Source organism: Cygnus olor, chromosome Z (assembly GCF_009769625.2).
Source record: "Cygnus olor isolate bCygOlo1 chromosome Z, bCygOlo1.pri.v2, whole genome shotgun sequence".
NCBI lineage: Eukaryota > Metazoa > Chordata > Aves > Anseriformes > Anatidae > Cygnus > Cygnus olor.
Genome location: NC_049198.1, coordinates 7,060,710 through 7,132,798, shown reverse-complemented (window position 1 = coordinate 7,132,798; position 72,089 = coordinate 7,060,710). Strand labels below are relative to the sequence as shown.

General features: G+C 36.9%; 1 long non-coding RNA gene across 4 annotated transcripts; it reads right to left on the bottom strand.

Annotated features, from left to right (window-relative positions):
* Positions 1 to 15,183: 15,183 nt before the first annotated feature.
* On the bottom strand, positions 15,184 to 35,296 carry LOC121062178. Of its 4 annotated transcripts, none has more exons than XR_005815455.1 (4): positions 35,213 to 35,265; positions 25,215 to 25,364; positions 23,139 to 23,229; positions 15,184 to 15,437 (listed from the first exon to the last, which is right to left on the bottom strand). It is a non-coding gene; the product is annotated as an uncharacterized LOC121062178 (long non-coding RNA). The 4 variants fall into 4 exon arrangements; XR_005815452.1 differs by having other exon boundaries at positions 15,186 to 15,437; positions 23,139 to 23,234; XR_005815454.1 differs by having other exon boundaries at positions 15,186 to 15,437; positions 23,139 to 23,234; positions 25,215 to 25,360; positions 35,213 to 35,235.
* Positions 35,297 to 72,089: the final 36,793 nt, after the last annotated feature.

Here is a 72,089-nt window from a genome sequence, read left to right as displayed (position 1 = left end):
AAATCCCTTTGGCAGCTGTCAACGCATTTTTGGTGTCAAGTTTTTGTCTTCCCAGGGTAGCTCTATATCCTCTAATTTTATCATCTTATGCCCAAAGACCAATCCTGTGAAGAGTTAACAAAATTGTGACCTAATTCTTGACCTTAAACTTTCCTGATTTCGGTGTAGAAATGATGCACCCAACAATGCAATGAAGTCATTGCTTCTTCAGAAGACTGTTTTGTTTCATACTCAGTGGAGCTCATTTAACATGTTTTTATTCATTCATTATTACTATTTGCAGGCATTAACTGTTATGAAGAATATCAATCTGGCATTCATCAAGGAATTTACAAAGGCCAAAACTCAAACCTGGACTCAAACCTTACTTTGGTATGGCAAATTCTTCCTGTCTGAATGTTCTATAGTCTAGTCTATTTTTTAGTTTCATCTGGAGAGTTGTTTTACCAAGCCCTGGAATATCTGAGAGATATGTTTGGTTCATCTATATAAGTGTATTCTCAGATCTATTAGTCTCTATAACTATTACTGAAAATATCCTCAGCTTACCACCACAGCAACTTGTTACAGTTGTTGTTGAAAAAATGTAAGATTAGATTTAACCCTGATGGGCACTTCAGGTACAAAGACAATAAAGACAACCTCTGAGTTGAGTGTGAGACAACTGATTATAGATGTGCACATACTCCTGATTTACCATACACACATATATATTTTTTTTTTTTAAAGATAAAACTGCAGTCTTTGTGAATAACAGTGTATAATTGCATAACAAAATCTATCAGATCTTGCATGCAAATTCACCCATTGCATATCCTGCACATATTGTAGATGGACACAAGAAATTGGATTGTGAGCTGTTTTTACCTCTTTTTAAAGCAGCTCCAGAACAAGTAAAGGCAATATATTCAGTATACTTCAGAACCCTTTTTATAAGCTTCAGATCATGGATAATGTACCATATACTCTCGAGATACATTTCCCTTTCAGTATTATTTCTGTGTAGCAATACCCAAGCATTACCTCAGTATTACTGCTTCTAGTTCTGAAAGATTGAAACTTTCATTCCCAGTGAGATGGAGTTATGACTGTTCATACTATGAAATCTCTTTCATAAAGTCATTCTTATAACACTGTAAAGTTCTCTTATTTTAGTGGCTATTCTGATTCATTCCAAAGGGGAGTTTATGAGCTTATCTTAGGTTGTCTATCTGGAGTCTGCATAATATTGTAAAAGCATGTTATGGTAACGTATTTGATGTGTTGTTTTTTTATTTGATTGACTGATTGTCTACTCAGTTGTAGGAATTTGTTTTGTTCTTTCTATGACCCTAAAGAAGGAGTCAAAAGGAAAAAAATAAAATGAAATTACTGTTTAGGAGAAAGAAAAAACAAGACAAAGAATCTACTCTGTTCATCAACCATACTACCTGTATTTTCTGCCAAATGATTTTTACTTCAACACTCTAATGAATATATCCTTCTCAGTTCTATCTTCTGGGAAAAATCTTTTCCATTTCCAAATCAAGAATAGCAGCAGCCAGCACTTGCATTTTCCATCACTTCTATTAATTTAACAATCTGTAGACATAACTGTCCTCCAGTTACGTGTGTTGTGGAATGGTAGAAATTCTGACTTGGTTTATTAGAATAATACCATTTATACTAGTATCATAGAAGTGAAAATGGGGATGCCCCTTAAAAAAAAAAAATCTTTCTTACACATTTTTTTTTTTTTGCTCTCCTGTTATATTTATTTATGAGGTAACCTGATTTAATTCCTATAGGAAAAGTACTTATTGAAAATAAGGTTCACTAGAGTGATAGCTTGAAGAGACAGTCACCCTGAGGTCACTTGTCAAAATCCAGCAGAGATCAGTAGCAATGAAGCCCTTTGGCAGATATAAAAACTCTTCAGTGGACTTAAATCCCTGCCAAAAGAGGTAAGTTGCTCTGGAGAAGTATCAAGGAGTCTGAACTGCTCTTCACTGAAGTAGGTTGCTGAAGCATAGATGATAGCCCTGGTTAGGTTCCATAGACAATGACCAGAAAGGAATATTTTATTTTGTAGATAAACTGAATCAACAAGGGAAGTCTACATGTAAACATTATCTTATGTATGTCTTTAAGAGAGTTAGGTACATATACTATCAATAACTATGGGTGACAATTCACAGGGAGAAAGAAAAGGAACAACACGCTGTCAAGTTTTTTGTTTGTTTGTTTTTCAGAAAACAAGGAAACAGACAAACAGTAATGCTGGAGAAACTATCACTCTGGGTACCCTACCTGTGATAACTCCCAGGAATGTAAATATTTTCCTACATTTTCTTTGGGCATATACAGGCCTCTGACATCAAGACTACACCAATTCTAATAAACTAAAGAGTTACTGGTAATATTTCTGGGTACTATAGTTAAATTGGCTATAAAACTAAATTTTAATAGTGGTCCCCAACACCCTTTTGTCCCATTTAACTTGAGATACCCAATTTCCAGGTGTGGCTTATCACAAGCCAGGGACCAGTTTGCACACAGCCACCTCCTTTTGAAGGTGAAAAGCATTTAATATTATGGACATAGCCTTTTCCATGCCAGTTGGCCTCAGTGCCAGAAAACAGTGCTGGGCACATCTAAACTGACAATTTCTTTGTTTATTTTCAGCTCCATCTGCTTATGAATCCATAAACATTTATTTTTCTGCCATTGATACCAAATCAAGGAATCGTGAAGTAATTTAGGGTGGAAGATATTGATGGACATCATCTAGTCCAACCTCTGACTCAGGGAAGAATCAGATTAAGCTGCTCTGGACCCCTGTTAGTCAAACTTTGGATGTCTTCAAGGATGGAGATCCCACAACCACTCTGGGAACCTATTCCAGTGTTTGACCACCCTTGGCACAGAAAGATTTTGCCCTTATCTAATCAGAATATCCATTGTGAAACTAGTGCCTGTTGCCTCTTAACCTTCCAGTAGGCACCTCTATGAAGGGTTTGTTGTCTGTACGCTCCAATTAGGCAACTGAAGAGGCCGTAAAATCTCCCCTTAGTGTAGTCCCCCATGAGGAGAGAGGAGGGAAAGCTGTAGAGCCAGACGGTGCACTCAGGGCCCCGACACCCACTCTGTAGAGCACCCACCCAGTCTGCACCTCCACAGTTTGGCTGCAGGGATGCAACATGGAAGCAGTGTTGGAAATCTTCTGAAGACAAGATTTATGGTATCACTGGCCTCCCTTTGTCCACAGAACTAGTCACCATACCACAGAACGTAATTGGGCTCCAATTCATCATGGTTCTGGTATCGTATACCCACATTGTAACTTTACCAGTGATGCAATTTATGCCAGGTGCCAGTCCTGGCTGGATGCTGCACCTGCCTTAGAAAGTGAACTGCTGGGGACCTAAACATCACATTGCAGAGGTGAACTCTAAACGGAGTTCTGGTGAGCCTTCTGCCTTGATTCCCCTGGAGGGAATCAGCTATGAGCACAGTAGCAGTGCTCTCAGTTTCCTACAGCAAGAATCCAAGTATTGATAAGAAGTTCATATAGCTAGCTTACCAAATTATTCAAGTAAAGGCACCTTATATTCAGAAATCAGCTGGGCAGCCCTGGCACTGCACTGTTCTTCAAATTCTTCTACTACATCAGCTGTAAGCTTGGCTTTCTTTGTTGACTGTTTTAGGTATGAAAATCATGGTGACTTTTGGCATTAGTAAAATAGGAGGATCAGAGCCATTTTGGTATCCTCAGTAAGCTTTTGCCCTGAGCAACTATTTTGCTTATGTTTTGAGTAAGTGTTATACTTCTTTCTTTAACAAATACATTTGCTTTTCTTAAATCTCTTTGAAAGTAAGTTATTTGCTGATGTTTCTGAATGTATGTATACAGAAAACAACTGAATAATGTAATGAGATAAAAGAAAGCAAACAGGGCATTTGTAAGTCTTTGCCAATACAGCAAAAGGAAAACAGAGTGTAGAGAACATAGTCTGCTGAATATGACAAGAGAAAAAGCAAGCAATTACAGTAAAGAGTTATGTATTCTGTAATGTGTGTGCATCCATATGGAGACAAACTATGTGTGGAAGTATGTGCACATACAGCAATAAACATATATAGAAATGCAAGCATATATACGAATGCACACATGATGAATTTCTAATTAAGAAGAGAAGAACATTCAAGCCTAGACTCAAAAGTTATCAGAGGCCTTGCAGAGATTCCCCCTGGAGCTTCTGAGAGCTGGGCTTAGTAGCCAGTAATTTCCAGTTTCTTAGATAATGTGTAGGACCATGGTTCTGATTAGCCCTTAAATCACGCTCTCCCTAGAAAAGTAAAGTCTTTAATTTACTTAATGGTTAAAAACAAGTCTCTGCTTTTTTTTTTTGCCTTTTTTTTTTTTTTTCCCCCCACCTTCAGCAGCTCTTGGTTAATTACAATCTGGTCTCAGTATTTATTTTTGGGTGCTGGGGATAAGCAAAGGTAGTCCTGTTGAAGGGAAATGCAGAGGGGTCTCATATTTGGGGAACTGATTTCTCTAGTGGAGAAATGATACATCATTTTAATTCCTTCATTTTAAAAGAGATGCCTGGGGTTTTTAATCTTGAGTCTCCCTTTGACATTAATGGGAGTCACGTTGCTGAAATGTGCACGTGATGCTTTGATAATTGAAAGGGACCGTGTGTGATAGAATTGTGGCCATCGGAGAGGTAAAATACCTATTCCACTAAGAGATCCTACCAGTTTTCCTTCTAACTCAGGAAATGGAGTGATTTACAGCTCATTTATTAATGTATTGTTCAGATCATCTATAAATGAGTCAGAATAGCTGCCTTCACTCCATTCACTGGATCATCATTGCAGAGGATAAACAGACTTTATCAAGTGGAAATGTCCACTTCCCTAATCCCATCTCATCACTTGTTATTCTTTTTGTGACCCATGAGTAATCCCTCTCACTCTATGCATTTTACACCATTTTGGATATGTTCAGAACATTAATCCTAGTTCCTGGTTAGTTGATTTATAGAGGTTCAGTTATTTTAATCTATTGATTTCACAAATCAAACTTTAAAGTCCCAACAGGGATTTTAGCTATTTTTTTCCCCTGAACTCTCTAGAGTCTTGAACGCTCTGAGACCTCTCTGAGTTTTTTCCTGACTCCCGGGTATTTTACAGAGACAACAGGGAAAATCTTGGCTCTACTACTGATGAGTCCATTAAAAATGCCAGGTGGAGTAAGACAGTGTAAAGATTTCTCAGAGATGATATAAAGACCATTTTAGGAAGCAGAGGTATTTATTTTTCCTTATTATGAAGTCCATATAGTCCGTGGAAGGAGTGTGCACACCCTTCTTCAAAAAAAAAAAAAAAATCTTTTTTTTTTTTTTTTTCTTAAGAAGCAGTTTAGAAAAGTGACATAAAAGTTTTTGGTAGATAATAAGGTCTTTGACCTCTTCAGAGTCCATTACTGTTTACTGTGAGAAGGAAGGACCTGAATCAAGATCTTGTGGTTTAAATATCACCTCTGTTGTCTGTTGTTTTATCAGTTTACAATGTTCTCACCCTGTCTAATATAAGGGCAGGACAATTTCTCATCAGTAACACAAAACATTGTTATATACATTTACTCTCCCTATTCATCCTCAGAAATAATCTTGTACATATTTAAGTGGGAAGAAGGAAGACAAATGAAGATAATATACCCTTTTACGATTCTTTAAAGGCAAAGCAAACAGAATGTAGTGCGGCAACATTTCTGCAGTTCAGAACATACAAAACACAACAGGGACTTCAGAAAAGTAAATGAACATACAATCAAATTTTGAGCATGTATTTTTAAAGCATAGCAAAAATATCTAAGGAAATTAATTGGGTAAAATAATCATTAAAGCACAGTTGAGGTTGCCACCACAAATCATTTAAACATCAAAAACAAAACTTTCAGTCTTTTAATGTTCATTTTCTCCTGCACCCCGTGAAGACCATTTTCTGGTTGCTGCTTTATCGTATTTGCATCAAAAGGCCATGGAAGTATCTAAATAATCCTGACAACTGGGGGAAGCTGAAATAGGGACATTTTGCATGAAAAAAAAAAAAAAAAAAAAAGTGAGGATTTTCATGTGTTTATCCCAGTTAATTATTAAGCAGCTCAACAGTCTGATGAGAGCATATAATGTTGATTTACTGTTAGGGACATTTAGGTGTTGAGAGAACTGGCTATTGTGAGAGCAAAAGCAGGAATGGGTACAATAAACTTGTCTAAAACTATACTCAGAAACACTGACTCAGAAGAGCAGTATTTCTGTTAAGTGCCATCAGTACGACAGAAGGACACATTATGAACCTGTAAATTCTCTGGATTTCACCCCAACATCTGTGTAAACTTGTAGTAACTCTGAAAGGTGTCTGAAACTTTGGGCATACCCACCTCCAGTGATTTCTGCATGTTAAGCACAGTTGCCTTCATTAACAGCAAAATACAGGCATGCAGCTTTCAGTAAGGGCAGAGAGCAAGGCATACTTGCAGGAAAAAGAGCAAAAAATAAACCAAGAAGTCTATTATTATTATTATTATTATTATTTATTGTTATTGTTGTTATTATTATTATTATTATTTCCAAGGGTTCAAGTCTTAATCTCCTGTTTCCCATCTAAGTATCCTACCCAACAAGTTACAGGATACAGGGGCCAGAGAGATCAGAGAGTGATGTAACACCTTCTTCCAGCCTGAGATTGAGCGGCTCCTCAGGTGAGAAAACAAGTCATGAATCCAGAATGAAAAAAGAATGTTTGCCATTGCTTAATGTTTGATCACACTGTGAGGAAAGGGAACCACGTTCTAAGAACTGTTCCTTGAGTATTTCTGGATGTGTAAATATGTGTAAGTAGAAAACTGTCCATGTGTGCCAGACATGCAGGACACTTCCAATGGCTGTTTGACATAAAATGTTTTTGCCTAAGGAGTAGAAACTGGGACAGAAACACTATTCCAGCATAGTACCTTAATCATCAGTCTCCACCTCCAATCTCCATCTTGCCATTATTCTTCCATGCCACAGTTCTTTCTTCCCAGGGTGATGCCCACTTTCAGAAAGAGACAGAGAGCTTCATGGGAAGCACTGTCAGTTGTATAAAATAGGAACTTCAGGAAATATTTTAACCATCAGGATATGCTATGGAAGTTGAACTCTGATCTTTTGTAATGTTTGAAACAGATAGCTCTACTCTGTTTAGTGATAGCTACGTGGGCAGAAGTGCTTAAATTCATGTGCGTAATACTAAGTGTTTCGTATTATCTTTTCTAACCAGCACTCCAATCAACATGCAATTGCTTGGGGATCCACCAGGTGACTCTCATCACTTCTATTGAGTCCATCAACTGATACAAGCATCCACTTCTCTTATTCACTATAAGGTGACTCAGGTGTTTGGAACCACCTCTTTGCAGACAGATGAACACAGAAAATATTTGTTATAGTTGAGATATCCATATTCAGACATCGGAACAGGTTATGCATGTTGGGTACAGTGGGATGGGAAGACAGAGGCATAGTCATGGTTAGACCTCAGCTATTGTGTTTCCCAGTTCTCCCTGACACTGATATTAGCAAGAACAAAGATGGTTCTGGTACCACAGTGTGAGATCATGTAATCCTTAGACTATATAACGCTTTTCTTTTATAGCTGAATTAATGCAATTTTCTTCTGATCAAGTTTTGAAGCTTGTACATTAAATATGAGGCTCTGAACACCTCCACTACTGATATTTTAGCTCAGTAAAAACAATAGCATGAAAACATCAAGCCCGTTCTCTTGAGTTTTCATGGCCTATTTCTTCGCTCGCATCAAAGTTGTATAGAAGTATTTACCTCTTAAATGTTTACCTAATACAGTATGAAGTGTTGACCTTAAATGGTCTCTACAGCTCATAGACCATAAAAAATTTATGAATGAGCAATTTTTACTCCTTCAGAGACAATGACTGTAGCAAACAATGTTTTTTCCTAGTCTTATCCTAAGAATACAAGTAATATCAATTACTAACATTCACAAAATGTCAGCGGTCACTTTTAAAGCCAAAGACATCAATTCTGGTAGAATGGGGGAAAGCCTGAAGTTATTAGACAACATCTTCTTATATTTAGTGCTGGAGACAGTGAGCAAGATCTAGATTCTCCTCATAAGGAAACACAGAACCTCCCTCAGTCAGACCAGGCCATCCAGGCAGCTACCAAAATTTTGGATGGACAAAGAAGCCCTGCGGATATCAGTTCAGATTAGCAGTAAGGTACAAAGCAGAAACCTCTCCCTTGTGTTGTGCAGTAGCTCATTTCTCAGCTGCATTTATCACTGGTCATGCAAAATAAACACTAAGAGAAATCCATCTATGGGCTAAAAGTCTGTGCTACATTACACTCACCAGCAATTTTTTCCCCCTTTCTTACCCTCACAAGAAGTTAACTTCATTACAGGGCCAAACTGTTCTAAGCAACATTTCAAATCTAACACCATTTTCCCTGCTGTCTTGATTTCTCCTGCACTGTAGCTAACACCCATTTTTTCCCAAATTCTTATGCCAAGTCTTCCTTACAAACCCTGCATTGCTGAATGCTTCAACAACCACATACCTACAATGCATTTTACGACAAAAGGGTAGAAATCTCTTCACTCTTCACACCAAGAGGTTACGTACTTGAGGTCTGCCTTTTTCTGTCATTCCAAGATCTAGACAAGAATACCAGCCATCCTACAACCTGCAGAGATACTCTGGAACAGGGACAGCTTTGAGGAACTGCAGCTCATGGGTGATCCATGCCAGGGCAGGAACACCCCTGAGGGACTGCAGCCATGGACCATGATTCTATTCTTTTAAGAAATGCATTTTTTTTCTAAGATACCTAATTTTAAAACTTTTCCTCTTTGTCTCTTTTTGGTTTTCAAGTATCTTTTCAGAAAAAAAAAAAAAAAAAAAAAAAAAAAAAAAAACTATTTCTAATGAGCAGCAAACACATACATATATGTGTGTGTACATATATTTATCCTTTTTTTTTTTTTTTTTAAATTATACTTTATCCATACAATGTGATTGTTGCTTTGCTTGAGGTTTTTGATAAGAATCTATTACCAAGATAAAAACTACTCTGCACTTGAAAAACATTTTTTCCCCTCTTTCACGACTGGTCCTTTGATCTCCTCTTCCTCTCATGTTTCTTCTGTTTTGTTTTGTTTTGTTTTTCTTTACCCTTTCAACCTGAGCCATGAGTGATGAATACCGATGTGACAGAGTTTGGTCAAACTCTCTATTCCTATTAAAAAATCAAGAACACTGGCATACAAACCTGTCCAAGTTTTTTATGATTTGTAGGTCAGGAAATCTGTCTAAGATATTTAATTATTTTGTGAGGAAAAAGCTATGCTTTGTGGTCACTGTGTTGCAGGTTAAATAATGTCTGCAATGCTCATAGTTTTAGTACAAGTCACTGTGATACTTTATGCAAGCAACTTTTTCTGATATTGTTGAACTGTATCAATTGTTTTAACAAAAGTATTAACAAATCATTTTTTTGGGACAATGTCTCAAAATAAGAAAATTAAACAATCTTGCAAAACAGCCTTGTTTATGAAAATAGACTAAATTTGAGAGGTCCTTTTAAACCATATTCAGACTAAAATTCCATGTTCTTGCTGAAGCAACTCTAAAGTTCACCCAGGTATTAATAGGACATGAAGGCTACAGTGCCTGAACTGACAGGATATGACTGCAGCACATTGTTCTATTGTGTATTATTTAAATTGGGAGACTGCTTGCCTGTAAAAAAAAGCTGCTGATTACAAAAGAAACAACACGGCAAATGCTTCAGGACATTAAAATCAGGTAAAAAAGATATCATACTGAGTTTCTCACTTCCAGATTATAATAAAATTGGGTAAACTATTCACCATGACTAATTTATTCAAAAGTTGCCCCTTCTTGGGCTCATGAATTTATATTCAAACAGTTTTGGATTTCTACAGATTTGTTACTCAATGTCACAACTACAAGAATAGCTGTATTTTTAATCCTTTCTTTGGACTTTCTCTTTTTATGTTCTTCACGTCTTATATTGTGGATGTGGCTTTCAGAGGATATGAGTTACATGGAGATATTGCCATGGGGTAATGTCAATGGATCTTTATAGTATTTCTCTTTGATAGCTGTCCTTGAGCATGCTCATACTCTGCAGTATATGCAAAATGTAGGTAACATTATCAGACTGTATACTAAATTACCACATAGTAATTTGTTTAGGAAGACACAGTTTGAGAACAGAATCAACCAGTTCTCACTTTCAGATTAGATTTTGGTTATAAAATTTTGCTTATCTTCTGTAATTTACTGATTTATCTTAATGAACCAAGGCCTATGCAACTGTCCTCCTTAAGAACTTGCAGCACAGAATGGACTAAAATATCGTAAGCTAGCACATTATATTCCTTTAAAAGCAGGATAAAAGTCTAATATGGAAACTACTGAAGTATTTAACACTGTGCATGCATTAATGTTGTATTTAGTTTATGTTTCAAAGACAGGGCCCCAAAGCAATTCCAGTTCAGAGAGTGGGTGGCTTGGTTTATGCAAGGTCCAACACATTGAACAAAATATAATGGTTGTCATTATTTGTCATATTCTCAGGTTGCCCATGATAGTAATGTGACTGACTGCATGACCACCAGACCAAGTTACTTGAAGCTGATGTACTCTAATCCCAGAGAAAACTTGCTTCAGTTTTCCCTATTATCCATGTACCCTCAAAAAAAAAAAAAATCCTTAAAATGGCTTCCCTGATCTTACATGCTTACAGACTGGTGTTGAGGTCTGTATTCCTCTCCCCCACAACTATTTTCAGCTTGACAGGAACATCATTATATGTTAGAAAATTTCCTGGATAAAACAGGGCAAGGGCTCATATAGGGCATCTATGTGAAAGACCTCTCTATGGTATGAAGAATGTACCAAGATGTGTGTCAGAGATTCATTCTTCACTCTCCTGGGTGTCTTTCCTGACAGTCTAGATATTGAATTAATTCACTCTTTGCATATAAACAAACAAAACACCAAAATAAGCAGGTCATAGCATAATATTTCTAAATTATTAGAAGAAACTGTAAATCCATCATACTCAGAATTACTGGATGAGTAGTTTATGTAAATTTGTTGCAGCCCATGGAGGAGTCATATATTATTACCAAATGTTATTGTCTAAATATTCCCTTTATTAGTAAATTAATATCATCACTAATTGTCCACTTAGACCATTTATTATTGTTCTCGCTTTTCAGATTACAAATGGAGAAAATGATCAAGTATCCTCTGACACCATGGCTGGGTTTCTATTAACATTGACTACCTAATTGCTGGGATATCCCTGGAATCAAAACCTCTAGCTAAATGGAAAGCAAAGAACATGGTAAAAAAAATCATGAAGGCATTAAAATGATTCAGTCATGACTAACATCATTCTCAAACTCATCTGGAATCTCTGCCTGAAAGGCACAGCTACTTCACAGCTAGGACAAACTACCTGTATGTAATTGAGAATTAATTGCAGATATCTATAGAGTATGGATACATTTTGACATGAATATTTTATCTTTTTCCTAGAAAACACTTACAGACCATTTTTTGTAAACATACAAAAGGACTTATATATACTATCCAAACAAGTATGTATTGCATACCCAAATGAACACTTATAAGGAGCCTTTCTATTTCTAGTTTTCTCAGCTAGTACATATTCAGCCCGTATTCTGATACTGGAATAAAGGCATAAGCATATGACGGGTGGTTGGCAGATCTGTAAAAAGTTCTGCTCATTGCAAATAAAAAAATCATACTTTTGACAGCAGCCACACAAGAAGCGCTACAGACGCCTTGCTATAGATAGTTGATGGTGGAAAAGAGAGGGAGTGACAGTGAAGGAGAAATAAAGAGAGCAGAATTTAATTATTTTTTCACTCAAAGAAATTCTGTATCCAGACTGAGAAAAAAAGTAATACTGACTGTAGTTGAAGGAAAGCTTAATTGTTGGTATTGCTGCTCTCGATTCTCAATAGATAAATGAGGAACTGGTTTTCAAGATTTTCTGCACTGAGTGCTACCTTTCATTGCCCCTAAACAAATGCTTAAAAAAAGATGGAGGTGTTCTTTCTGAAAAGAATGATGAAGTTCTCCTCTATCTACACTTGCATATTGCCTGCTCTTGCTTTTATAGATAGGTGATAAAAATTGACAGAGAGAATTTTATGTTTGAAAAGTTTTTTTTTTTTTTTTTTCTCTAAATATGTATTTTATACTCTGTTGCCAAAGGGATTGCCAACTAAAAAGAATTAGTTAATAATTAATTAAAATTAATAAGTTACTTAAAATGTCTTATGTACTATTTTATATATTTAAAACAAAACAAAACAACAACAACAACAACAACAAAGGTACATTTCTCTTGAAGAAATAACTCATGATTTTACTGACTAATCCTTAGCTTTTTTTTGTAGTTATATGATAGCAAAAATCATAAAACTCACAGGATAAGTAATGTGGAAAAGAGGGGCAGGGCAGGGCAGGGCAGGGCAGGGCAGGGCAGGGCAGGGCAGGGCAGGGCAGGGCAGGGCAGGGCAGGGAAGGGAAGGGAAGGGAAGGGAAGGGAAGGGAAGGGAAGGGAAGGGAAGGGAAGGGAAGGGAAGGGAAGGGAAGGGAAGGGAAGGGAAGGGAAGGGAAGGGAAGGGAAGGGAAGGGAAGGGGGAGGGGGGGAGGGGGGAAGGGGGGAAAGGGAGAGGGGAGGAGGGGAGGGGAGGGGAGGGGAGCGGGAGGGAGGGGTGGGGTAGGGAGGGGTGGGGAGGGCAGGGCAGGCGAGGGCAGGCGAGGGCAGGTGAGGGCATTAAAAAGGCAAGGCGAGGGGATTAAAAAGATTTTAATGTCAACTTGGGGTGCAGTACTGGAACCCCTGACTAAAACGTCTTTCAAAATGTGTATATGTGTTTGTCCAAGTCTAGCAAGTTATAGCACCAAACCAGTGAAAAGTCTGGGATCTGTGGTAATATCATGGAATCATAGAAGGGCTTGGGTTGGAAAGTACCTTAAAAAATCATCTAGTTCCAATCTCCCTGACAAAGACAGGGACGCCACTCGCTATATCAGGTTGCTCAGGGCCTCATCCAATTGCGCCACAAAACTTGGTGTCATATGCAAACTTGCTGAGAGTCCACTTGATCCCACTGTCTGTGTCATTGATAAAGGTGTTAAAGAGCACGGGCCCCAAGACAGACCCCCCAAGGGACATCACTTGTTACAGGCCTCCACCTGGACATAGAGTCATTGACCATAACTCTTTGAGTGCAGCCTTCAAGGCAATTCTTTATCCACCAAATAGTCCACCCTTCAAATCCATCTCTCTCCAATTTAGAGACCAGGATGTCATGTGGGACTGTGTCAAAGGCCTTACAGAAATCCAGGTAGATGACATCAGTCAGTCTTCCCTTGTCAATTGATGGAGTCACTCCATCATAAAAGGCCACCAGATTTGTCTTTGGTGAAGCCATCATGGCTGTCTTGAATCAATCACCTCCTTGACATTGCTTCCAGGAGAATCTGTTCCATGATCTTGCCAGGCACAAAGGTGAAGCTCACTGGTCTGTACTTCTCTGTGGCCTCTTTTCTACCTTTTTTAAAAGTGGGAGTGATGATTCCCTTTTTCCAGTCATCAGGGACTTCACTGACTGCCAGGACTTTTCAAATACGATGGAGAGTATGAGCCATCACCATCAGAACATGGTTCTGATGTTAGGGGGTATAGTTAGGGTGTAAATTTAGTTCCTGTGAATGTACTCTTACTTAGACCATTTTTTTTTTTTTTTTTTTTTTTTTTTCCAGTGTGCCATCTCTTTGGAACAAACCCGTATTTGCACTGCCCTAAGTCAGGGTGAGTCAGTTCACTTGCTGTTTTTTGAGGGAGGTGATCATTTATGGTGCTTTCTGGATTTCACAGCTCAAGGAACCTGACACTTGCAGGGGGTGACTTTGTTCCTTTCAAGAAACTATCAGTTCTTACCCACTCACAAGGTATGTCACGTGTCACTACAGTTGCTATGCTGTCCCTCAGAACCCTTAGTTCTTTCTGTTGTTTTGAGATATCAGAGTCTATCACAAATTCTTTGGAAAAAAAAAAAAAAAAAAAAAAAAGAAAAAAAAAAAAGAGAAAGCTGTCCATTGTCACCAAAACTGTTGAATAGTCAGCCCTTATTACATGGCTTGTTGTGAAAAACCCACAAGAGTTTCGGTGACTCAGAAAGAAAGTTCAGGTAGTGGAGAGATCCTTCGCCGTGTGCTTAATTATACTATGTACCCAGGAAAACTAACCATTGGTTTTGAGTTTATACTATTGAATTAGAAACATTTTTTTTCTTTTTCTTTACCAGGGGGCTGTGGCGGGTGACCTTAGTTTTCTGATAGGATTTATAAATGCACTAGTGCAAACACAGCCACCTGTAGCCAAGACGTTCAGGCAAGGCAGGTGGGTGTGAATCAACGTCATGCAGAGAGCCAGCAAGAGACAACAATTTAAAATATCTTTGTGCGTGTCTCATTCTGGCCTGCAGTAAATCCCAAACTAATTAATTCACAGTCTATTGAGTTTTCTGCTAAAAAACATGAGGTGGGCACCAGTGCTCAGCAAACATAGGAGGCAGTCCTACAGTTGAAATAAAAAGCCTGTTTAGCACTGTCATAGTCAAGCCCAGGATGTGTTCCCAGAAACAAAAGCAATTAGGATTCAAAGTCAGGAGGAACCCCAAAAATCTGTGATTTCTATAACTCACAAATGTACTAGCAGGCTGAAGAGGAAGATGGGATATATGATTCATGATGGAAACAATACAAAAGGACTGAAAAGTTGACTACAGCACATTTTTTGTGGAAAACGTGTTTTCAAACTTGGAATACATATAGCACTGGGACACCTTACTGGCAATTGTGCGATTTGTAAAGCAGATTCAATTAGAACAGTAGCTTCCTGTGCAGACAGCTGGGAGCTTGCTGATGGGGAGAAAGCTAAACCTAGAAGAAATGAAAGGGAGAGAAGGAAGCATCAGCTTTAAGACATCATTTTTATGCTGGAGTGAGAGTTTGAGAGGTAGTGTATATTCCATTACTGGAGCTAGACTAGGTATGTTGAAGTACAAGATTGAAGAAATTATTTTAATTTATTGAAGAAAATATTTTAATTCGGCACTCTGAAGATAGAAAAAAAATGAATAATGGAAGAGTACAAGGATCAAGCTTGAGGCATATGGAGATGGCCTGAAATCATGTAGGTCCTTAGTATAACAGAATTAAGAGAAGTAGATGCTTCCCCCATCATAGCACTCTTGGAATTAACAGTCTTGGGACATATACCCATCTGAAAATAAATAAATAAATAAAAGAATGCCTTTACAACACATAGTTTTGATATTTGTTTTCATTTCTAATTGTAAGTTTGAACTGATGATTATTTAATTAGGTACATTAACTTTTTAAATTATTATTTCAAAATTCAATAATATTTGACTATATTTTATCTGAAAAGATGAACTCATACTGTGAAAATAATCATGATAGAATGAAAGAAAAAAAACATTTGAATGATTTATGTTATCTGGGAACAAGTACCATCCAGTGGATGTAAACTTAATTACAATATATTTTGTTAATGGTGTAGCCTAATTGAGATTCAAAGATACAATACTTTTTGAATGTCTCCTTCCTTTAACAAAGTGTTTGTAGTCTGCTCTATTTGAAGCACCTTTAAATGATTAGGTTTATGTATAAGTAATGATTTTTCTGAATATTTAATCAAGACTTGGAGAAAAGGACTGGCAGGAAATCACAAAAATTAGCAATGGAAATGACCATGCCTCTGGCAAGCAGGTGATTCTGAAGTTCGTACTTAATGTGTTTGCCCAAAGCCACGTGGAAACTCTGGCACTGCATAACAAGCTGAAAATTGATTTCCACAGTCATCAAAATCACTTTCACAGTAAAGAACTTGGGGTATTCCAACATGTTAATTTACAACAATGCTAACTAAGGCAGAGAAATGGAAGAATAATTAAACTGTGTTTTACATAGTATTTATATCAATAAAACAAAGCGAAACACACACACACAAATACACAACCAATCAAACCCCACAAGATAATAAATTGTTAGAAATAAAGTAGGCTACAAAATGTAACCAGAACGATTTTCCTATGGACTTGGGAATCTTTAAGACTCTGGATTCAGTCTTCACGCTTTTTTCCCTCTGCAAGCACCAAATACACTAAAGATGAATCTCCCAAATGATGTGTGTTAATTTGAGAGTGGATAAAAGTCTGATACATATCACTAACCTATGCTGTGGTTAGGACCAACTTGTCTATGGAACCTTTACTTTTACCTCTTTTGCTTTTTATCTTAATTCTGCATGATGTTTTTGAAAAGCAGCTCTCCAGTTTGATAGGTGACTTTGTGGGCCTTAGTTTGGGTCTGAATCTACCCCAGTGTTTTGATCACAGAAGAAAAAGAAAAAAAGAAAAAAAAAAAAGAAAAAAAAAAAAAAAAAAGGTTGTTTTAACATGTTAAGCAGTTGGTATTATTTTTTGCCCTCAACTACTACTGGAAATATGCCTCACTTCGCCTGCAACCACAAAACAGCCAATGATCCTTGCATCGGTGTCAGGGCTGTTTCATAAATCAGCCAGCAGGAGGTGGTCCAAAAGCCAATTTCTGAGTGCTCTCCTGGGGGCTTAATGGGTTACCTTTGAATTGGAGCAAGCTCTCATGGTCCCTGGCCATTTGAACCCCATAACTGGGTCTTCCACATAAGGAGCTACCAAGCCAATGGGTCTTCTGGGTTCTTACTTAATACGCTTAGAGGTTTTGCTATTAGAATAAATGCCAGTTCTTTTTGTTACTAGATTCCCTAGGCTTTTGGAGTATGGTTTTAAGCACTCTAAGTGCCACCAGTACTCATTATCCCACCTCCCACTCCCCAGTGGAATTCTTAAGTGACAAGAAGCTGGAAAAATACAGATGGCATAATTATATATTTTGCAGTTGATTAATCACCACAAAACATTAATCACATTTGGTATAACAATACATAATCAAATTCTGTATAGTAGAAATTAAGTTTCCTTCTGATAGGAAATGGATTCCTTTAGGATATTGACATGGCTTTTCATCATCTGTTTTGCACCAATTCTACATCTGCATTTGATTTAATCAGCTTTAGGGCTCTGCAAAAATATGTCTTTAAGGTTTTTTTCATGTTTCTAAGTGCACATGTTAATAATAGCAGAAGTGCAAATAGAGATATATCTGCTGTAACAAACTACTCTTTGTATGCTACAGTTACTTGGTTTCTGCCTTCAATGAATCTTTTACTTTTCTCCTTTTAAGTTAGTTTGTTAAACGGAAGAGAAAATTCCTTTTGAAAAAAAGTTGGTAATATATTGACAGAAAAAAAAAAAAGTGTCTACACAGCACACTGAAGAATAAACTACAGATAGGTTATTATAACCATCAATATCAAATGAATGAGGAATTGTTGTTGGTCCAGTGGTCAAGGCATGACTGTCTAGCTAGTGATATCAGATATAGCTACCAACCCATTGTGCTGTTTTTGACTTCCCAGTCTCAGTGGCCTGTCACATACAGCTGCCCTGTCAAGGAATAATCTTTGGTGTTTGTTCAAAGCTGTGGTTTTATACCACTGGTCCATAGTCTGTATGCTATCCTAGGATATGCTAAAACTGGTTTCAGATCTATCTTCAGATGTAGGTGAAGGAAGCCACAGCTTTCACTTCCAAAATTGTGCTTTACTAACCATATTAAGGAATAGCCAGGGGCCAGTATATATTCCATCACTATTGCTAAATCTGGGTCACTGTGCAGTAAAACAACATAAAATGCGCAACCCAGAGGCAGAATAATCGGGCAGAATCTGGATTTAATTGTTCAGTGCTAAGGGATAGTATCCCTTGATATAACATGTAAACAGAAATAAAAAGAGACTCTAAAATCCAGGAAGATATCTCTGTGAGATTAACTCACTCTTGCTTACTTGTATTTTGGTCCAACATGACATATATGCCTTCCTGGTAAGATTAAATAGACCAGCTGCAACACATAGGCTAGGGAACTGTTTCTGTTCAGGAAAGGGATAATGAAGCTTACTTGGGATGCAGAATCTCTAGTTTGGTCTGATGGAAGCTTTCGAGGATGTTTTCTCCCATTTCTCAAGGAAATATTGTGACCACAAGGATAAACTGGAAAGGAAGCGTCATCCTCTTTCAACCAGCCTGCTTTAAGAAGATTGTTAGTCTCAAGTGGAGAGGGGTACTCTCTTCAGCTTGGATTCATACCTGCCTTTCTGTGTCTCCCATGTTACACCTGTAAGTGTCCTCCTGTCTTATCTGTTGAAGTTAAGTTCATGGAGATATGCAAGTTATCTATGCAGTCACTGGCACTTAGTTTCTCTGAACCACACTTGGATGGTGTGTGCTTTCTCTCTTAACTGTGTGGGATATGTCTGCACCACTGTGACGTACTCAAGACCATCGGCTAGAAAACCATACCAAGATGATATTAATGCCCTAGTTCAAACAAGAAATCACTGACTTCTGCAGGAGTTTTCTCAAGGAAAGTGCACATCATCTCTGGAAAAAATGGCATCAAGATTATTATTACTATATATATATATTATTATTTTTGAGTTAAAAACCAGCTTACATTGAATAGAACCTTAAATCATGAATTGCACAATTTATTTAATGAAGGACACTGCACAGCAGATTGATACGGAAATAAAAGTGCAAGAGAAAATCGGTAAGAACCTGTGTCTCTAATTTAATGTATTCAACTCCTGCATGTACTACAAATATATTTATATTTATCATATGTTTGTATGAGGGACAGCAAGAGAGCAAAGCAGCGTATTTGCACATGTAGTAATATTATTTGCTGCTGTATGAACACTGCTTGTAAATTAACCATGTAACCTACAAGGAGATATTAAAAAAAAAAAAAAAAAAAAAAAAGGAAAAAAAAACTACTTTAAATTAAATGAGATCAACTAGGTTTTGAAACAAAGAACTGAGACATGTTTTCTGAATACATAATTTGTCAGCTGGTGTTCAAAATTGGAATGTTACTGGCTTCTATGAAGCACTTTTAGAGCTATGAAGAGTGGTGCTGTAAAAATAAAGTGACTGATATTCTGCCAATAGAAACCTCAAAAGGAGGTTGAAAAACACAGCAAGAGTTGCTTCTGAAGCTGGAGATAGGGAAGCATTATGTTTTATTTTGCCCTCTGATATAAGCCCCAAAGCATTGTTTCACTAAAATGGGTCTGCTACCTGAACTGAGTCCAACTCAGTCTCTCAGCACAAGCGCAGTGATGAAAAACCCATTCAGCGTGTCACTGTAAAATTTCCTTGTTTATTGCTGGAGTGAGCAGAGCGCAGGGTCTTCACATCCACAGGTTTTGACTTCTATTTTATTGCTTACTGAGGAGATGTAGAACCAGCTGTGCACTGCTTATTCATTCCAGGGAACCGCTACTTGTTCAGCATCCCCACTGACAGCAAGAGGACTGCTTCAGCTGTAACTGTTCACAGTTACAGGGAACTGTGTCTGAATCCTTAAGGACACACAAGGGTGCTGCTGTGATCAATGGAAGATGGGAAAATGGCTTACTTAATATGGAAATGCTTTTGTTTTGACTGTTCATGCAAAATCCCCTTGTCACTCCAGCATGCTTTTGAGCCTTTGAATGCAAGAACTTTATTCCCTAGTCTTGTTTTCCAATGAGTAAAGAGAATTTCAGGATCACGATTCTAATCCTGGACATACCCCTTTGTCCCCAGGAAGCCTATGCCAAACAGAAGCTAAAGGTCTGACCAGGGCTTATACTGGCAAGCAATCATGATGCTTCTTATACAGAAGCTTTTGGGGAATATATACAGAATCTCACAGTACCTTGAAAATGACAGCCTGGAAAGTGCACATATTTTCTCACTATCTTTGAAGTTAATCAATGTAGTTTAGTGCAAGTCCTTTAGCGTGTAATGTTGATCCTTGTTAAGGTGAATTTTCCTTTCTAATACACTTCACGCAAAGTAAATTTGACATTAACACTGTTGGATAATCTTAGCCCCCTCAGTCTGAATATTTAAAGAAGGATGTAAAATATCTTCCTGAGGTGAATCTTGTAATGTTGGTAAGTTAAAAAAAAAAAAAAAAAAAAAAAAAAAAAAGGCAACAGGTATTTCATTTCTGTTCTTACTGTCCAACATTTATAAGGAAAGAGATGGAATTTATTTCTTGGACATATACTTGACACACATGTTGGAAACATGATTTTCTGCTCTCTGTGCTCAACAAATAATGGAGTGTTTTTGCATAATCTCCAATAGATTTTCATTTCTAATAGCTTTGGATTTTGTAAACTTTACCTTAAATTTCTAAAGGTCTATGAGAAGCGTGTAAGTAACTGGATGAATAAAAGTGTGTATGTGTCTGAGACAAAATCAGCAAGATGAGAAGTGGACACAGCATAATGAGAAGAACATTGTTATAGGAAAGCATAAGTGTATATTTTAACTGCAGCTGGGTTTATATAGCAGATTTACCTGAACTAGTGCAACTCCAGTGCAGATAACAATACATTCTCAGCCTTTACTGGATTATGCCAAACTGCATGCCACTACAGATAAAATTGCTGTGGTAGCCAAAACTATGTAGATTAAAGTTAGCTTATGTGTGATAGCTTGTTCTGAGGTCAGACCTGTGATAAGAATACAAGTTGTGTACATTGCTTAAAAGAGGTAAGTTACAACTAACAGAAATCATGAGTTCAGCAAGATGATGGGAACATTCATTCTCTCAGGAAAAGAAAAGCTGATAGGCCTAACATCTTCACCAAGCAAGTAGAATATTTTGAACCAACAGTAGAGACTTATTTACTTCAACTATTTAATTCATTTTAGAATTGTTTAGAGAAATCTCAGCTATTGCAACAAATAACAATTGTGGCACTCTGAAAGTCAGAGGAGAATAATTCAAAGCTGAAATACTCCAGGACTATCTCTTCAGTATGCCAGCTTTATAAATAATATACATACCTCATCCTTAAGTACTTGGCATCATTATTTGAACACCAGCTTATTCCAGAGGAAGATGGATTGTATTTGAGAAAGTCATATACTGGTCAATATCATTCAAGACATGAAAGAGGATTCTGAAAAGGCAATTGTAGCTCTGCCAACAGCATATGACAGTCTAAAACACCAAAAGTACCCTGCCAAAAAATATTCCATAATAAAAAGATCGTCCCTTGATATGGCTGGAGCAATCCCTATTTGATGCTGATAATACCTAGAATTGTAAAAAGCATGTGTTTCATTCTAGAGGAACAATGATTTACTGAAAAAGAGTACAGTGGCACCATAACCATTCAAAATTTATTTGAATGAACAACCTATCCAAAAGCTTCAGTAACCTTCCAATATATGTACTTTGCTCTCAGATAAATATATATATATATACACACATATATATAACACATGACCACATATATCAGACTCAGAATTCTAGGGAAGTATTTATTTTAACCAGCTTTATCCACACAGAAGCTGATCATGGAGTCCAGGAAATTATCTTAGGATAAAATGAATTGCTCTCTGAAGTTGTCCATTTCTTTCTCCATTGACTATAGAAGGATCATGAATGGCTAATGTAGACTGGACAACTAATTTTTAAAAGGCTGAAGCTAGATGAAATGAAGTGTGTTATAGGAACGCATTCAGAAGGAATTTAGGATGCACAGGACAAGCTGAGGATACTAAACATTCAATAAATGCATTTTCAGTGGGCATCGGGAAGTCAAAATAATGAGAAAGCCTTTTGCCACAATAGGACTGTTTAAAAGCTGTTGTATACTATACAGCTGGAAATGTGGCACTTAAACCTCAACACGTAATAAGTGATGTGAAATAAATGTTCATGTTTATAAACACATATCTGCAGATCTGAGAATAAATTGGCTAACCTAGAGACACCAGAATCCCCTCTAAACAAATACGGGTAGGGCAAAAAGTAATATAGTCAAATTTAAATATTTTAATGTAACTGATTTAAATGGGAGGATGGAAAAGCAGATCTGAAATACTTATCATTTTTTTTACTGCTGGAATAACTGTATAATGCTGTGGGACCACCCAGATTTACAGATCAAGCTGTAACATGAACCTTATTTGGAGGAAATATGTGATGATAATAGGAGGATGTCAGTAAGAAGGCTGCAGTGTACTTATACCCTTAAGAGTCCACTCCTATGATATCTGTGATATAATAATATCTCACATTTCCCTCAGTTGTTTCACAAACTAAACTTCCCCAGACATTCATGAGCTATACCTGATCAAGGACCAAGCCAAGGCAGAATCAGCAACTCAAGAATAAGTAATTTTAGGAAAGTACATTGATTAGCTATCTCTATTCTTGTTTAAACATATTCCTGCTACATTGTTGACTGAGAGGATTTGCATATGAAAGCAGACTATGCTCCAGTGTTGAAGAAATGGTGCTCACTGTGTATTTATGGAAAATAAGCTGTTAAAGAGTGACAACCAGTTGTGAAACGTAAAGGGTGGGAAGAAAAGAGAGGGAGAAAGAAAGAGAGATAGAAATCTAGCAGTTTTTGACAGGTGTGCATAAATCTGCCTGAAGGGTAGAGTCACCTGAGAAAAGAGTGTGAGAGACCATTAAGCCTTAAGAGTTTTGCAGGATTCCTTAGGAAAATGTTGAAGTTTGAAAGGCACAGACTGGCACCTCCAAATGCAGAATGAAGATCATCAGGAAAGCTCATTATGAGGTATTTGACTCAACGGACCACATTTGGAGTCATGCCTGATAGGGTCAAATACTGGTAAAGGACAAAGCCATGCTTTTTCTGGCTGCTGTGTAGTTGCTGTTCATGACGGACTGCTGCTGCAAACTTTAGCAAAGCCAGCATTACTGAGCAGTCGCATTTCAATGTCCTGCCTTAAAAGAAACTAGACTGGGCAAATCTTACCGTCGTTGTTCAGCTCCAGCTTTCTAGGCCAATCTTTATACACATGCAGCACTCTTGGGCTGAGTGATGAATGAGAGTGGCTATAGTTCATCTGTGCTGGAAGAAGAGAAACAGCTTTGCATCAGATAACTTCGTTCTCACAAAGAGAACAGAGTAAGGCATTGAAAGTAGAACGGGGTTGGGGGTTCTGTTTACCCTTCATCCCTTTATCAGTCTCTTGCAATTCTCAACTTTGAACTCAGTATTTATCCCTGCAAGGCCGCCCTAGAAGGTGAGGAACTGTTTGCTTCTGGTTTGAGTTAGTTTTGTTGTTTGTTGTCTTAAGTGGGGGAAAAGAAGAAACAAGGAATGCTGGGACTAGGTGAGGTGCCTGTTAATTGCCCACACTTCTCCCTTCCGAGTTTTCCATATGCTTATGGGGACGGTCAGAACAGTAGCATCGCAATTTCTTCCCAAGTATGCAAAGAGCTTTCCTGAGGGTACAGACAGCTTGTTTGTCCCTGCTTTTCTTGGATGATGGTCACAGAGTTCACTGCTTGTGGAAACTCAAAATAGAAGAACCCATCCCTCTCCACCACCATAGACTGTGTTTCATGTGCAATGACCACACACAGTGATCTTCATTTGAAAAATGTAGAAAGATAAAAAGAACAAGTCGATGTAGTATGAACATGTTAAGCAGCTATTTAGATCTAAGATTTGGTTTATGTTTGTGGCATTTTTTTCTTTCCCAAGAAATAAGAACTGTGGATGAACCAGATATCAGATAATTCCTATTTTCTCTCTCTCTCTCTCTCTCTTTTTTCTTTCGTTGTTGTTGTTGTTTTATCAGACAAGATCATACTAGAAAATCAATAAGGAATTTCAGAAGATTAAATGATTAGTAAATAATTTCCTCTTCAATTCACAAGGTCTTTAGATAGTTGTTACTAATAACTAAGAGAAGAGTGGTCATTTCAGCTCTTGCTCATATGCACTGACAATACCACTTGATCTGCTCAGAACTACATGCTGATGTTAATACAAACCTGTTATGTTAGTTTGCTGGGAAAAATAAAAAATAAAAAAAAAAAAAAAGAAATGAAGCTATCATTATGTATAAGAGGAATTCACCCGTGGGAGTGAAACACCAAGCATCTCCATCATTCCAGCCATCCCTTGTTGCTACCAGCATGACAGCTAACAGGACAGCATAACCTCAACATTAGCCCCTTTGTCTCCAAAACGGGCAACAGATAAATAAACAGACAAACAAAACCAAACCAAGCCAAGCTAAAAAAGATGCTAAAAGTATAAAATATAATCAGAGCCTTCCTAATGGCTTAAATGATGAGATGGAAAAAAAAATAATAATAATAATAATAAAATCCCACAATGTCTCTTTATACTTCTCTTTAGAACAAATACAATTTACCTCTGAGAAACTGAAAAGCTTAAATCCACAAAGATATAAAGAATGATCTGTCTCAGCTAATTTTAGGTGTTTATATATGCTGTGTTTATTCCCCAGCTAGTTTTGAGGTTGTCTTTATGGGAAAAAAGAATTAGGAAAAACAATCTCTTCAAGCTGAAATATTTTAGATACCTACTTGAGAATAAGGTGCATTGTGCCCTAGCAATAACTATTTCTCTCCTTGTTTTCTTAAGAGATCCAAAAACTAATCCACTAGCTCAGGAGTAAGATAATCAAATGAAATCCACCGGTAGTACTGGCGATAATGAGAGTGGGGACACCTACTGAACTCATACGGGTACCACCAGATGCCAAAGCTTCAAGGCAAGCAGGGTCTTTATACAGTGTATGGGGACAGATACATATGTAAGAACAGGATCTTCAGGAGCTAAAATCTGAGTGGTTTACTGAAAACCATCAGAGCATTCTAAAAGATTCATTTTAATGCAAATACTAACCCTCAACTGAAAAGCCTCCCTCTCTTTACACTAGATTGCAAACTATCAATCCTCTCTGGAATTCAGAGCTACAGAAGGTGATGCTTTTTTTTTTTTTTGCCTTTTTTTTTTTTTTTTCCCTGTAAAAATCAACGTGGAAAGGAAGAGCTAGTGTATTCACTCTACCTTAAACGTTCAGCAGTTGCAGCACTTCCTTTGGAGCTGAAAGATCTTTCTCTAAATACTCAAAGTGAGATTTATGAGACTGGCACGCTCATACCTCAGGAGGGAGAGAATCTCCACTGTGTGATCACGTATTCTTCAGTGCATTTCTGCCTTGGTAAGAAAAAGCAGAAAAAGGAAAAAGAGGAAGACAGTGGTGTAGAAATCAGGGAACTTCAAATGAGGAAGTATTAAGTACAAGTTCATGCTGTATAAAATACTTTATTAAGTATTACATGTTATTATAAAATATATTGATTATCTAAGTCTGATCAGTCCCAGTGGGCCTTGAACTGTCAAAAAGCTGTGGGATGGAGAATTCAGAGGTTCCTGGACTTTTATATATATATATATATATATAATAGGTCAGGCCATCGAATCATAGGATAATTCAGGCTGGGACCTGAGGAGGTTCCAACCTCCCATTCAAAACAAGGGCAGCTGAGGTCAGACTAGGAAGACAAGGTGGGCACTGGTCAAGTCCAAACAGGTTGCCCCCAAACTGTGAGACAGCCACATAAGTGGGAAATAGAAAAAATAATGGTGCTAAGGAAATAAAGCTTATTGTTACTCTCATGACTAGCTTTCAGAGCCATTTCAACATGTCTGTGAAAAATGTGGTTCAGTTCTCCCAGGAATCTTCTATGTAAGACTGATCCAACAAGCACCATCTGAAAAAGCTGAGCCAAATGGCTCATACAGGGGAGGTGGAGGGAAGACAGTTAGCCAGATTTCAGATGACTGAATACATTTGACTGAACGGCTACCTGAGATCTGCCTGAGGCTTGCAGATATGATGCAGAGAGAGAAATAGGAGGTCTATTTCTGAGTGGAATGAGAGTTGGAGGCACCTGAATAGCTCTCCTGGCTTCAGAATCCTTCTGGAATCTAGGCACAGGCTGTAATTCTAGGTACATAGGCATAGGAGTTTCTTATTATGCATATACCTGCAGGTAGAAACCAAAGCACCAATGATTTCAATCTTCATAGTATCAAAGCAAAAGCTAAACAGGGATTCTGAGGATTAAAAAGCACTTTGGGAAGTCAGTGCTGAGTCATTTGCCCATTCCTGTGAAAGAAGCCTGTCAAGGAACTGAAAACAGATCTTCCAAACCTCATTACAGGGCTTCAAAAACCACACACTTTCCTTTAAGATAATGTTATCAAATGAATAAGCAAAAAGCAAAACATTGGTGGTTGCATGAACTGAAAGTTCTAAAACCCTTTTATTCTATCTGGGTCAGTGCAAACAGCCCTAGCTGGTTTTCCTTTGTGGGAATTGAGTCTAAACTCCCTGGCCATTGCTTCAGACAGAAAAGTTTTAAATCAAAAACAAGTAAGAAAGAAAAAAAATTCAAGTTCAGCAAACTTTCACAGTGCAGAAGAGCCACTAAGCATATAGCTGTGTGTTCTCAGAGCAAATGTCGTGCTTTTTTGCTCTGGTGAACGATCCATATTTTAAACGTCCCCATATACCATTATCATGCATAAAAACCTGTCACTATTATTCATGTCTCTTTCCCAATATCCATATTTTGACATTACCCCCGAAAAGATACAGTACACTCAGGGGCTTCTTAAAAATAAATAATTGAAAGCTACTGTAAATTATATTAAGCCTTGACATGGCTGACCCTGTCTCGCCTCAGTCTATTGCTATCTCTTTAAATGTATTCCCTCCTAAGTTATATTGTAATTTGGAGGTGCTGAAGTCTTAAGTTTTTTGACTCAAATGTAACTTCCTTCCCAATGCATTATTCATTTTCACTTTGTTCTTGGTGCTGCGTGTGCAATCGCATTTTTGGCAGCCAAATGCAGGCTGAAATCAACAACTCCGTAAAGGGTGAGAATGAAATCAGAATGGACGGCTTGGCGGAAGAAATATTAAGCATGTCACAATGTTTTGTACTCTATCTTGCGAAATGGAGACAAAAACCTCAAACAACTGTGAGTTTAAAAGGAGAGAATGACATTTAAAGTCTGAAAATTATCCACTGCTGATGTCATGCTGTTGTTGCATTTAATTACTTTTCACATCACATAAGCTGATGGCTTCTGAATGTTCCTATGCCATGAGATTTTTCGATGTGGAGCATACTCTCCCATTTTTCTTTTTCTTTTCTTTTCTTTTCTTTTTTTTTTTTTTTTTTAAGGTGGAATAAGTCAGTCAATCTCTGTGGACATAGATAAGGGACATCAGGTTCATCTGACACAAAAGGAGTGTCATCATCTTTAGAAGACTGACCTTACTTTCTGGTACAAGATCCCTGCAGAAGCCTTGAAGCTCCCATGCCATTACTATGCTATTGGGGCCAAATTTCAACTGCTTTAAGCCAAACTAGTTTTGCCAGCTTATGCTGACTGACAATCGTACCTTTTTTAGTCTTTGTTTTTCATCTTTCATCATGAATAAGTAGTACTGATAACAGATTCATTCAAAACATAACAGCAAATGTGTTCATCCCCAAGTATTATGGCTTCCTTAACATGTAACTATATCTGCATATCAGACATTGTGGAATAGACAGCAAATTAGACAGAAGCCGGATTGTAACATGATGGATCAATGACAAAAACATGTCATGTTGATATACATTCATGAAGATGTCACACGACTGAGAAAAGATTACTTTTTTTTTTCTTCTTCTTTTTTTCCTTTTGAGATCACATAGCACTTCAAAGATAGGATGGCGAAGAAGTTGTGAAAATTCAAAACAATCTAGGAAAGTGAGGAGTATAGAAGGAGAAATTTACAGGAAGATACTGAATGATGTACAACTGCAGAGGTGGCATGTAATGACTCAGGAAGACTTACGTAAAACCAGTCAAAAAGAGAGATGGTAGATAGCGATAAGTGATTAGAAGGAAAGGATTAAAGATGGAAAAGAAAATAGGATCCAAAAGGCAAGACAAATCTCTCTGTTCATTGAGCCATAGAACCCCTGCTCCCCAGCAAAAAGTACTTAGGGACTTGTCATTTACCTGAATAAAGTTGTTTGTCCAGATGTTATAAACAAGCACTCCCGCATTATTAGAATTGCCTAAATCTTATTGGTGAGGCTGACAGATTATAGTGACTACCACAATATATGTGTCAGTAATGACAGCCCAGCTGGCTAATGTGGTCATTCCTTTTCTCACATCATCCTCCCTCGCTCCATAGCAGGCTTAGCTTCTGGGTATTGCAGTGCCCTCAAATTCCTGTCTGTAATTCTGAAGCATGGCACAACTTTGTCCCTCTTGAGAGGCTGCATTACTTCCACGAGTGACCAGTCTCTTCCTGCCTCTTCCCCCTACCCCTGAGCAGTCTCACTTAATCACAATATTAGTCTAGAGGACAAACAGTCCCCAGCAGAACTCAAGAGGAGGTTGTTTGGTATGGTAAATGTCCCATAACTTCACTCGTTGTCTAGGTTTTCTCCAATTCCAATTTATGATTTTCTTCTGTTTGCTTTTCCCTCCTGACTTCTCACTATCCATCTGTCCCAGCATTGCACCTTGCACACACCGCTATGCCAGCGAGGCGAGCGTTATTTGTATGGTAACACTTCCCCCTGATCTGCCATTGTGTTTCTTCCATGTTGTTCTGCAGGGCTAGAACAGCTGTCCTGAGGTAACATGCCAAGCCCCTTAACCTTGCATTATTCAAATCTCTCCCTAGGGGAGTGGGAAAGTCTGTGAGCATCCTCCACTTATGGGAATCTTCTTTTGTCCGTTAATACGGTATTATCTGTGCCCTGTTCCTCCTGCTACACAGAAAAAGCCTATTACATTAAACACGTTGCATTTTCATTGAGTCTGTTCTGAAAAGGCTGAAACGTCCACCTCGACTAGCTAAGACAAAGTGTGAAGACAAAGAAAATAGTACAAATGGGACATTTAACTAATCTCCTTTTAAAGCCCTGACACAAAAACTCCATGTGAATTATCAGGAAGAAAAGGAAAACGTATGAAATGGAATCTACATCAGTAGATTTTGAAAGCTGCGATATTATAGACCGAATTAATGTTCCATAAATATACATTGGGCATTTCCATTATAGTAATGTCATCTCTCATTGTCAGTTGAAAAGGTGTCTATATAGTAAACCACATATGACTACCGAGTTGACACTTGAGTTATATTTTCTGATAAAAAATGGTTTTGTTATATGATGGGATATTTCCAATATTTAATTTTTCTGTACTAAACATATATATAAAATAATTATTATACATGTATATTATAAACATATATATATACCTGTATATAATAATAATTTAAAAATTACAAGGGACAAGTTTGTACATTATTCATCATAATATAGCTCATCTAAAAGAGAGGTGACAAGATTTTTTTTTTATTATTACTTTATTTTATTTAATATATATATATATATGGAATTGGATTGGAATTGGCCAATATATACATATATATATTGGCTTGGAATAGTGGCCATGGAACTAATTAAAGAAGTTCTCTAACACCCAAAAGAAAAGATGAAAAAATGTGAGAACTTCTGAACTGAAGAGGCATTGAATCAGTGGTTGCCTGTGCCTGGATGAAAGTTGTGATACAATTTTTGTGAAAATTACTTTACCTTTTTTTTTTTTTTTTTCACCAAATAAAATTAGATAAAATATGAGCTTTTTTTTTTTTTTTTTTTTTTTTTTTTTTTTTTTTTTTTTCTCCCCTACCCTCCATTCAGGGACATGCAGTTTGTCTGTACACGTGGTTCAGGGGAACTTTGTCATTAGTGTACCCCCTGGGGAGGTATTAACTACAGTGTTTAAAATCTGTGCTCATTCAACAAGCAACAACATAACAGATGGGTGAGCTGGTCACAGTAGCAATGACTTTTCCTTGTATTACCACATCACAGGAAGCTTCTGAGAGAAAGCCTCAACTTCACACAGCCGTAACTTCAAGCAAAAGAGGAATAGAATTTTTCACATCCTTACATTGCCTAAGAAGCTACTCAGACTGAAATGTCACAGTTCTCCTTAGCACAAAAGTAACCATGGGGTATAATTGTCATCTTTTATGTAAGTTACAGTTCCACTCAAATTTCAGGCATGTTTAATTTGACCACAGCAAACTATCTAAACAAGCAAGCCTCAGTACTTCTACTACATCAACAACCAACTTAATAACATCAGCTTATATTTTTGGATGAATTTTCTCTAGCTTACTGAAAATGCTATTTCCTCATCTCGCTGCCGCAGGCTAGTTAACTGTAGTGGGGCCGAGTTTCAGATGTAATGAATAAAATGAAAAAAAAAAACTAGTGTCAGAGACAAGAACACTGGCAGCAGCAATTTTGTGGGAGAGTCTGTCTCATTGTAATTCCTGCCTCCTCATCTTTCTCTTTTGAAGTAAACCTGAACCAACAAATAAATAAACAAATAAGGAAGAGAGAGGAAATCAGTGAAGGAAAAGAGCTCTTAGGACACAGTATTCTCATTATATTGATCCTGTGGTGAAAATTTCATGACATTGTATAGGTTCCCAGCCTTAAGACTGTAACCAACCTACACTGTCTGGACAAGTTCCGTTCTACAGACTTGTTTATGGCCATAAAACAAATTTAGTAGTGAAGCAGGGAACAGACACAAGGATATCTGCTGATTCTAGTCACCTACTTTAGCTGTAAAAGCAGTTGTATTACTATAGCAATCCAGGTAATGTGCTATTACTAGCAAGTCAAACTAGCAAATACTAAAGTTATGCAAGAAAAAAAAAAAAAAAAAAAAAAAAAAAACACTTCTCAGACTGGTCTATCATTTTTTCTTTCTCCTTTTAGCACTGCATCTTTGTGACTCACTCTGACCTGCCTCAGACATCCTTCTGTTTCAATGTATTTACACCATTGGCACTTCTACATACAGCTATTGCTTCCTCACTTGGTCATCAGAGCTAAGCAGAATGCATTACTCATTTGATTCCTTTCTAATTAATTGAGACTTCAGCAATCTGTATAGCTATTAATACCAGCTCAGCTGATTCTATTTGAGATCTCTGCAGTAAAACAGCCAACCCTAAAATAAACTGCTGTTAAATAATTCTACCCAAGTTTCTCTCTTCTTTTTTTTTCTTTCCCCGTCTGGAAAAAAAAAAAAAAAAAAAAAAAAAAAAAAAAAAAGGAAACTCCTGATTCCAAACAACTGTAGAAATAAGAAACATCAGGGACCTTGTCAAGGTCTGCATTGAGTAGTGTACAACATTCACAGCGTGAATCAGGCATGGCCAAGATTTGAACCTATACGTGCTAAATTTATAACATTGGTCATTTAACAACAGCATTCTTGACAGATCATGAAAGCCAGTGTTTCTCAGAAAGGTCTTTCAGAAGGCTCTAATAGAGAGTTATGGAGTAACATTCCAAATGCTATAAAATTTTGGGATCTGTATACTAAAATATAAACATTTTAAGAATGGGCTGCTTAGTGACAGTTTGAGCATTTTCTCTTTCCCTAAAGGCCAGTAGATCCAATAAATGTTTTTTTCCATTGCATTTTTCAATACCATTTTTCCTCATATGTGTGAAAATACTGTATACCTAAGGATAACATCAGCCCTCTGTATGATAAAAAGTCATTGTTTCTTGGCTTTTGCTCATTAGTTCAGCTCTCCTTAACATGCATTATTTGTGCTCTCTATTCTTCTTAAATTCAAGCTGTCTTCTAGGCCAGATGCACAGAATTTTAAAATTCTTTTATATTCCAGCCCCCTACAGCAGCAAAGTATCAGATTTTACTTCTGCATCAAATACTGAATTTACTGTGATGAAAAGTTGGTATAATATTGGTCCCTAAATGCAGGTAGTAATGTTATCTTTTCATAGCTACTTATACACCTCTCTTGAGGAGATTTCTTTTAGCTTAAGTCTTGGAGACTGTGCTTTTGAGTCAATATTATGCAGTGATAATTCTTTGAAACTTTATTTCTTTATATTAGCACCACTGGACAATATCCTTCTTTGAGTGAAACACCATCATTTACCAGTAGCTTATATTCAGACTAGTCCCTGCAGCACTATTCAGAAACACATTTTCTATTTACATTTGTCTCTCCCTGCTCTCATTTCACTTCCCAGAGCTTTTCTCCCCATTCTGTAGTAGGCCTGAATTTTGATGAGGCCAAAACACAAAGCAGTCATGACTTATTTAGATACACAACTTTTAGCATACTGCTGATTCGGTTACTACATCAGTCAAGTTTCCTGACTACTCTTCCCAAAATGTAGTAGTTCCAGAGGAACTATTGCAGGAGCGCTACAATAGCCCAGGAGTTGCATTTGTTCTTGCTGTTGCTGTTGCCCAGCCCTGATTAGAAGAAATGTTCCTATTAGCTAATTGCTTTCGCAGTAGTGATAGATGGATGAAGGGTGCATGTGCTGAAAAACTGAGAGGAAAAGGGGTTAATATTGCAGATCACCTCATTCTCCTTTTATTTAGGCTTCTCTAAAGCTGTTGATTTAATGGAGTGATTTCTGACTGGGTCTCGAGCACTGACTGGAGAATTAGGCCCATGAGGTCTGGTGACCTCTGGGTGAAGGCACTGCAGGTGTGTGGCTAACAAGGTACTAATTGGTACCAGAGTGAAGATAAAAGCAGTTACAAGTAGTTGATTGAGAGGCAGCATTGTACCCCAAAGTTTTGCAAGCACTGGCCTTTGTGGTTGGGAGGAGCCAGGAACTACTCTCCTTGCTCGTTTACTGCTGGATCTTCTACTGTGACCATTTCTGTGAGAAGAGGAGTCTTAGGCTGGTACTGCTCCTCTGGGTGAGCTCTGGATTGGAGAGGGAGGTTATCCATTTAACTAATGGATGTGGACGTGGCTCACTCAGTTATGTTTGTTAAGAGCACAGATACAAAATCATTCAGAAGATACAGCTTCCTCTCTTCTGAAACCTTGAGTGAGTTGTGATGCCTCGGTTTCTCCATCCTATTTCCTCCAAAATTATTTTACATTGCCAGCTGCATTCTATCACTAATGGGCATAGCTTAGTTATGGAACTTGGTAAACCAATGTTGATGGTTGGATTTGATGATCTTGAATGTCTTCCCCAACCTAAATGATTCTTTTAAATTTCTTTCCCCTTTGCCCCTCGCTTTCTGTATGTCAAATTCCAACCTGCTAATGCAGCTTCACTGTGCTTAGGAGTTCCCCATACCTGAAGTCAGGAGATCAAAGAGAAAATAAAGGTTACGCACAAGAATCTGAGGGTGTATTTCCAAGCTGCACATACTCAGGAGTGAAAACAATGTTATCCTTGGTAAGGTGGCAGTAAAAGCAGCTGTGCCTGTGTTTTTGGTACTCCAACCGCTACAGAGCGTTGCTTTTGTAGAGTGCTTGATTTTGAAACAGTTCCTTTTGGAAGGAAGGAAGGAATGAGCATGCTCCAGGAGTATATGGGTCAGTATCTCCAATGAGAAACCTAGGTTATACATCACTATCATTTAAAGCTTGTTGAAAAATTTACCTGTGCCATTCATAAAGCAAATTCCTCATGCTTTCCAGGCAGCTGCTTATATCTCTGTTTCCTTTTACTTCAAACAAAAGGTGCAATATTGACAGCCTTGTCGTCTACAAGTGTTTACCTTTTGAGTAGCCACAATGAAAGCAGGGAGGGAAGCAAAAAGGAAAAGTTAATATATTGGTGGCAGTGTTCCTAAAATGTTTCACTTTTGTTGTTGTGGTGGTGGTTTGGTTTGGTTGTTTTTGCTTTTTATCTGTTTTGTTTTTATGAGGCATCAGTGGCACTTTAAATTGCTGCTGAGATGAATGGAAGTTAATAAGAGATGTTCCTCAAGTTTGTTTTCCAATCAGATCAGACTGGATCTTATTAATAAAAGTGACTACTCTGGGCAGAACTGTCTGTGACTAAATAATCAGTTTTGTTATTGAGAAGTGATTAAATTTCCTACGGAAAAAAATATAAATTATACCTGGTTTACTAAGATTTAAATTAAGGGGCTTTTTTTCCTCCCTAATCAATCTATTCTGAATTGCTTTTTTTATATATATTTATCTTTATTTATTTAATTTCAGGCATATTGTTTATTCCATAACATTTAGATCTGTTGATCTCTCTGTTTCAGACTATATTGCAACAAGCACTGACAGCAGTCTCCTCCATTTAAGGGGTGGGAAAGCTGTGTACAGGAAGAGAAGATGTAACCAAGAGCAAATCTGAGTGGGGAATAGAAGTGAAAGGAAAGGAAAACAAGAGATTATTTTCATGCAGTTCTAGTAGCTTCACAATTAGCAATTCACAATCATCACAATTAGCTTTAGTAGTAGATTTGCTAGAAGGTAGGACTTGGGATGCTATGTTTAGCACACTTGACTTTATAGAAAGCCTAACCTCTTCACACCTTTATTTTCAGAAAAGACAATATTCCAGCAACATAGACCATAATGTATGTTGTTTCTGATTTAGACCCTGAGTTGTCATTTAACTTTAACTGAGTTCTTAAATCTTTTTGACTTCATCACATGCTTAAGTGCTTTGCTGACTTGAGATCTTAATGAGGCCCCCTGCAATGATTCCTTGTTGGTCTCTGGTGGAAGCTCTGCCTGCAGCTTTTGAACATGAGAATATGTAGCTCCAAATTCCCACTCTGTTTTTCAGCTAATTTTTCCAACTTGAGAACATCCTTCCACAGTTCAGGCTTGATTGCTTGATTACAACACTGAGCACACTAATGGTACTCCACAAATAACGCTTCATAATTAGCACTACTGATAAGAGAGAAAGACAACATCAAAATAAAACTTAATGGGCACAGTGCAACAATGTTAATGGGTCAAATTTTCTTCTTGCCTTCACAGTGCAGCTGAAATAAGTTTATTTCTGTTACTTCAAGCTGGTAATTACTTACGTTAAACTCAAGGCATTTCCTAGTACAAAAAAAAAAAAAAAAAAAGTCACACCAACCCTACCTTAATTAAGTATAAAAAACTTCTCTGAACTTACAAACTTTGGAAACCAGGTCCCTGCCTCCCACAGCAATGAGTACTGATTATCACAGCATCCATTGTGATGTTTCTTGCTGTCACCCCGAGGGAACAGATGAGCATTGTGATGCGCTGTGAAGGTACCAAAGGAATGAAATACCCTTTAGGTGCTGGAGTTGAGGATCTCAGTGAGATCCCTTGGTGGTCCTGTTCCTAATTAATGTCCTAAGAAGTTTTCACGTGACAGGAGCTCACTGGACTCCAGGTGTTCCAGTATCACATAGAGGCAAGGTCCTTCAAGTAAGACGGTCAAAATGAATTCAAGATTTGATGATTAAAAGCAGCAGCTTGCATTTGATGCAGACATGGACTATGTACTAGAACAGGACTGCAAGACTGTAAGGAGTGGTCTTTGTGAATAAGATTATTTACACTTGGGCTTTTTCATGGGCTGGAGTCCCCACACCAGGTGTAAGCTCCTCAGAGGTGTAGGAGTTGCTATTGCAGTCTGCACGAGTGCTCGCTCCATCTTGGATCAAAGGCATCTCTCCAGCTGCAGCCCAACCTTGAGGCAGTAACAGTAAGAAGAGGTGAGAAAAAAGGAGGCAGCTATTTTCCTGATGTGCAGGTGGTCAGAAGTATTCTTATGACCCTGATGTTACTCATTCTTCCAGAGGTAGTTGCAGAGAGTTTCTAAACCTTCAAGCGAAGAGGGTTTTATTATTATTGTTTTATTTTATTTTCCCCCCAGCTTCTTATTTCATGTACTTAACCTGCCAGTATTATTTTCAGTTTCTTCTACTTATAAAAGGCCCCTAGAAAGCCCAGGAATAAAATTCTGTAAGCGAGATTGCAAACAAAATAAGTGACCAAAAAAAAAAAGAAAAAACAACAACAAAAACATAAATCAATCAAACAAAAAGCCCCTGCTTTTTTTTTTTAAGTTATGTATGGTGGCTTCAAAAACTTGAAATTCAAGATAAAAGTTGAGTTCTTTCTGTGTATTTAATCCTTGAGGCATATGGAAAGCCCCCTAACTTTGAATAGGATGCAAGACTAAAAGACTTTGTTAATATATTGATTTTGCCAGTGCATATTTATATGTGCATAGGTGTATATATAATGTGCATATTAAATATATGTAAAATACACAGTGTGCACAGAATTTATGTATATGTATGTATATATAACATCTGGACTTTGCAAGCAGGATGATGATAGGAGGAGGTTTTTTTAATTAACCTAAGGTACTGAGAGGGAACAAAGGTGTGGATTTGCCTTTCAAGCTTCTGAGCACATCAAGTGTATTTATCTTCTATTCTTTCTCCTCCAAATTGTGGCCCAGCAAGTGAGATACTTCTGTTGTTCTGTTGCAGCTGTTCTGGAGAGGATTAGGAGATCACTGCTTCCTCTCAGGCTCGTGGGCATCAAGCAAGCATTTACAGAGCTAAGTAGGAACACTGATGTAGTGGGAAATCATGTTTAACTGTCCTTTCCTTTCTGTCCTGAGGATGTGAATAATAGGTACTGGAGACTCCATGGCACATGTCTATCGAGGTCAGTAAGTGTGTATATCCATAAATGCTACCACCACAGTCCCCAGATGTATTTTGGGCGAATTATTCTTAATTGCTATGAATTTCAAGAGGTCAGGGACAAATATTAGAATGTGAATCTATAACAGAGCTGAACTGCTACTAGTGGATATGACCTTTGATCTCTGAAGACACTTGGTTCTGAGTTCTTTTTTCAGATCCTTCCCTACACGGACCAGTACCACCACTGCAGTGGGAATAAAATGGGATAATGACTCTATTCTAGGGCATTAATGGGCAGAATATGTTTGCAATATGTTTAGTTGCCATCAATAATAATGCATTCATTTGAGGGGCAATAAATTGATAGAGTGTGGCCTTATAATGCATAAAAATTGCATCAGCTCCAGAGCCATAATGGAAAATTCCTCTATGAGTAGAAGTAATTGGGAAAAGGGCTTTTCCTAAAGCCATTTTATTTTACACTTTGAATATTTAGTCCTGGACAAGATCAGTCCTGCTATCTTCCTTTTAGAATCTAACTGGGACAAAAAAAAAAAAAAAAAAAAGAGGGATGGGGGGTGGGGAAGTGTTCTGATGTAATAGTAACTTTAAAAAAATATGTGAATAAACTCATTGTTTCAGGAAAGATGATAAGATCATTTGGGCTTTCTGTAATGCCTAAATCAGGAAAAAAAAAAGAAAAAAATTATAACTCTCCTTAGCTTTATTAGTCTGAGGAAATGATTACTGCATAATATCCTGGAAAAGAACAAGCCATGCATTAAGGCAATTAGATATGTCTTTATACACCTATCCCTTCCTCTCACACCCCAGTCAAAAGGAGACATCAGAACATCCTGCTGAATTGTCACTTTGGCTGTATCTGTGTCAGTAAATTAATCATTAAACTTCTGTGCATTTAATGTGTTTTTTTGTTTGTTTGTTTGTTTTGTTTTACACTGCTGTCAGAAGTGTTCCTGGCCTGGTTTCTGTCCAGACCAACCAACGCGCTCCCAAATATTTCCTCTGCATTGCTGATCATAGCAATGATCACAATTAAAGGCACAAAAGGCAGTTTGAATGTGTCTGCCCTCTTCTTAGGGCTAAGTGTATGGATTAATAGTGTGAACGCAAGTTATTTTATGCTTTTTGGCCTCGGTGTGACTGAGCACTCCCAGGGATTTGTATAATTTATTTCTATAAACATAGCCATCAAAACCATCTGTGACAAAGTCATTTAAGAGCCCCTAAAAACTTTACCATATGATTTCCAGCTTAAGTAAATAAATATGTATGCCATGGGGGGTTGACAACCCTATTTAAAAGAAAAAGATGTGTAGAGATTTAATGCACCAAATCATGTTTAAATGACTGTACAAGATAGCATACACAAAAGTGAATTTTCTTCCTACCTAACACATATCACTTGTGACTGGAAAAACCTCTCCTATCCAGGCTCTTGAGCAGGGGGCCAGCTGGGACAACTGGCACTTCTATAAAATAAGAGCCTGATGTGTGCCACTGAAACAACATGGTGCCGGTGGGTTCAGTCTTTGAATTAAAACAGGGCCAGTGTGAGACACAGACTGACTTAAAGCATAGCTGGTATGAGGCATGGAGTTAAGTAAACCTACAAACAGGAGGAAAAAAAAAAAAAAAACTCATGTAGTGAGCTCTCCTACAGGCTGATTTAGCAATACCTAGCAGATACAATCATTACCCAGGCTTTAAAATACAAACAATAAATACTGTAAGAAAGAAAAAAAAAATAAAAGAAGAAGAATTAGAAGTATAAATAGCTGTAAGTATCCTCATTTCTTTTGGTTGTTTCCCCCTTCCACTAGCCCTACTCACGCTGTGTCGGGGCTGTGGACTGATCCAGCAAACCATCCTGACAGGGAGACACGATGTGGCACTCAGCAGTGCCTGCTGAAATAGAGATGTAGTGAGCTGGATGACAAGACCATGCCAAAAAACACCACAGCCCATGGCTCCTCATTATCCCTCTGTCTGTAGCTCTACATCCTGACCTGGGGGGGGATGCCTTAGTGTACCTCTGTACATATCCCGAGGTAAGAAATATCCAGCTGAGACAGAGGGAAATGCTGTACAATGGCAGCAGTGAGAACTGCTGTGCAAATCTAGCAGGTGAGCATCTTTGCAGTTCATTTTTTATTCCCCCCTCTCCCCACCGAGTGTCTTTTGAAGGGCATGACCATGAGAATGTAGTTTCTTCTCTTTGGGACAGACAGCAACTTAGCCTTAAAAATCTATAGGCATGATGTAAATGAGGAAGGGGGTAGTGATGGAGCAGAGGACCCTGCAGAGTGAAGAGGGGATGAGGAAAAGGTGAAATATCTTGAAGTCGTGAAACAGAAAGATGGAGAAAAGACAAATATGTGGAGACTTTGAAAAGGGTCCTGACCATCACTGCACTGGGCACTGCTGTCACTGCCACTTAGTGTCCTCCGTGGACCCATTACACCCATAGGTGACTTCAGATCAGGTTGACTAGTCATCTCTTAATAATAACATTATTTGTATGGCAGTAACCCCTGGGCACCGTTCTGCAGATTCAGGATCCTGAGGTATTGTGTGTGGTGGTTTGGTGGTTTTTTTTTTTTTTTTCTTGTTATTGTTTTTTTTTGTTTGTTTGTTTACTTTGAAATTATTTATTTTATACTGGAATATTTATTTATTTATGTCAGAACCTGTCCCAAACAGCAGGTAGGGTCTGGGTTTTTGTTTCCCTCATCAATCTTTTTAATTCTGAGGCAGAAGCAGCAGTGATCAGCAGATGCCACAATATAACTGTCATCTTCATGGGACCTGCTGCCTTCCTGTTTGCAGTTCACCAGAGCACCCCATCGTGCCCACAGTGTCTCCCTGTGCTCTCAATGGGGAAAGTGCACCCTAGGATTTAATTGCACCAAGGAAGGACCAATAAAAAATGCAATGCAGTAAGCAGCAGGGGGGCTTTTCAAACCCAGAAAGACCATGGATTCTTTTTCTCTTTCATTCTTTAACTGCTTTCTCATTTACATTTAGAAAAATGGCATACAGTAATTAGGTTCCCTGCTCTGCCAAAACTTTAAATAGTCTCCTTTAAAAATAGCCTTTAAAAAGTTCTTTTTTTTTTTTTTTTTCTTTTTCTTTAGGAGATGAACAATAGAACCAGTCTGCTTTTTTAACTTTTTTTTTTTTTTAACAATAGTCATTTGAAAATGCAGGCTGAATGCTGACAGGTTTTGACTAACAGAAAGTTGTGGAGCCTATTGTGGCACTTCTTCTCTTTTCCAATCTCCCCCTCCACCTCTCCGTTTTGCCTCTTCCTTTCACTCACCATTGACAATGTACGCATTTGTAATTGAAGAAATTCTATTCTTAACAACTTAACAGTTGTATGAGTTGTTGCACTTGTCAGTGGTATGGCTGCTGTTTCCACAAACTAAACATGTTTCACTTCTAATTTCCCATTGAAAGACATTGGAAGGTTCCTGAAATTAATGGTGTAAGGCAAGTTTACAAACTGGTAGGCTCTGATGTGAAAATTAGTGTGTCTCCTTTGCAGGGGTTAAGTACAGCAGGTTGGAATAACGGCGAGCAGCCTGCATACTCATAAAGCTCCTCCGCAAGGGAAAAAAGATGCCAATATTTCAGAGACTTGGAAACTGCAAGAGAGAAGAAAACATCAGAGTACATGTAAGGAGGGAGAGGGAGAAAACAGGCTTGTTGGCACAAAGAGGAAATTGCAGGACTTTTCAAGCAGAAAACTCTATTTTATTCTGAGAAATCAACAGCTTAGCTAAGGACCTGCTGTTGGCATCTTGCTCCAGCATAGTATGTGTTGAGCTCTGAACAATATTTGTGGGAAATTGTTGGGGGTTTTAAGCCAGAAAGTCACAGCACACAACTTTTGTTTTTTTAAAAAAACAAAACTACCAGAGGAAGAAATTCATAAAACTATGGAAGTTGAATCTTCCATCAATGTAAATCATGAGTAATTTCAGTAAAGCCAGTGGAATTATCTGCCAATGTAAAACAAGGTGATGTGAGAAGAATTTAGAATTTGTTCTATTTCTTTCAAGATGATGGGGGGGGGGGGGGGGTAAGTCCTGGTCAGTCTTTTGCTCAGGAACAGCAATATGCTTCAGATATGTAGGCAGCCAGCAAGGTTGTTATCTAGAAAGGTTCTGAAATAGTGCATCACACGAAGTGATGAAAATCTTTGACCATACCCAGATTTCTCCATTTATTTTCCTAGAAATCTCTGCTAATGTTTCCTTGAAGATAATGGTAAGAAAGAACTGGCTTCTCCTCTCTGGTATTTTTTTAATATCAAGTTCCTTGATAAAAATATTCAAATTGTGGCAGTAAAAGATATGGTTTAGTGATGGGAATTGGTAGGTCAGATTGACAGTTGGACTTGATGATCTGATGGTCTTTTGCAACCTATACAATGAAAACACAATCTATTCCATTTTATTTTGTTCTATTTCTTACACCACTATCAACCTATATTACCTGAGAGGTTTATTTTGTATTTTTCTTTTTGAAATGACGATATTTTTCCAGGTAATATTTCTTGATGTAGACTATCTCATTAACAGTAGGGCTAACTGCATATTTAAAACCGTGCTTTTTTTTTTTTTTTTTTTTTTTTTTTTTTAATTGAAATCAAGTCAGAAGAAGTTAAATGAGGTTTACCTTTTCAAGTTTTCCAAAACGACTCACATTAAAAAAGCACATTAAAAGTGCTTTTGCTCACTTGAAGATAAAGTGCATTTTTACTGTTTTGAGGCACTTGAAAGGCTTCCAGACTATGAAAATATCAGTCATTAATTTTGTTAATTATTTTATGGATGCAATATATGTTACCCAGAAGTTTATATGGTAGGAAGAAATTGATTTCACTATCCTCATTTGGGATGACCTGCCATCTCCACTGTTTTCTACAAGTTACAGAGTACACTGACATCTTAAGCTCAGATGAGCACAACTTCATACCCTACATTCGTATTTTGTGTAAAATATTTTTATCTTTGCAAAAACAACAAAATGAAAAAATACTGCTAAGATATGCCCAGTTGCTCCTCTGATGTCTCCACTTCAAAAATCCAATTTGTGAAGCTGTTTTTCTACCACTCCCAACAACTATTACAGAAGTGATCTTGGGAGGGAATAATTTTGTTTCCTTTAAAATTTTCAAAGTAAGCATAAGCAGGAGGGAATGCCTATGTTGAAATTGCACCAGGAAGCAAAGGATGAACTCATCCTCTTGGGAAAAGTACCATAAGAGGTTGTATAGCAATGAATGATCAGTACTTTGCTATGTCGACTTATCTTAAAGGGACTTTTAATGGTAACTTTTATCATTTTTCAGCTGTGTTTTCTTGTGTGCATATAGCTACTTTCACCCATCACTCATCCTCTCCGTCAATATCAATGATCATAAAAGGTAATATAGAGGTTAAAATGCTTGACATGTATTTGGTTTTGCTTTCTTTCTAGTGAACTGGGTCGTGGATGAAAAAGATAAGAGAAACAGATCAACTGAGAAATACATGTCCTGTACACCAAGAATTAATTTAATAAGCAGCCTCTCTGCTAGTGGGCGATTAAACTAAATTGCCAGTCTAAACTTTTCTATGCTGCATTTCAAATGTCAACACATTACATTGCTATTCCTCTTAATTTCTCACAAAGAAAATGCAAAATGAATTCATTATGCTGGAGTAAGTGGAAAAAATGATGAGTTTCTCCAGAAGAGTAGGCAATGGGGAGAGATTGGGCAAGGCGATTATATTGAGATATTTGAATAGCTGGCCATTAGCAAGAGGATCCCCATTACTTTGCTGATAATTATATCCTCTTCACTATGACTTCCCAGTGGAATAATACAACGTTCCCAGTGCAGGAGATAATGAAAAATACCATTCAGGTGGTATATATATGCCAGGAATAGTGTGTTGTATTTCTTCCCTTCCCCCATCACGTAGATTGTAATAGTGCACACCTACATGGTATGCTAGTGCTTGTTTGGTTCTTCAGGGCTGTGTACAGGGCAAATAAATGTATCTTGAAAATGGAGCTGGCAGTGGAATATCATTCTCCTGGTGTAATTATCTCCCGTGTTTAGTGGGCTTGGTGTATTGCTGAGTGCATTTTTGTTAGCTATTATGTAAATGACTTTCAAAGCCCACCACACTGTAATAACGAGAACTTTGGAAGGGATGGTATAGAGATGAAGTTGTTTCCTTTTTTAAAGAGAGAGTGGTGGTGGGAACTGGAGCTGTATGTTTCTTTTGATTAATCCATCGTTTTGCAGACATGTTTCTGTTGAGCAATCAAGGAAAATGAAACAAACAAACAAAAAAGGAAAGAAGGAGGGAAAATGCAGCATGAGAAGAACACCCACTCATTTACAGTAACTATATTTTCCAAGCGATACATAAAATCTCTCATGCGTTATTGCTGTCTTATCACTTCTTGGCATTTTTATTGCTGTTCTATTTTCAGTTTGGGGGAATCTTGCTGCATACTGTATATCTGTCTCAGATTCATTAATTTTCACAGAAAACTCAATTTGCATCAAAATACTTTACTGTTTGGCTGTAGCTTTACATATCTTGGGGCCTCATGGCTTGCATGAGAACTTTGACTTCAAATTATTTACAAGAGAGGCAAAAAGTTATGCCATTGAAATTAACCAACTTTGAATACCACAGAAACCAGTGAAATTATGCTGTTAGTTCCTCCCACGAAAGGGACAAAACATGTTAGTTTTGGTGTCATTGGTTTGATTTTTCATATGTTGTAGTAGTTAATAAGAACCACATATTAATGCATATGAAATTCATTAATGACCCACGGAAACCAATTTTTAGTTGTATTAGTTCCCATAAAAATCTTTTAAACATTTAAAAGTCATACAAGAACAATTTAAAAACTTTTGTTATATACATAGTAATATTCACTTGGATGTTATTAACAAATCTTTTGAAGGAAACAAGTAAAATGTTTTGGGTCTTTATTCCCTTCTTACTTATTTACTTATTATACACTCACTCTGGTATAAATCAGAATGGCTTTAGTGAAAGGAGAATAAATATGCATTTTTTTTTGTTGTTTGTTTGTTTGTTTTTAGATTTCAGAGAGGGAACTGGATCAATTTCCATGGTCCTAAACTCCATCTGTCATATAAAGAAAAATAAAGAACTTCATATAAGAAGTTCATATTTTTCATATGAAGAAGTTCACTTCCTTTTGAAGGGAACTTTCATGGTAAAAAAATAAAAATTAAAAAAAAAAAATCAGTGTATAGAAAAAATAATCTCCAGATTGTCTGGATTGTCTAGATTTCTTTTTCATCCGTCACTGCCAAATATCTTGAATATCCAGAATATATGAAAATCATGCCCACTTAAATAGAAGCTGAAATGTGGTTGTAGAAACTTATAATTTACACAATAAATATGAAGAAATGGAACAGACAGATGCAACAACATTATAGCACAGTTGCAGATAAGCAGTTGTGTGAACACCTTCATTGAGTTCATTTTACTTCTTATAATTTAGTGTCTTTTGATATCTTGACCTTCCCCTTCCTTGATCTCTGTTCTGAATCTTTTCACACCTTCTTCACACCTTGTCCTTTTGCAATTATTTTTCCCTTTTTTTTCTTTTTTTTTTTTTTTTCATTTTATCTGCAGGTTTCTCAGCTGCCTTCTTTTTGACCAAAACATTCTCTTTGTTATGGAGTGCTAATTGTAGAAGCAGTATGTGTAGACACTCTGTATTTGAACTGAGAATCCAAAGCTAAAAAGATTGCTTGCTTCCATTTTTACACCTCTGGCACCTCAATGTATGAGGTAAAAAGTGTCCACAAAGATGTAATATTTGGCTATGCTTGTGAGCCCTAATATGCCCCCTTAAATACTGAGTAACAGGCCAAAGCAAAATGTTTTCCTGTTTCCCCATTTTTACATAAAACAGGTAGTCTGTAAAATCTAAGTATTGAGCAAAGAACCTTTTATCTATTTAATAAATTTCATGGTAACTAAACAGATGTAAAAGTTTATGACTTTTGGAAAGAGTGAGCTTTCTGTCTGTAAGACACATTACAATTAATATGCATGCCTGTCTTCCAAATAGTATCAGGTTTTGGGGAGAATACACTGAAAGAAAATCTGCTTTCACGGGTTATGTATAAATTAGATGGATCGATTAGATGGGTAAAAGATTAGATAGAATATTATTTCATAATCGGTTTTATTTTTTATTTTATCAATATTTACTTAAATTCATGTTTAATGTTTAATTTCATTAGTGTTATGCCTAATGTTATTTCAATTAGTTTAGAAGTTTTTTTTTTGTGTGTGTGTGTTTTATGCAACAGCTTGAAAAGCTTGGACAAAATCATGGAAATGGAATAAATCTGTTAACGTCAACCTAATTGTGCAGTCTACTCAGTGGTCTAGAAAATCAATCAATTCAAAACACGTTTTACATATTTCAATATGAATTTCCCCTTGTCATTCAGCAGTGGTTACTCACAATAAAAATGTATGTTTTCAACAACAACAAAAAAAGATCTTTGAAGACTGGAATCTTTTTCTGCAATCTGTGTTCAAGAAAATTATTTCAGCTTGCCTTACAAATGACCTAGAGAGGCCTTCTACTGAAAAGTGATGGTTTTCATTCTCCATCTTCAGTCAAATTTTAGCATCCTTCCTGAGGGAGCCAGCTGTCACTTGGTTAAGAGTTTGGAAACCTAGGCACTAACCTACTTTTATTTGATCAAGACAATTCAGATAATGTGGACACTTCCAAATAGCTTTTAGACAGTGTGTTGCCTTCCACTTGGTCATTAAGACTAGGGTTCATCTGACTAAATGTAGACGTTAGTGAGGTTGCCACATATCTTTTTGTCTCAGCACTCCAGTCAATGAGGGAAACAAGGTCGCGATTCATCTTGTTCTTAAGAAAATGTGTAGGATGTATCAGAAAAATAAGTGTTCATGCTCCTAGACTATAATGGAGCCTACATGACTAGTTCTGAGGTAGACTTCCACCGTAGAAATCTAAAAGTGAACATGATCAGTTACATCATAAATATTTTGTTCTTTCCATAAGCTCTGAGGCATTAATATTTAGATTCCTGCAGACTAATTCCAACTTACGTTTAAATTTTAAGACTGTCCTAATGTAACTTTGGAGTCAAAAGCAAAATTGGCAACTCCAAATGGTCGTGCATCTCAACCTGTGTTAGGCATCTGAGATGCTCCATTGATTTCTTTTGTCTTGTGTCCTACAATAAGATTCATCCCATATTTTTTGGCCTAAAAGTCCTATCTAAACCTAGCACCTGTCCCTTCCCTTGTAGTGTCACACATGATGTAGCCACTGCTCTAATGCTCAAACTTGTTTTCATGTCTTCTGAAGAAGTAGTTTGTCAAATATATCTAGGGAACTATTTAGACATGTACCTTAAAATCTTATGCATTGTGCTACCCTTATATAATACATGATCAGAACTTGTTTAAATTATATATTAGATTCCCAACTCATGGCACCTGATCTTCATTTTCTTGGAAGCTTTTTCTTTGTATTCCATATATGCGCCTTCCTATCAATTCACACAATCAGTGTGTGTTAGGTATGGCATAATATATGGCAATACTTTCACTGTATAATCTGTACTTTTACTTCAGTCCCTTTACTTCAGTCAAAGGGTCAGCCAATTATGTCACTGCTGCCAAGCTCCCCAAAAGAAGCAAGAAACCTCAGCGATGTTCCTATACGACACAGTAAATCACCAACACTGTGCTTTCTACCTTAAGAGTAACAGGAATAATGTCCCAAGTGCCATCAACTTATTACGTCTTCCATGAAAACCGTGGATCTTTCATCTGAAGTTACAAAAATAGAGTTAAGGGGAGCCCTTTCAGAACAGACCAGCTACCTACATTTTGGTACTCAGGATTTGACAACATGAAGTGGAAGTTACTATATATATATATATACACACACACATATATGTACGTTTATATATGTATATAGTAACTATATATATAGTATATATACTATATATATGTGTATATATGTGTGTGTGTATATATATGTGTATATTAATGTGTATATATATGTGTATGTGTGTGTGTATATATGTGTATCTCTCTCTCTCTCTCTCTCTACATATATATATATATAAATAAGCAAAGAAAGAAACAGGAAAAGGTCTGGCAGTCTGTCTATACCAGAAGAAGGAAAGAGGGGTTGAGGGAGAGGAAAGGAGGAAAATCTTCTCTCATGTTCCTAGAGTGAACATCATCAATAGCTGATACATCATGAAAGTAGTTCTGAAAAGTAGATCCTGGAAATTCAGCTTGTAAAATCAATTCTTTGTATTTACAGGGAGAAATAGAAGGAGAAAAGTCTGTGAAATGAGGGTTAGTAGGGGTTTCATCAAACTTGTAACCAGGGGAAAGGTCATTTGATCATCACTGCTTCCATGTGTGTTCATCTTAAGTTTTGGTTTGCCCTCTCAGAAGTAACTGCATATCCTGCGTATACTACTGTCTCTTTCTTTTTTACGTACACCTTTTCCCATTTTATATACATATTCTTTGTTCAACACTCTCCGGCCAGGATGTCTGTAATGCTCCAGGAGCACGTCGTTATGACTGATATGTACAGTAAATATGTTCAGTTCAGAGAACTTGCCGTAAAGGGTCTACCCCAGCTGTCTCCATGCTCTCCCTGATGTCCCATCATGGTGAAAAATGGCTACCTTAAAACCAGGACAGCAACAAATTTCACGGTTGTGGTCTTGCACTTCATTTTCACATTTACTGCAGCCCTGGGATCTGACTAGAGAACCTGAGTGCCCGAAGGTCAGTGTACGCATGAGCACTGTGCTGGGCAGATGAGATCATAAGCACTCTGCTGACTTTGGCCTCTGCTCTTTGATAGAATATATTAATTAACATACGCATCAAATGGTTTAAGAATAAGTCCCTAAATCTGTTCATCTCAGCATCAGCCACTCTAAAATATAGGCACAGATTTGGGGGCTATTTTAAAGGCTCTGAGGGTGTCATCTAATAACTGGGATTACCTGAATTCTGAGTTAGCCATTCTGCTGCTAAACTACCATGCTTCTGACTGTTTTTGAAATAATGATAAGCTTCATTGATGACAAAAGAGTTGCACTGTTTATCTCAAGTTTGAGAGCACCTTTTATTTGTATGTATTATGAAAAAAAATAATTGCAGCCAAAATGTGTTTTGGGTATTTCATACTAGGCCTGATACTCCTTTTTTTCACTCTGTCTTACCCACAGATGAGAAAGCAATTAATGGACGATAACGGGTGCATGGTGATGAAGGATTTATACTCTGTACAAGATCAATTAATGTAAAATGCATTGTCTTTTAGGTGACACAAGAAGATGTTGACTACTTGCATGCATACGTGTTCTCGGATTTGTGCAGTCTTAAGTGAGTTCTCTGGGCAGCTACTGGGATTTGTGACAAAAAGTACTACACATGAAATCAAAGTATTGTTACAGACAAAACTAGCATGGGCTGGTAGGCAGTCCTTTCCAGCACGGAGAGGATTTCACAACACGGATCTTCTCCATTGAAAAAAATTCCAGCCCATGCTTTGCCAGACTTCCAATGCCAGAAGCCTTTCTAAGAGAGACAGAAGCTCATTCTGTCTCTTGAAACAAGCCCTTCAGAAGCCAGTTGTAAACAATTGGTGTCCACGTGGAAATATGGTTGGAATTTATCAATATGTAATTATAGTTCAAAAAAAATGTGCTCTTGTGGGAGCACATTTTTTTCCACCAGAAAATAAAAGCAGATATTTTCAGTAACGTCTTATTCTTATTCTTTTATTCTTTTATTCTTTTATTCTTTTATTCTTTTATTCTTTTATTCTTTTATTCTTTTATTCTTTTTCTTTCTTTTTCTTTTTCTTTTTCTTTTTCTTTTTCTTTTTCTTTTTCTTTTTCTTTTTCTTTTTCTTTTTCTTTTTCTTTTTCTTTTTCTTTTTCTTTTTCTTTTTTCTTTTTTTCTTTTTCTTTTTCTTTTTCTTTTTCTTTTTCTTTTTCTTTTTCTTTTTCTTTTTCTTTTTCTTTTTCTTTTTCTTTCTTTTCTTATGCTGAGAACCCAATTTCTTTTTAAAAAGGAAGTATTCTACCTAATTCCCTCATATCCGATATTAATCTTGTTTTCCCTGCTGCAATTTAAATCCATTACATCTCCTCACTGCATCTTTATCATTCCTTGAAGTCTAGAATAGTCTCTCTTCCTCCTTCTGTACCTTTATTTTTGCCCACATTTTTCTGAGTTGCAATATCTCAGTTACAACGTTTTTCTCTTTCTTTTAAATGTGTCCATATTCTTTTTTATTTTTTCTCCTGTTCTTTTTCCTTCTTTTATATATGTATATACATATATCATCAGTGAAAACTTAAAATCTGCACTGAGAATTAAATTGTTCCATTACGGATTTCCTTCTTGGGAGAGGTTGGGAAGAAGAAAAAGAATTTTTTTATTTTGAACATTTCAGCAACTCTAAAAATTCTTTTTTTTTTTTTTTTTTTTTTTTTTTGGGGGGGGGTGTGTAGGAGGAGGGTCAGGGATGTGAAGCATGGTAACTTCCTGTTACTTATTCCCTTATTCCCCCTGTAGAGACCTGACTGCCAATAGACTCTTCCCACAGCACCACCTACAGTGATGGTCTAGCTGCAGGCCAGCAATGGGAGAGATTAAGCTTTTGCATCTGTAGTGTTACAGTTCCTGGGAGGCTCCTGCACTGCTGTTTCAGTAAAGAGATTTACTGAAGCACTTGGTGAATTTTTGTCATTTTGTTATCAGCCTGTAACGACAGAAATGTGCACGTGGAGACCACTGTCATCTTAGGCACTGCTGACATTTTTACAAATCACTTTATGTGCCTGCCTTAAATCTTGTCTTATATCAAACTTTTCATTAGTATGAAATAAATCAACTTATATATAGTGACAGACTCTGGACCCTGCTGCAGCTTTAGTCTGCCCAGGCTGAGCAGAACATCAGGACAATGAGCTGGAGGGTTGAGGTAGGAACTCCTTTGGAAAAGGGGATCACTTGGTAGCATAATGTTGACGTAGATGAGAATTCACAGTCCTTTGCATCCTCCTTTAGACTCGGAAATCTGAGGAAGAAAAAGGTATAAGCTAATAATGGTATATTTTAGTTAGCATCCTCAAGAGATTCTACCTGTAGGTTGTTCCTAAGTCATATTTGCGCCAAAAATGTCTCCCAATCAATTCAAGGTTGTTAAGAATCAAACTTCTAGGATGAAGGTTTTCATGGACTTTAAACTAATCACGAGGTTACCGCCTGCTATCAGTGTAAGAATTTATATGCAGATATCATTCCATGACCTTTGGAGTATGAGATCAAAATGACAACAAGGGGCTTGTGTTTGATTAAATACAAGTTAGAACTGGGTGTCCAGCTACTACATCCCAGGACAACAGTGGTTATCTGCAGCATATCTCTATTCGTGTGTGCTAAATTATTTTTTTCCTGGCAATGTCTTTTACATTTACTTCTTTATGTGTCTGTTTGAGATGATCATTTCCCTTCCTTGTTTCTTTGTCTCTTTCCTTTGTAAGAGTACTTTAAGCTGTAGTCATATTTTATTTATTTATTTATTTATTTATTTATTTATTTTTATTATGATTACTTTTGGATTTTCAGATCTTTGGGATTTAGACAGTTAAATACTGTTGAATTTATTGCATTTATATACCACTGTGTATAGTTAGCAGTAAGTGCAGTAATAATCACATCCCAGATATGTCTTGAAGCTATGGGTGAGGTGTTGGTATAATTACAGATGATGGCAAGATATCTTTATTATTTCAAAGGAAAAGTATTTCTACTTTATTTTTATTATCATCATCATCATCGTTGTCGTCATCATCATCATTCTTATTTTATCCTTTCTTTTTTACTCTAAAAAACTTCCTCTCTGTCTCTCTGGACGGTGAAGAACAGAGCTGTTAATAATGGACATGATCCTTGTGCTGCTTATGCTTCCGCTGACTTCATAGCGCCACTCTTGATTTTCCCAAGTAGAAAAGGAAAGAGGCTATTATTCAAGCCACAGATATATTGCAGTAAAGTGAAGTGATAGCATCACCAATGGGTACATATGCATGAACTTTCCACACTAGTGTCACAGTTCTTCTCTCACAACAGGTAGTAACTAGATATCTGTTAAAATAGGCACACTGCCAATCATTTACACCTGTTAATAAACCGTAAAGACCCCTCTATTCAAAGACTGAGCCCTCTGTTTCAAGAGTCTCTACAGTATAATGTAACATAATTCACAACTGAAGAAACTCTTCATACAGGATTACAACCATTTGCAATCTCACATTGTTCAGACAGGATTGCTATGTTATGCAAAGCATAATTACAGACTGTTATCCCTGTAATAAAAATCCCTGTGCTTTTGTACATGTGCAGATTATTAAAAATGTTTAATCTTAAAATCATTGCACATACACTGCAGTCAACAGGGAAGAGTCTCTGCTATTGTGTGTTGGTATAAGAACATTATGGTTAGTGGAGCTGAGGTCCTGGCCTTATTTCTACTCCATTATTGTTCTGTTGTATACAAAGGATGAAATCTGTGTCTCCATTACATCCTGTAACAAAACAAATCTCAGATTCACATTGTTTTTTTTTTTTTTTTTTTTTTTTTTTTTTTTTCTGACTCAGCGTTTAAATACCATTAAAGTGATAATACCTTCCTCTTCTCTCAAGTTCTGCAGAAAGTCTCAAACCACAGATACAGGGTCTGAAATCTGACTCAGAACCTAGATGACTCAAAATTCTCAGAAATTTGGAACTGCCTTTGCAGTTCCTGCAAAGTTTGTATAAACACAGACAAAACAGATGTTTATTCTGGAGTGAAGCATAAAGGGAGACATCTAAACTGCAAGGCTTCATAGTTTTTGTTAATGCAGATGTATTAAAATAACAGGTTAAGTCACATAACCTCTTGACATCTACTGGACTCTTGATTCAGAGCTGACTGTCTAGTGTGCAATGATATTAAATCCCTGGAACCAACAAAAGTGGGAATAATCTTGTATAACATACAAACACAGAGCCGGTGATCACCTGTGCTTGAAATCATGTACCTCCGTAGGCTGAGCTGAACAGTGATTCAGCCAGCTTTCAGAAACATAACCATTACCACCAACACAGCAGAATCCTAATGCTGTAATTTAGGTAGATGAAATAAATCCATGCTATGAAGAAAAAGAACTTCTAATGTGAAGGGAGAAAGGATTTGGTTTTGTATTTCTGATGACTATTCCCTATTTGCTGGAAGGGCAGTTTTGTCCAACAGCAGAACTGGGACAACTGGGTGGGGATGAATTCTTAAAAGAGGATTTTACTTCATTAGAAAAAAATATTTTCCATCCAAATCTGCAGTATAAGATTACTATTGGAGGTGATTATGACTGTGTCATATCTCTCATGAGTCAAGATGTGTAAGAAAACCTGATATCCACTTATTGCTTGCATTTGCATCAGTGCAGCTTTGTCTAGCAAGTGTGAGAATGTTCTTTTTTAATACAAAATTATTTTAGTAAATCCAAAAGATCAATGTTATAAACATTGAAAATACTGAGCCACTAGGGACACTGTGGATTTCACCCCTCTTATACCTTCTACCAAAAATTCAATCTGTCTGTGGTTAAACTAAGTGTTATTAAATGCTGAGATAAGAATCCTGTCCTTGTATGGATAATCCCCAACCAGAAGTAATTCATTACAATAAAAAGCAAGTGATAACCCTCTTCCACACCACAGAAATCCAGAAAGCACAGTACAAACTCAAAAAATAAATGTGACAACTACACAGAGCTTATCCCTTTGCCCAGCACTGAGAGCAGCCACAACCTCAAATAGAGCTACAGCTTGCAACCTATTTGTAATATTATTCAGTTAAGCTCTATTTATTACCATCAAAAATAACACACACAGGGACAGCCAAAACAGTCCCGTTTCACAAAGCACAACTGAGATCAGCTGACTGGAACTCACACTTACGTTCATCGGTGGGACCTACTCTCATTTTGTGTTTCTTGTTTTTATTTAGAGTTAGTGGTAAATGTCTTTTCCTTATCAACTGTCAAATTGTCAGAACATACTTTGTATGTTCAAGGCTGGAGGATTCAGGGGGTGTCAGAGGGAGGGGGAGGACCATCTGCTTTGTTGACAGAAGTTTACTCCCAGTATTTTATACTGAGTAATTATTCAAGGTCCCTTGTATTTTGTGTCTCCCAGAGAGGAGGTATTAAAAATGTCCACTATTAAATGCTTTTCACATAGAAAGCAGGATTTTATGACCCTGTAACTGCAGGATCAGTGGTTTTACGCTCTTTAGCCTCTGCAGTAATGTGCGCCTAGTTCCCACATGCAGGCCATGCTGTGGTTAGTGTTGATTCAGTAAACAACATTTTGTTTCATCTCCATGGATATTAGGTCTATAGAGGACAGATTGCATTTACTGATAGTGCCTCATGGTCTTAAAGCACACTTGACTAATTCTAGATATCATTTGTGGTTTGCTGTATTTTAAACAAGTGCAGAAATTTAAAAGGGAGGGGGAGAGGAGAGGAGAGGAGAGGAGAGGAGAGGAGAGGAGAGGAGAGGAGAGGAGAGGAGAGGAGAGGAGAGGAGAGGAGAGGAGAGGAGAGGAGAGGAGAGGAGAGGAGAGGAGAGGAGAGGAGAGGAGAGGAGAGGAGAGGAGAGGAGAGGAGAGGAGAGGAGAGGAGAGGAGAAGGCAACTATTAATGGTATTAAAAAATGAAATGTGGGGAAACAAAGACTCCAAACCCTGCCTGGGAGATTGCACAAGGGCAACATCTCATATCAAATAACCCACTCAAGTAATTTCTGTTGTCTTTAACATAAAGTGTAAGATTCATTCACTTCTACTGTCCACTCTTTATATTTAGAGTCCAAATTCATTACTCATACAACATCTGAACATATTCTTTTCCCCCCTTTTGACTAACACATGATACCTCAAATATCATTAGACCTTTTGCTTGTGTAGCACTGTTAAGAAGTTTACATAAGAGCTGGATTAAATTGCTTATTGCATAGCTGCTTGGGAGAACAAGGGACTGTCCTCCATCTGAAGGTACTGATGTAAGAGTTCCCTTTCAGGGCTTCTTTCCTGTTTTCTCTGACTGTTCCACACAGAAGAGAAATCCATGGGAAAACCTTATGGCAAATCCTGATCTTAATCTTGTTGCCAGCCAGTGTAATGACAGCACTCAGGCAGATAGGATAGGGCAGCAGTGAAAGGATATTATTTGCTCTTTCAGATCATTTTTGAATAAACAGCTGGGCAAGCTATGACCAAGATACCTTTTCCTTCCTCCCACTATCTACTTCCTTACAGAAGAATTACTTGGAGAGCAATGCCAGTACTTAGTACCACAGTTCAGACTTGTCTTCTTCAAGTAGAAGTCTTGAATTTTAATATAGAGTGACTGGCTTGACCCTTTTTCATTCTTGACATCTGTACTGTATACATCTGTCCTCTCCTAGACCAGTCCACCCCAGCAGAGTATTCATATGCCATTTTTCAGAGTCCTCACAACTTGGAGTTTTCCTGGGTCTTCTCAGAAATCATCCACTGTCACCACTCTCCTGTCCAATCCTAACCATTAAAAAAGAAAAAAAAAAAAAAATCCTGCAGCACACTCTGGTCAGTTTAAGGTGGCTCAACATTTAAAAGATTTGTTTCAGAAACGATGTTCTCTATTCCTTGAATCTCTAAGCATTAAAAAGATTAATTTTTTTATCTCATCCTTGTAGAAAAAATAGGAGAAAGATCAGATTCCTGAAGTTGCAGCATCTTCTTGTTTCAAGGTACAGAACTCTGAATGGAAGATTATCTAAGTTAATAATTATCCAGTGTTCCAGGTCAGAGGAGGTGTGTCTCTCTCTCCTCTCAGAGGAGGTGTCTCTCTGTGTCTCTTGACAACAGATGGCTGTCTACCCAAACACATTCAATGATTCAACACTTTCATAAAATACACCAGAATTCATACGTCATGCTTGCAAACATCATCTGCATTGTCATAAGTAGCAATGAAAGCAAACAAACAGAAAGGATGGAATAAAAACGTCAGGAATGTTAGAAACCACAAACAAGATGTCATTCATAGCCAAGTTACCAAGCTCAGTTTTACTCCCAAATAATCTTTGCTGGAAGTACTGGCTCTAGGTACCTATCTATTTACATATACATACATATAAAGACAGTCACAGTCACAGACTTCCCATGACAGTAGCTAGCTGTATCTTTCCCCCACATGCTCCCCTCCCCTCCCCTCCCCTCTCTGCCCCTACCAAGTAACTCCTGCTGGGGAGATGCACCAGTCAACTCCCTTGATGTGTCCTGCCCCAGAGATGACAGCCAGATGGCCTGACATCTGCAGCAAGAAGAGCTGGCAGGTCGCCCTGAAATCTCCCACTCAAGGGAGCTGTTGTTATGTACTGAAGTCCTTATCCCTAGAAAGACTTCTGTGAGTAAAATATATAATACATGATAAAATACAATAAATCGTAAAGAAAAAGAAAGCAAATAGTATTTTGAGACAGCTTATTGCAACCTCAGAAACGACTTTTCCCTGTGGGCAATATTTGCTATGGAAGTCCACCAAGTCTGTCAGCATTCAGCACTCAGACATAGTATGTGCCATGGTGCATGCCATGAACTGGAATTTTTATTAACATCCATTAGAGGAGGCCATGGGATACACGAATGGTAGAACAGAAGAGGATCAACCCAAAAAGGAACAGTTATTAGCTACACATGCTGTACCTCTTTTCATGGGCATGAGCTAAGTACATCATGCTACTTTCAGTGTACTTATTTTATTAACTTTACTGAGAATTGAAATACCGTTCAAACTGAGGCTCCATTACCACACGGTTAATTGAAGAGACAGACAGAGTACTGACAGGCAGAGAAACAGCAATAACAATGTTAATAGTATAAAACACCTCTTAAAAGAGCATTTCTTCCCCTAAAGTTATAAGAAACATTATTGTTTAAAAGACCACCTGTGCAGGACTCAAAGTGCAGTACCTTCTTTCCCAGCAATGTCCATCCCTATTGCTATCTCCACCAAGTTCCTGGATGTCAGATCCTACACATAGCACAGGTCTGGGAGAACTTCCTTGACAGAACTTTAAAGTGTTTGTATGGGATTTTATTTATTTTTTTAGTGCTTTCTGAAATATTGCCCTTTTTAAAGTAACGTGACTTCAAGGAAGAGTTTTGAATTGAATTTTAACGTTAAAACAATGACAAGAGAGAAGATAAATGGAGTACAGGTGAAACAGCAAAGAGCATATTTTAAAATCAGTATGAAGTGGCTGTGTATCTCAAGCCACTTGGGAGAGCTGTACATGTATGTATAAACATGCATAGCTGAAATCTGAGGTCTCAAGGACCTCTTTATTTTATATTCAGATCAAAATGCTCTGTGCACTCATTCTCAGTCTAGAGCTCCCCAAAGGTGAAAACCAAGTTCAAGGTTAATTCCGTTGCAAGGCATCTGCTTCTCCTTTTGCTAAATTCAGAACTAAAAAGGAAGCAATATCTGGTGAAAAAAAGCATCACCAACATAAACCACTCAAAACAATCCAAAGGTCAAATACATTACATGCATATTTGCTGCCTTTTAGTTGTCCAAAGCAATACCTACAAACTCATCAGTGTTTTGCCTTATCCACAGCTAGGCAATTGACTCTAGCTTTTTTCTACAGCTGCTGGTAACATCTCTTGCCCAGAAGGCAGTGGCAGACAGAGAGAGAGCAAAGAAATAACTTGCACGGTTTTTGTGTTTTCCCAGCTATCAATCAAATTCCCTCTGACATTGCTTCATTTATGGATTATTGCGAAAACACTGAAACAATGTGCAATGATAATGTTGTAAAGCTACAGAAATGAAATTGGTAGGAGTAACCCATTTCTCACTGTGTTCCCAAGCACCTCTCCATTCTGAATCCCCAGCATTGTTTAAGCTTCAGTTCTATATAAGAAAGCTAATCAAATGACACTCAGGAAAATTGACTTGTGTTTTCAATCTAGTTTCAGATCTCTATTGTGCTTATTTCAAATAGCATTTGTTATTCTCTGCATATCCTTAGGAACATGCCCTGTCAAGAAATGCCATACAACTTCAAACTATGTTTTTCCCACCTCTATAACTTTTTATGAATTCCCTTTTTACATTTTATTACAACATAACATCGAAAAATGAAATAAAGATTACAGGCAACACTTCAGGACCTGTAGTTCTATGGCTTGCCCTGAATATCAAATCTTGTTGATAGGAACTTTCTTCTATACCACTGTAAATTGCCAAAATCTCCCCATTGACCATCACTGTAATTATTTCTGTTTGGAAATGAAAGATTTGATCAGCAGAGTGATTTTTCTTTTCTTTACATTCCCCTCTCCTTTTCTTGTCTATCTTTTCCCCCATACACCTGGACTGTGCATTTCCTTTTGATGGGGGTTTTGAAGATTAAATCTGTATTTATTTACCATAGTTATCTCCAGAAATAAAAGAGAACAACAGACTGCAGGGAAAATACTAATAATAGGAAGAAGCAGAAAAAGTCAAAATGTGAAGGAGAGAGGGGAGGAAGGATGAGGAGAGAAACACAGAGAACAGTCATTTTAACTACTTAGTTAACAGGGATTTGGCTTTCTTAAAGGGCAAAAAAATAAAATAAAATAAAATAAAATAAAATAATAAAATAAAATAAAATAAAATAAAATAAAATAAAATAAAATAAAATAAAATACAGAGGTAGCCACTCACTTTATATCAAGCATCCGGAGCTGTTGGTAGGTAGGACAACTACTGAAATTTAAAACACATTTCCACTGTTTATCTACAACCCTTCATTACAGAAGTATGTGCAAATCTGAACAGCGGATAAAATATGTTGGCAGCATAAAAGAGGTATGAGTAGTAAGTTACAATTCAAATCCAAACAAATCCCAAAAGACAAGTCAACAGGTTAGTAAAAAGTCAGTGGCAAAGCATGAAGAAGTTCATGTTGAAAGTATATACAAAGAGATTTAAGGGGTTTTCTATAGGAACCAGGTTCACTTCTAAGGTCAATAATAGAATGGACTAAATGAGAGTAATTTGTTTGTGTCACAGAAAAAGGGCAGGAGGAAAACTAGAGTTTCTTATTGTTTTATTTTCTTTTAGAATTTGGACTGAGACTCAGGTGTTGTGTAGCCTCCATTTCCAAGACTGTTATTGATTTTTTAGGAGAGAGAGATTTTCTTCCGAGCAGATAGCAATAATAATGCTTACTTTTCATCCTCATTTCTTTAGGGGACATCTACCCTACGCAATGAGGTATGGTACAATAAGTAGATCTTCACTGCTGGAAGTTCATACATGTGAAAGGAATGATGTGATTCTATGCAGAGATGAAATTGGGAGTCCCAAAAACAATGCAGTAATGACAAGAGAGCATTAGGCCACTGTGCTAACCAGGATAAGAAGCCTTTAATAAGGCATCATGCTGGTGGATCTACCCGGCTTCTGAATTTAAAGCTTGTTGCTGCCTTGGGAGGTCCTCACAGGGGTTTCTTTTTCACTATGTTTAGAGATGTCTCAAGATTTGAGAAAAGTATGCCGAGGGGTCATTGTTTCCATTTTTATTTATTTATTTATTTACTTATTTGTTTTGTTTTGTTTTGATTTGTTTTATACATAACTTGTTTAAATTAATTTGCTTAAACATTCATGATAGGAAAGTTGTTGTTTATTTATTCATTTATTTATTTTTGTTGTTTGCTTGTTTTTAATATAAATTTGCCAAACTTATTTCAATTACTGGCAAACTGGAGCAGTCAGTAATCCATAAACAGTGTGAATTTTGTTGTTGGTTATATATATATCTGCCTTTCTATCTATCTATTTAATTTCTCTGAAACAATAAACATTTTTTCTTTATCCCATTAAATGTTAAATGACAGAGAAGTCAAAAATCAATCCAACAAAATAATAGTAGAATAAATATTAGAATAGTTGGATTGTCAGTTTCTTCAGGTTATAATATATGAGGATAAATACAAATAAAAGCAAAAATATGTATATCTTTATATAATATCAATTATTCATTAAACATTTATTCACTATACAAGCAGGTAGCTCATGCAAATAATATGCACATATACATTTTAGATAAATATAATTAAATCAGTATTTATATTATGCCCAGAAGAAATATGTATGACCTTTTCAATGTCTACAGGGGGGGAGGGGGAGGGAGGGGAGGAAGAGTAAATTGTATTTTATTGAGAAGCAACTTTTTTCTATACAATAGTACAAACAGGGAAGAATGCATCTTTTTAATCTGTAGTAGACTGTTATCATTTTTCATAGTATTGTTCCTTAAAGATGACACCTAGCACACTCCGACTATAAAATTTTGTATTTGCATGTTAAAACTAGTAATATATTTAAGTTTATGTATGGTCAAGAAGAGGGAAAACTGAACCTCACTTTTTTTGTATTAATATGTCTTTTGATTTTATTTATTTATTTATTTATTTGTTTTATGTAGGATATTCTATTAAATATCATTAGCACTAGTAGAAAAAGTGACTGCCCTTCCTTCTGTGCAGACGGAGTATTAAAATAAATGTATTAAACACCTCATCTATACCTTCGTTTCAACTGTTAATGAAAAATAATATATAAAAAACTGTTTACAGGACAGATAGCAAAACTCTGCTTGATAAATCCATCATTTTTTACAGTGAACCCCTGATACTTCTTCTGCAGTTATTGCCTTCCATGATTTTGAACATACATTGTAGTAGTTTAATCTAGAATGTATTTCTTCAACTTGCTTTAGAGGATGTCTCAATATACTCTTTTAAAAGCTTTACTAAAATCATGATATAAAAAATTTTCTGCCTCTGTCAAGAAATCACACAGGTTTGGTCAGGTACCTTTGCGACCAAACCGTGTTGGGTGTTTTCTCCTAAATGACAACAAATATAGGTTATTTGTTCCAGGATATTTCTTTGAAGTTGACATTGAAGTTAAAATGACAGGCCTCTATCTTCCTCTTCCCCTTTTTAAACACAGGTGCAAGGTTTGCTCTTTTCCATTTTTCTCTACGTTTTCAAAGAAAACTCCTCACAACCCTGAGACTACTTCAGAGAGCTCTTTATGGTTCCTTGTGTGGACTGCAGCCAACATGAGGTTCTCACTGTTTTAGGGTGAACACCTGCCCATCATTAAATAATTGGTTATTCTCCAGAGAGCAGTTACCCCATGTAACAAATTATTTAAGGAATTAAAAAAAATAAAAATAAAAAAAGCACACCGTTTAGAATTTTGTTGATGAACTTCTCTTTGTTCCAGAAAGATCACAAGATCACATTCCTTTCTCAGTCCTCCTTTAATATTAAAAAAGTTAATATAAAAAGTTATGATCTCAGTTTGTGAATTGCTCCTTTTTGATTTTATCCTTATATTTTTACAATATAGTCTTTATAGACTTTGGTAAACTAAGTGAGAATGTAGCTTTATGATCAACACATGCCAAGGCAGGATTATCCTACTAATGAAACAGCCAGCCAGGTTCTCCCATCCTTCCTCATGCTTCTACCCTGTCCCTTATATCATAAAGGTGCAGCTGCTCAGTGAACCAGACCAACCTGTTGATCTGCCAGAAGAGTTAGCAGTTTTTCTAAGGGGCTGATGTATAGCTGGATTAACTCAGAAGGAATCATATAGAAAGCACAAGTTAAGTTGAAAAGAATGAGGGAAAGTTTGTCACATCTTCATCAATAGCACAGATAAAGATCAACCTAAGCTGGCTTTGAAATTTCTTCTCATTTCCATTTTCTTCTCTGTATTTAAGATCAGTAAAGGCATATTGACGTAGCTAATCTTATCCTTTACTGAAGTTTCTACTCTTCCTGCATATGAAGATTTTTTTTTAATATTGCTAATTTAAAGAAATACTGCCTCTCCATTACTTTTTCTTCATGACAGCTTGCTGACCAATTCTCTGAAAGTATTGAAATTTACCTTTCTGAAGCCTTATTTATGAATTCTTTTATTTCATATTCTTCCTTCTTAAATACCATGAACTCTACCATTTTGTGGTGTCATTCACCTTCTAGGTTGTTAACTGGTAACAATCTTTTGGATGACAAGATACACCGAAAAGCATCTGCATTGAAAGGAATTATTCTCAACATGCCTGGGGGATGGTGGAAGTTGCATTCCACCAGGTGCATAGACTTATGGAAACCAGTTAAGCCTGAGCTTCATCCTCCCAAAACTGTTTTTAATTTGAATGTGTACAGCTGAACTAACGATCCAAGGCTTCTTTTATATTAAGTGGTGAGAAATGGGTACTTTCAGGTCAAAACACTTTTCAGGTACTTCTTATGGTGCTCGTTTCTCTACTGGACTCCAAAGTTGAGTCTGGATAACTAAGATATCTAACTTTTAGGTGTCACCTAAGTGAAGTAAATCCTGTTCCCACTGAACCAAAGTGTTTCAAAACTCCAGCAAAATCACTTCTAAATTTGAAATCTCAATTTATTCTTCTATAGCCTATAGACTTCAACTCCCACTTAAATTTAAGAAACGGTATAAATATTTCTTTGTATCCTACAATAAGGATCCAGTGGAGCAAATATAAAGAAACTGCAGATAAAATAAATTGTCTTGTTTCCTTAACGATGTCTTGAAAGTGTGTTTCCTCAGATCATCTATTGTATGATGCTGTGTTCCCTCAAACCATCTGCAGTATGCTGTTGAAATGCCAAATGAGTGATGAATTTCAATCTTACTTTAATATAAAAGCTATAGCTATGTCTCTGTCTTTCATACCATCAGGAATAGACAGTGGCAACTGATCTGTCCTTGGAAATGAACAAGGTGTTTTTTTTTTTTTTTTCGTTTTTCTCTTTCTTGTTCTCTTAAGACAAGTAAACCTTAATTCTCCTCACACTTTCTGTCTCTCCTGATGCTGCTACAATGTTATACCCAATTATTAAAACATATAATTCACTTTCTCTTTCAACATTATTCTTAGAAGGCCCATTCCTTTTGCTAGCATAGTGTACTCAGGATAGCTGTAAGAGGCATAGCCATTGAGTTTTCAGTAGGGGCTATACAGCGTCATGCTGTTATTATTATTATTATTGTCCATCATGTATATGGACTCTCTGAAGGACAGAATCTTCTTATCCTGGGGCACTGAGAGGTCTCAGTAGTCTAAAGTGGAATTACAGAAGGAGAACCTCCATGCTGGTCTTTTCATTGAGAAAGGAGGCTGTGATTTAGAGAGATTCTGGATAAAAGCAGAAGAAATATTAAGTGTATTAAAAAGTCTGTACAGGACCTGAAAATTGTCATATATAAATTAGGACTTCTGAGTCGTGTCCCAGCTCTGGGTTTCTTTTGGCAAAACACGGAATTTCTATTTCTCAGTTTACCTTTCTGCAGTCTAGGCATAATGTTTTGTCTCATGGCTCTTTCAAGGCTTAATTAATGAATGCATGTTTTACAGCTAGTTGAGAACCTCAGATAAAAGAGTCCATAGAAGTGCAAAGCATTATTGTGTTGCAGGAAGCCTGATTTTCTTTTCCATCAGGAAAAAAAAAATACTTTGTACAGCCTTAATTGGTTTTCTTTTTTTTTTTAATTTATAAAGAGGATTAAGAAAACTGAGCCTGTCTAAGTCTCCCTACTGGTAAATAAAAAGGAAAAGAAATAAAAACTAGAAGCAAAGAGAGGATTTATAATAAATAAATAAATATATCCAAAGGGTAATACAAAGGTAACTGTTAAGAAAATAAAGTGCCAGATTTTCTGAGCTACGAAGTAATAGATGGACAGAGAGAAATAAAAATTTTGTTTATGACAAGGTTATGTGAAGGAAATGTTGGAAAGAATCACATTTTAATCAGTTGTTCCTACTCAGTTTCATGATTCCCACAGATATAGGAGAGTTTAAGAAGACCAGTGAAGCCAGAACCATTCTCTCTATGGTGTTAGTTAATTTAATACTTGATATAAACATTAGGGAACCATTCTGCATTACCCAAAGGAAATGAGTAGATCTTTTATTTTGAGTCAGTTGGAGAAAACTATAATGGTAATCAGTATCAGAAGATTAAAACCAAATCCTTTACAGATGGAAATCAACAAAGCTCCATCCAGAATAGCTCAATTGTGTGGTTATGCCAGTTGATGCCAGCTGAGAAATGGTCTCCAAATACCACTGTAACTTTGTTCTTGACATTAGGATGGCCAGAAGAATAAGCTTTCTTATGGGCTTTCAAGGATTCAATGCTTTCAGCCAATTTGCTAATACTCCTATTACAGCATTTTCTCATCACATTTTGTTGTTTTTCTGTTACCAGCTGAAACCCAAAAGCAAGACAGTATGTGCAAAAAGACTGAAGCCAATGAACCCTAATGAACCCTTATGAACCCTAAAATATTTTTTCAGGTTCTATTGAATATTAATTTGGGGCATTTGTTTTTAATTTTCTAACTCATACAGTTTTTAGAGTTGGTTGGGATTTTTTCACTGTATTTTTCAAAGTTAAAGCTATTTTGTTTTCATTTGTTCAGTGAGATGCTTTTTTAGCTTCATTTCCTGAGCATATGGGGTATATAATATTTTCATGCATCCTTGTGTTTGCATGTGTCCCTTTGTACATTTAGCACCTAAATCTAAGAAAAATGTAAAGAATTATATGATACTAAATTTTTCTAACAACCACGAAAACTGGTGGCTGTGTAATGAAGAGAAAGAGATCTTTTATCTATGGAAACTTCTAAACAATTTCACCTCCTGACCAAAACCATCCTGTCTAGTTATCAAAGAACCAACAGAGGAATTGGTTTTACTCTACTCAGTTATATTTGCTGTTTTGGCTGATTTGAGATATTTTGTTTAGAACATCAAAGGCCAAACAAAATTCCCTATTAAAAATAGCTTTTATTCAGATAATGGCAATTATTTTGATTTCTCATATGGCTTATTAGGTCTCCTCTTTGTAAAGGAGATCTTCCACCATGTTGATATGAGTTTCATAAGATAATCATGCAAATCACAATATTTAGTCATATATACATATATGTACACTTTTTTTTTTTTTTTTTCTATCAGCATGTCATCAAGGGTCCTTTCCAACGCAAACCATACTCTGATTCTATGATTTTGTTCTCCATGTGGTGCTTATCCTTGATGACTCTCAGCTGTGATCTGGAAGCAGCAGAGATATTTCTCCACACTGACCAACCATCATCACCCTCCAATCCAGAATCAGGAAAGAAATTAGCACTAAATAAATTTGAATTTGAACAGAACCAGGCACAGGAGAGAGTGATTATGATGATCAGGAGTCTAGAAATGCATTTTATATGAGAAAGAAGTAAAGTTGTTTGGTTCGTTATAGGGAGCTGTGCAGTAGTCTCAGTGGTCTACGACAGGCAACTGAAAAGAACAAGTCTACAGTCAATAGGCTTCAAACTTCTGAACAGTTAGTCTTCCAGTACAAAACTGTAGAGGACTCGCAGACTGAAAAAGATGGAAAACAACAGCTGACTGGTGTGAACATATGAGCAACTGCTCATATCAAGGACGACGCCCTGTTCTGAAGAAGAGTATATGCCCCACACCAGATCAAGCAAGGCAAAAAGTGATCTTTGGAAGCAGAGGGATGAAAAAAAAAAATAGAACTCATTCCAAAAATAAAGCTTCTAGAGTCATGAAATTTACAATGACATGTGACACCAACAAACTAAATTTAATAACCTAGATAGTCCATTCTAGGCTTGTTTCCTTTAGGGACTGACTTTGAACCAACTAATTCTTACTGTGAGCACAGTAAGAGTTAGTAAGCGAATACTTCTGTAGCTGTCGGCTAATGGATTAACTTTCAAGACGTTTCATGAGTATGGCCACTTTTTAACTGGCTAAACCAGAGAAGAAAAGTCCCACAGCTCATACCCAATGTATTTGTTTTGAAAACATACATTAGGAAATGTTTTTATTTCTCTTTTTATTGTCCTAGAAAGAATAACATATACAGAACAACGCTTACTGACACAAGAATATGATGGCTTAATGAGTCTTTTCATCTCTCTTCCCTGTTCTTCTTATGTGCATTTTACTTAATGCACATAAAAGTAGTGAACTGAAAGACAGGGGCATAAGCAGCTGTATCACTGAGGCTCATATGATGAAACTGATTTATGAGCTTACGGTCAATTTTTGTTTATGTTCCATCAACAATTTTCTTTATAGCACATCCGCAGGCAAATTCTTACATGCACATGAATTGCAGAATGATCATCTTTGGAAGAAGATTCTAAGCTCTGTCCATCTGTCTTGGGAGCATTGTGACGGTGATTTTAAAAACTGGCTCAGTGCATTTAGTTATTAAATGTATCTGTACCCAAGAACTGAAGGTGAAAATATACCAGGCAATGGCAGAAAGGAAGCAGAATAGCTGGAGTGGAGAAAAAACATCTCTGATTGCTTTTATATGGATCCCACATTAAAGAACCCAGTGGAGCTGAATTGTTCACTGTGGGGTTTAAAAGTTTGATTTTATTTTTTCCTCCATACAGGAAATTATGATGATTGCAAATCCTAAAGCACTAAAGTTATTTAGAATAGAAGCCGTAAATATATAAAGTAGAAAATAGGCATTTTCCTTGGTTTATAGCTCCAAAGGATTAAAGTAGGATTAAAAAAAGAAGAAAATAGATTTCAAAGCTGTTATGTTTTCTAACAGTAAGTGACACTTTTTTATTATTATTATTTTTTATTTTTTTATTTTTTTTTTAAGAGGAAAGAAGGGAACAAAGAAAACACAAAAACAGAAATAACCACAGACAATAAATAATGAAGGAACAACATAATTAAAATAATATTAACAGTAACAGCATGTATACAAACACATGTACATATATAGGTATGTATATTTATACAAATAAGGTTTACATTAGCACAGGAATTTTTTTTGTAAAGGAACTCAAGTCTCTAATTAAATGATGTACTTGGCACCCACTGTAGGACTAGCTAATGTTTGCAATACCACTTTTCCAGTTTAATTTAAATAGTGTGCTCTAGTAAACAGAGCTGAAAATGGATTACTAAGGGTTCTCTTTGAGAACATCAGAAAAGTGGGAAAGCACAGTGGTAAATCCTTAGGAGCTGGAAACACTCTATGCCATTTCTTTTCCAGTCTCCAGAATACAGACAAGCTGGAAATGCAAAATAATGAAAAGCACCCACTTTTATAAAGCAGCACGTAAAAGATATGCAATACCATATGCAGAATGTAAATTCTAGACACCCCAAAGCTACCTTACTTTCCTGCAGGAGCTGGGCAGGTCTGAGAATCCAGGAGGCCCAAAGGTACCTAAAGTCATTTTAACCCCTCTCCCTTTTGGTTTATGTAGTTAGGGAGTATTGACCCAAAACTCACTGAAGCTAATAGGAATCTTTTTACTTACAGGAAGAGAATAATAGGGAATAAGGGCTTTCAACTCAATTGAAATTGATGGGGCTTGAGAGCACGCAACATCTTGCGGCCAGTGCTCAGTGCCAAGCCAGATGAGGCTGATGTTCCCCTCCATTTCATGGCTGAGAAATCCCCTTGCATTTCCAGCAGCCACTAAAATGTGGTAAAGGTCTACTCCACACCTTTGTTACAGAACAGCTCCTGAGAAATTGTGTTGTAGTTAGATACGTTTTTAGAGCTTTTTTTTTTTTTTTTTTTTTTTTTTTTTTTTTTAAGAGGAATAAATTACATACACAGTCTTCTGGCAGTTTGCAGTGAAGTGTGCCTGCTGTTGAGCACTCAATGGTGTACGTTATACGGCTGTGAACATTGGTGTTATTTAGTATGCCCAAATGGAGTGGCATGGTTGAGGGATTATTCAATGTTTCGCTGGGGGCATTGGGTGGAGAGCAGAACAAGCAGAAAAGTCATTCCCACTCTGCACTGCCTCTGCATGGTTCCTTCAGAAGCAACTCTCCAAAAGATTGTAAACTACGGCCCCTGAGGTGAAAAAGGGGGAAACTCAGAGTGCATTTCATATGGGTATTGACAGTAATCCAGTGCTCTGCAAAATGGTAGATGAAGCACAGATGAGAAGAAGCAAATGTATGAAACCTGGGAAGAAAAGTGTTCTGACGAACTGCAGCGTTACTTAACATTTGATCAATCGGGGCCCTGAAGAAAAGGGGCAGACAGGTTATACATCCCCATTGGATCGAGAGAGAGACTGTGAGAAAGCTTCAATTATTAGCACCCTCTCGCCACACCTCGCCCCCAAATAAGTCTTTTTTGACTCTGCTGCAAACAAGACCTTCAGCTGTAAATCCAAAAATAGGTAATCTCCTCCCCAGCTACTGAATAAAAAAAGGCAGGAGAATACTTCAATTGGCAGGTTCCTCGGATGTGAAATAAGTAAATTCCACGTATTTATATTTACTACAGAAAAAAATGCAGAGCATTTCCCTACATTTCTACAGGAGATAATAAATGACTGCTACTCCTCAATGTACCATGACTTGTTTGGGAGAAAAAAGGTACCCTTTAGGTTTTTTGACCAGCCTGATTTTTAGTGCAAGCTGAGTTCTGTGGGATTTTTCTCTGGAGGCCATACCAAGTAAGCTCCCTTTTCTCTGTTCCCCATGCTCACCCCAAGCATGGGGTTTTTTACACTGGAAGATGTGACAGAGGCCATTATATAGCCAATGTGCTGACTCTATTTGCTTTCTGAAACCCTGTTTTGTGCATGGCAGGGAGGATAATCCACAGTGGCCAGTTCCATGGGCTATAAGGCCGCTTTTCGCTGCCACAGCACTATAAAAGAGCTATGGTGTAGCTGAGAATTGTGCCTTACAACTGTCTGTGCCACTGGGATGCATCCCTTTGGAGGGATTAAAATGCCTAAAATGAGGGATGTAATGTAACAAGGAGAGCAAATAGAAAGACAAGAAATATAAAAGGGAGAAAGGGGAGGAAGTGATTTTGAAGAGGACTAATAAAGTATATGTCACCCAGCTGATTACTTTTTCTTTTTTTTTTCCTTTCTTTTTTTTTTTTTTTTTTAGCTTAAAATGTTTCCTTCTCACAAGTGTCTGAGTTGCAAGCAAATGAATTACATCGAAAATCTGTTAGTATCCTCTTAAAAAGGTGAAGTTTTAAAGGCATTTCATCCCATTATAAATTTGAAGTGATGAAATATAAAAGTAAATATTTTTGCCAGTCTAGTCTGCCCTTTACAGTCATGCTTTCCTTTAGAGAGACAAAATCTGCTGCCTCTGGATTGGATCCATTTGCAATTGCCAACAGATTCTCTCTGATGAATCTTCAAGCGGTTGAGTCAGGTTGGACAGGCAAAATGTCCATCTGTACCATCCCTGATGGATGTAACAAAGCTTGGAATGCATTCACAGTACCAGAGCAGCAATCAAGGGAGCAGAGAACAAGTGGAAATGCTGATTTTTTTTTTTTATTTTTAAACTATTTTATTTTATTTAAATCTCATTGTATTTTAATGTAATCTAACTGTTCATACAGGTTGAATCTGTTCTGCATTTCTCTGCATGGATACAGTGAAGTCCTTTCCAAAAGTCCAACAGACAGGATGCTTAGGGGAAAAAAAAAAATTAAAGCAAGAGCAAGTGCAGGATTTAATCAATCGGCTTTTGTTGACGTTTCTGAGAGTCCTGCAGATAAAACTCTGTATACTGCTTTGAAAAGAAACCCCCAAAATGTCACAAATCTCGTAGGCAGGAGGCTGCAGGAGATAACAATGGTACATCTCTGTTTGTCTAATTTCAGGAAGATTACCTTAATCTCAGCTAATGACAATGTATTTCTGGCCATAATATTTCTCTCAAACTAATGCTTCCAGACTAACTTTTCCTATAGCTTTGCTGCCTATTTTTGATTTTAATTTATGTATTTTATAGGTATGTTTTTTATTTCTCTTTTATTTTCCTATTTTCCTTCTGAACATATAGAATTTTATTTATTTATTTATATATTTTTTACCAGGGGCTAAGTCATAATTTAGTGAAATTAGAATTGTCTAATCCAATGGTTCACAGTACTTTCCTTCACAGATTTTACAAACTACAAAGAAAGGCTTATTCAGGGAAAGACATTATGGTCTGAAACAATTTGGGTTGAATTTGAACTTTGCTGTGCATTACCACTCAGCATGACTTAGAAAAGCCTTCTTTTTCTTCTCAGTGGGAGGTGGAGGAGACACAGAAGTCCTGCAGAGATGGCATATGAAGTCAAAGACCGGGAAGTGATTCCGTCTTGACTCAACCTAATCACATATTAGTTCCTGTCTAGGATGATAAGCAAATCAGAAGGAAACCTGTGATACAGTTATACAGTGAACTGCTTAAATCAAATTCTAAGTAATTTTAAGGGAATAACATTTTAAATCAGACCAGCCTCCAGACAGAATCTTTTCCCTGTCATAGGTCTTTACCCTTAATTTCAGGTTGGTCATCATCTTGCTGTCTATAAAAGGCCTCTTAGAACAAGCTAAGGTCTGCTTTAAAATGTACTACAGTAAAATCCATTAGAGACCACCTTCCTAGTAAAGGACAGAAAGAAAATTTCAGTTAGTTTATTAAAACCACTTTGTCTATGATGTTCTCAGAAGTGTTCTCTGATATGGAATAAGGAGGTAGATGTGGTTTAGTGCCAAATATACTGACTCCATTTAATCCAGATTTCCCCTTTCTCTTCGGACAAACACACTCTTTGTCCCATTTATAGAGCGATTATAACTGATTCATATGTTGGATCGGGACCATCAATTCTTATTCAGGCAATGATCCTGCTGAGTTCAAAGACTCCCAGCAATTCAACATGAGGTGTTCAGGGGTGTCTTTTCAAAGTAGCATATTGGTTTAGTCACATAGTTCCTGCTAACATCAAGGGAAGTTGGTTGGTTAAATCCCCATGCAAACCTCCTTTGAAAAAATTACCCCGTCTGCTGAGGTTTGAAAAGGGACTTCGATCAATATATTTGTCAAATGAAACGCAAAGGAGATCCTTTTTTTTTAATTATTATTATTATTTTTTTTCTGTATCCCGATGCTGTTGTTGCTAATAAAGTATGTAACAAAGTGATGGTTAAAACATAAGGGTTCTTATTTTGTTTGAATTAGTCTTCAGGTTTGTCTAAAATATTCGTCAGACCTCTCAGTTTGAAAAACTGGATGCAGAATTTCATTGGAGGAACCTTGGCTGGCTGGCTGCTTATTTAAACCATACCCTTAATCAGAATGCATACATACCTACATATATGTTAGCGTGTACATCTGTGTGTGTATATATATATACACATATAAATGTATATACAAGGTGTTTTTTTTACTAGATCTACAAATTTTGAACTCCTGAATCAAAATTCCATTTTTTTTTTTTCTTTTTTCCAACTAACTCTTTTAATTTTAGATATTTGAAAGTTTATTGTCTCATTTAAGTTAGGGTCTCAGGCTCTGAGTATTTAATGCAGACAAGCACTTAGAAGAGCTCCTCCACCTTTTTTTTTTTTTTTTTTAAAGATACTTTTTAGAATACTACTCTGAATGCCTAGTCCAATACAAAGACAAGTTTTTATAGACAGTCATGTTGTGATTTGAGGTCGGAACTAGTTGTTATACAATCCACAAGTAATAGTACAGTTCAGACGAGGTTCAGGTCATCATAAAGTAGACAACTAGATTTGCTTAGATGTATCACACTCTAAAATCTATTAACTTTATTGATCAGATTCCTACTGATTATAAAAGGAGCCTGGTCTAACTAACATACAGACACTTTCAATTTGAACATTTAAATCTAGATAATAATTATTTTCCTATGTGAGTTATTCTCTCAAAGAATAACTCACTCTTCAATGTAATGAGAGTCCAGGGTAATTTGAATACTAAGTTTCCTACAAGAATATGAGTCTTAGTCTCATTGGAAATATAAGTTTGAAGCCTCATACAGCGCCTTGATAAGACAAGGAAATTCTGTCACGCCTCATCACTGAGCATATATGGTAGAGAGATTTAAAAATTAACCTGGATTCTAAAGTGAAAACGTGAGATTGCTGAAAAATAGTTGAGAATCTTAAGTGTGAATTTCCTGTCCTGTGAGTTTATTTTCTGCTATCAGACTTGTTCTCATTCTAAACTTGGGCAAAAAGTAGAAATATGACTGTGGTAGATTTGTAACATTGAACTCAGAAGTGACAAAATATTTCCTGTTGACATTTTAAAATTGAAATGAACCATTTCTGGTTCATCCCATGCTATTTTGTTTTCATATGTGAAACCTTATCAGATATTTTGTGTCACTTTTATTCAACATTAACCCCTATTCCTTCGAGCTGCTATGGGAACTCATCACACTGTTTTAGCTGTGTCCTTGCTGAATGATGTCTGCAAGCATGCACCTCTCTAACAGTGCTCTAGTGGTAACTGCAGTGGTGCAGCAAGTGTTGATTGCATCAAGGGACTTTAAACTGAGCTGCAATGTTTGGACCTTATCGGAAAATCTGAACTACAACAGTAGATACAAGAGTAAAATTTCTTTAAAAATAAAAAGCACAACAAACTTCCTCAGCTTTTTTTTTTTTTTGTCTCTCTCTCTCTGTGTGTGTGTGTATGTGTGTGTGTGTGTGTGAAAAGTTTCAAGTTTTATTTCCCCTTCCCCCCCCAAAAAAAATGTTTGCAAAAACTTTAGATAGATATATATAAATAGATAGACTGACAGACATAGGAAGATGAGTGTAATTTTTGTCCCAAAGTCTAAATCTAGGAGATAAAAAGGTTTGATACATTTGCATGGACTTTTTTTGAACAACCTCATATTAACTGAAAAGCCTGAGCATCCATGGAAATTAATGAAATAAAATCAAAAGAAGCAAAAGGAAAAACAAATAAGGGGGAAAGAAAAAAAATGAAAAAAGAAAGAGGAAAAAAAAAAGACCCAGGGGATGGTTTTCCTAGTTTGACTGACAAGTCCCAAACTGCTTGATACTGAATTATTATTGTTTTACCAATGCATTTCTCTGCTGGGCAGCTTGATCAGCTACATAGAAGGAAACTCAGATTTGGCCATGGCAACAAAGATGCCACAGGACCAGACCTTTTATCTTGCTTCCAGCAATTGCTATGAGTAATTACT